The sequence below is a fragment of the Dendronephthya gigantea genome, unplaced genomic scaffold (assembly GCF_004324835.1).
Source record: "Dendronephthya gigantea isolate DGI-Jeju-01 unplaced genomic scaffold, DenGig_1.0 000004F, whole genome shotgun sequence".
Lineage (NCBI taxonomy): Eukaryota > Metazoa > Cnidaria > Anthozoa > Malacalcyonacea > Nephtheidae > Dendronephthya > Dendronephthya gigantea.
The window spans coordinates 29,987-102,075 of record NW_021163014.1 but is presented as its reverse complement, the minus strand read 5'-3'; the positions used below and the strand labels follow the sequence as shown (position 1 = coordinate 102,075).

The following is a 72,089-nucleotide window of genomic DNA, read 5'->3' as shown; positions in this document are numbered from 1 at the left end:
AGGTTAAACCAGCCACTACATGGCAATAATCTGCCTAATATTACCAATTGTGATGAAACCAAAATACCACATCACCATGGTATCGTTATAGCTTCATTAAACATTAACAGCCCACATTGATGAGCTTTGGGTTTACATTAATAGTAATTAGATTGATATAATGTGCATAAATGAAACCAAGCTTGACTCATCAGTTAAGGACCAAGAGGTCTATGTACCAGGTTATGAAATTATTAGGAGAGACAGAAATATAAATGGATGTAAAGGAGGTATCTGCATCTATGTCCGCACTAATATAAACTACAAAATTCTGGATGACTTACAGCTAGATGCACCTGAAAATCTAGTTTTGGAAATTAAAAAACCAAGATCTAAACCCATACTAATTTGTAACGACCCCCCGATTTACCAGTTAGTCATTTTTCAGAATTTGAACAAATTATAGGATCTTTTAATTCTAAAAATTTGGAGTATTATGTCCTTGGCGACCTAAATGTTGACTACATGTCAACAAGTGAATCATCAAACAGACAAAGAATGCAGGGAATATAAGATATATATGATATAGAGCAATTGATAAATGAACCAAGAAGAATCACAGCTACTTCAAGCACCTTAATTGACCTATGTCTTACAAACAGGCCAGGTAATATAGTCAAATCTGGTGTTCTACACATATCAGTGATCACTCTTTGATCTATATGATACGTAATATAATACGATAATAAATACTAGATCAATGAAAAATTTCGATTGAGAACTTTTTGTAAATGAGCTGAAACAAAAAGATTGGCGGAATATTTATTATCCCCAAGATCCAAATGAAATGTGGCATACTTGGAAAAGTATGCTCATGGAAATTATTAATAAGCATGTACCACTTAGATCTAAAAGAATTAGAAATAGGAAATCACCCTGGATCACCAAAGAACTAAGACACCAAATGTTTCATAGAGACTACCAAAAAAGAAAGCTGTTTCATCTGGGGATCCAGAAATTTGGAATAAATACAGAAAAACCAAAAATTATATGAATAATGAAATTAAAAAGTCCAAGCATATCTTCTACAAGACTAATCTTGAGCTCAATAGGGGTAACTTGAAAAAAACATGGAATATTGTAAATGAATTGAGCTCTTGAAATGCTTGCAAAACTAACCGAATAGCTCAGTTAAAAGTGGATGAGCGTGAAATATCTACACCTAGAGAAATGGCCGAAACATTTAACAGCTATTTCTCAAATATTGGTGGAAAATTAGCCTCCGAAATTCCACCTTCGAGGATGAGCCAAGCTTTTATCTAAAAACAACTGAAAAATCATTTTCACTTGAAACTCCTCAAGTCGATACCAAGTATTAACTGCTGAGTACAATAGATGAGAGAAAATCCGAAGGTTTAGATAAAATTCCAAATAAACTATTAAAGATAGCCGCCATTGTGATTGCACCTTCACTAACTGGAATATTCGCTGCATCAATTAGAACAGGAATACTTGCATGTGAATGGAAAGCATCCAGAGTGACACCTATATTTAAGAGGGGCACAAGAAACGATCCCGGCAACTACCAACCTATATCTGTTATTCCATGTGTCGCTAGGTTATTTAAAAAAATCATCTTTGAGTACCTAAATGGCAATAACCTAATAAATGCCTGTCAATCTGGCTTTCGATCTTTTCACAGTATCCTAACAGCGTTGTTGGAAGCCACATGTGATTGGTCTATAAATATTGACAACGGCCTAGTGAATGGCATCTTTATTGATTGAAAAAAGCTTTCAACACAATTGACCATAAAATCATTCTATTAAAACTTAAAAATTATGGCATGGACGAAAATAGTTTGACCTGGTTCCATTCCTATCTTACCGATCTAACTCAAAAATTTAGAGTCAGTGATCAACTGTCAAATTCTGTACCAGTCACTTGTGGTGTCCCACAAGGTAGCAGCCTAGGACCCCTTTTATTTAATTACATAAATGATCTACCAAATTCTCTGAACCATGCAACAACGAGGATATTTGCTGATGACACAAGTCTCAGCTATGCATCCAATTTGGTTAATGACTCCCAAAATATCATCAACTCAGAATTGAAAAATCTAAATGAGTGGCTTGTTACAAATAAATTAGGCCTAAATATTGTTAAAACAGAGTTAATGATTATCGGATCTCGGCAAACAATAAGAAATATAAACGAAGAAATAGATGTTAAACTAAATAGTAAGGTAATTAACAAGACAAATTCTGTGAAATCCTTAGCAGTACATATAGATGGTCATCTAACCTGGTCAGTGCATATTGACAAACTTTGTACAAAGATAGCTTCCGCAATAGGAGCATTAAAATAATTTTCACAATCTCCGAGGGCTGTAAACGAAAACTATAATACTTAATCGGAACTCCCGCACGGAAATCTTGTGAATCAGTTAAAATTTTAACTTGTAACATTATGTAATTAGTTATATGTAATCATGTATTGTTAATCCTCTCATAAGTTGTTATACTGAAGATTTTACCATGTTTTAAATAAATTTGTTTGATTGATTGATTGATCCCGCTCCTCTTCATTCTCAAGTACCTCACCATCCAGCGATAGTGAGGTTATCTGATGCCAAAGAGAAACTCAGCTCTTACCATTGATGTTATTCAGTGTAATAGATTCAATTATAAAAATAATGTTGTGTTGTTGTGAAAGATGCGTTCAAATCCTGTGACATTTAAATCCACAGCTGTTATATTCGGTTTTGCCATTAAGGTCAGCTGTTGCTGTTAGATGTCGAGATTGCATATGCCAGTGGAGCGAAAAGTTGTACAATGTTTTTAGATCCTGTACATGTATTTCACAATATGTCTCTTTCTCTTTACCGCTAGCAACGTTAATTGTGGATTCATCGCGTGGGGGAATGATGTAGGAAGTGTTCACCGAGTCTTCTACAATCCACGTATCTGGACTTGTATCTGGAAGGGGTTTGAAGTAATAAAGTTGGGGGGTCCTGATTGTGCCTTATTGACAAATGGCTGAAATATAAAAAGTAAGACATGCAATTGCAGCCATGACCATGACAACCACACCACATATGCTACCACATGTTTGAAACAGATAGAGCTTTGCGCAAGATCCACTGCAAAAATGGGTGCCTGAGGCAGTAGAAGACAGATATCGCGAGAAGCAGTTAGCAACACCATCTGTTGGTAAGATAGCCTTCATGTACAAGTTTGCTTTCTCAAGAAGACTTTTAGGATAATCCAGTGCTAGCAAATCTCCATATATTTTTTTTCTTGAATATAGCATCTTTTAGAAATTTTTTATTTGAATTTGGAATGTTCAGTGACACCTTGTGGTTTTGAATAATCCTGGGAGAACCAGACAATTTCTGGTTCAACAGCGGCTTTAGCATGTTTTGAATAAAACGAAGGCTAAATTTCCCAGATGGTGTTTCAGCATGACAAGCTTGACCATTACGTTTAACCATTTCTTCTTACCATTCCTTAAGTTGGCTCTCGGGTGATATTGAATTCAATGTGAAGGAATCCGTGTCATTGTCTGGTGAAACCACTCTGTTAGCCGTTGTTGCTGTTCTCATTTTTTTCAGTTTGGCAAGATGATACTTGATAGCATCGCCTCTTGTTAAGCCGCTGATGTTTGCGCTTACCATGCGTGTAGAATTGTGTCTTGTACCTGCAGAGCATTAAAATCCTAAGAGCATTAAAATCCTAAGAGCCTATATTCATGATAGGACACCCTTGATAGGCGTTTTTAAATTTAACTTGTGTTATGGAAATTACGATAAAAATCTTTGCAAAGACGTTTTCCCATGTGTTGGTTGGATTTTTATTATTTATATTTATTATTATTAAAAAATACACATAAAGTAGCTTAGACAGCTAAATTACAATGTGATTTACAGGTTCATAAATATAATTTAAAAGATATTACATTTTAGAATTACAATAATTCATACTCTAATCTATATTACAAAGCTAAAAGCAAATTACAAAAGCCATATTTTAAATATTAAGAAACTAATAAAATAGTTAAGAATCATCAATTTTGAGATTGTACTTACGAATCGCATATACTAGAGGACTATTTCTAAAGCGCTCTGTTCTGCATTTAAAATTGTAAATTTTATTTACATTAAGTCTCATGTCTCTCTCCCGTAATTGACCTACAGTTGGTGGTAGCAAATCATTGAGTTTATGTGAAGGTCCTTTATATCCTTTATCAAGTTTATGCACACTAACTCTCTTCGACTTTCTAAAGTTTTAATACCACATTCAGTTAATGCTTGTTCATAATTCTTTTCCGGGCATATAATTTTCATTGCACGCTTTTGAATTCTCTCTATATCCCTAGATTGTTCCTCTGTCAAACTCCCATGCCAAATTTGAGCTCCATATTCTACGATCGATCGAATTGCCGAAGTATAAATAGTTTTCAAGTCATCTCGCGGAGCATTATATCCTTTTAAAATTTTTAAAAGATATAATCGTTTAGCTGCCTTTTTGACAATGTATTCCGTATTTGTTCTCCATTTTAGATCATCCTCTAACCACAATGCAAGTAATTTATAAGAGCTTACTCTTTCTAGGATGCATTCATCGACTTCTGTTGCAGGAATAGCTGTTCTATCCTTTCGAAAGTCGATAATCATCTCTTTGCACTTTTTTGGGTTTAACTCCATTCTCTCAATTTCCGCAAAATTCTTTACCGAATTAATTTTTTGGGGTATATTACCAATTTCCGTGCCAGAGATATGATTGTGAACATCCAGTGCCTCACTAATCGTTGTATCGTCCATGAAGAGAATCGTATCTTCATCCACAAGGACATCATTATTTCCATTGCCTACAACAGCTTCAGCTATAACACTAGGTAACATATTAATTTTAACCACAAAAGCAATAGGTCCCAGCTTACTGCCTTGCGGAACACCTCCCATAACATTCGCAAAATCAGATACTCCGTTTCCAAACTGTGTAAAATGAGATCTCTCGTCCAGGTACGATGCATACCATTTGATCAGAGCAGGTCTTACACCAATTTCTCGCATGTTTTCTAAGAGTTTATTATGATCGATAAGGTCAAATGCCTTTCGGAAATCTAAAAAGACTATTCTTATCACTCTGTGCAGTTCATCCAATGATTTATGCCACTTGTGTATTAAATTAACCAGCGCATTAATTGTCGATGATCGTGGTAGACCCCCATATTGAGAATCAGAAATTTTTTCATCAGTATCTTCATATATCCACTGAACAGCAAAAGATTCTTGAACCTTTGCTAGGACACTAGTTAAAGCAATTGGTCTTAACTCTTCAACATGCATACATGGTGCAGATTTAGGGATTCCAGATACCTTATATTTTTTCCAGATCTCAGGAAAAGTTTTTGATTGAAAAGATTCATTGAAGATTTCGGTCAAAGGTACAGCAAAATATTTTGTAAAAATCTTCAAGATCTTCAAAGAGGGATCATAAGGACCAGGTGCTCTATTAAGGTTAATTTTATGCAATTTTCGTTGTACCTGGTCGACAGTAATTAGAGGTAGATTTTCTATACATTGAAATTCCAACCAATTTTTGTTCACTTTCGGATAATTCTTAGTTAAGTTTGCAAAATAATCGTTTATATAATGAGCAGACTGCTTATCATCCATCTAAAACCCAGTATTGGGATCCAACATTATTGGTTTAGCAGTTTTTTTGCCGATCAAGCCCTTCATTTGTTTCCACCAAGATTTAGGGTGGTTTTTAAAGTTTGGACTTACTTTATTCTCGTAGAAATCGATTTTCGCTTTCCGAATTTCTGCCGAGACTTGTCTTCTGAGACTTTTCACACGCTCAACTTTTTTATTTTTAAAAGCCATATTCCTTTTAAGAATCAACCATTTTATTTTAGCTGTCATAAAAGGTCTATCCTTACTATAAACTTTAACCGTTTTTTCCGGAAAATATTCAGAAATCATATTCTCAGTGACCTGAAGAAAGGTATTGACTTTTTCATTGATGTCGGAGGTGTAAAGAACCGAAGACCAGTTATAACTTGCTAGTAGAGATTCGAAGTTTTCTAACTGCTGCTGTCGGATTTTTCTCACTTTGATTTTAATCGTAGTTCCTTTCTCCGTAATATGAGACTTGGATTTTCAGCTGATGATATTATGATCCGACGTTGACAGTGGGGCTAGGATTTCCGGAGTTTCGTAACAGTCAGCCATGTCAGTGAATATTAAATCAAGGATGTTTCTGTTTCTGGTAGGTTGCGTTACAATTTGTTTAAGATGACAATGCCTCTTTAAACGGTTTTGTTGGAACCCATTACTATCTGGATTGAAATCGCCTCCTAGAATAATTGCCGTATGTGGGCTTTCTAAACAAAGCTGGTCATAACAATTGTTGATATAATCATAGAACTTGTCAATTTCAGATACATTTAGGTTTGGTGGAAGGTATGCGCATCCTACTGCAATCCTTGAAATTGATCTTGGTAACCACTTTGGGCGGATAGTAATCCATAAGCATTCAAACAGTTGATCGTTTAAATCATCACGCGTTTTTAGTGGTATACTTTCATTGACATATATTGCTACCCCTCCACCTCTACCACACAATCGATCTTTTCTGATAATGTTCAGACCAGAAACATTCAAAACCTCATCAGGGATTACATCTCTTAACCATGTTTCTGTCACAAGAATTAAGTCAGCAATATACTTATCTCTAAGGATTTCAAGTTCATTTACCTTATTGACTAATGATCTTGCATTCAGCATCATAATATTAGGGACAGCTCTTTTATTATCCAGGGGGCGTTGTGTTTTTTCAGGGTGGATTCTAATACAGTTATTAACGCAATGCGTTCTGACATTGTTATTTGGTGAACGTTGTCTCTGTTCTGTTATTCTAACAGAAATAGTTTGTGTGTTATTTACCTCAGTACTGTCCGACAATGTCACAGGAACGAGGTTTCCTGTATTACGCTTTGATAAACGTAAGCGATATTTACGTCGAGTTATCACAACGGGAATATTATTGAATCTGATTGAAATGTGAGCCATTAGACGTATGTTGAAAAATTCCCATGATGGGTGGTGTTAAATTTGATTTCACGTCCAATGGAATTTCTTGTGCTTTTCGATTGCCACAGATTACATTTGACAAATCTTGGCCAGAAACCTTCCGATTGAACTTCAGACCACATTGAAGATGGTATGTGGATTTTAGCAGATTGGGTTCCTCTGCGTTGACTTCGAAACAGAGCAATGTGAGTAGGTATTATATTTCGTTGCTCTAAATAGGATAAGATCTGATTCTCTTGCATGCTCTCGTGTATTCCAGACAGGAAAAGTTTCTTTACTTTTTTCCGCCTTCTGTCAACCCCACATTTTCTCTTTCTTCGTTATGGTTAATTGACTTTGTCGAAGACCCCTCTGTAAGGCTTGTTTCATTCTTCCTGATGAAATCTTGAAATTCTGAAATAACTGAAGTTATGTGCAAGATAGAGTTCGACAATGATTGAATTGCCTCGCTATTCACTTGCTGATCTTGCTTCATACATTCTATATCAGTGTAGAAATCAGGCGATTCACCCGAATGAACTTTGCCCATGTCATGTACAGGCACAGGTTCTGAGATGTCGTCTTCACACTCACATATACGCTTACATAATTCCTTCTTGAAGTTGTTAGCTTTCGATCCATTAAAGGACAACAAGTTCTTACTCTTTCTCCAGAGGATCGTCGAATCTTTAGTTGTGAAAAGCTTTCTATCCCCGCCAGGTTGAGACCAAACACCATCAAGTTTGAAGGTTTCATAAACAAACCTCTTTAACGATTCATAGTCCCCGTTCCAAGCTAAACTTAGCTTGTTTGTTATCGCCATAGCATAAATCAAATAACTTATAACTCTTGTACCAGTTTGGAGCTTATTAGCCAGCTATTAAGTTGAATATGTTGAAATCTTATAAAGAAATTTATTGGAGCTAAATTTTCACGTCCGCCATGTTTCCCTCACTATGCTCGATCCATTTCAGGTGTCAATAATTGTTGGATTTTCAGGTGTTTAATAAGGGCATGCATGTTTACAAGATCATGAGGCAAATTCGAGTCCCTGGGTATAAATTGTCTCGGATTTCTAGTGAGTTTAAGTGTTTAATCTCTAATGAATGACTAAGGCGTTCACGCGGTAGATCACAACACTGTTGCGTTGTATCAAGGAATAAAAAAAAACAGAAAAAACATCCCTAAGAATCCCCGAAACCATTAAAAATCGCTATAAATCTCTTTGAAAATCCCTATAAATATTGAAAAATCCGAAAAAAACCTAAAGATATCTTAAAAATTACCAGAAAAATCCTTAAAAATCCCTAAGGATTTCCAAAAATCTCGTACGCCTTTTTTATTTTAAAAGAATTCAAAATTGTTGACTTTGAGGTGACTCATGTTGTTTTATAGGAAAATAAGAAAATTCTCGCCATAACAATTGATTAAAATTTACCCTCAGATAATGTAAACACTAGAATTTTTGACCTAAATAAATTATTGTCTTGGGATAGTTCGCTATCCCTGAATTATGTAAACAGGTCCTAAACAAAATTTTCGGTGACCTCCGCTAAGGTGTCCTACTACATTAATTTGGGTCTCTTTTCCATTTTTTAAAAATTTAAATATGGGTAGTAAACATTGTCTGGGTATTGTATATGGGTGTGGGATAAAGATCAATATCTTGTGATGGTGCAGCGACTTTTTTAACAATGAAATATTTTCCCTTCTCTCCAAATCATTAATTGTTTTTCTAGCTTGTTCTCTTTGAATGATGATGCCTCCAGCATGGGTGGTTCCTTTTCCTGATCTAGTTTAAGGCACCGGCAATGAAGCCAGAAGGTATAGCGGAGTCATTCTATATGTTTAACTGTGCTAGTGCTGTTTCGTGACTCAATACAAATGAATGGGGCATGCAATGGCCCAAGCCACTAATAAGAGTGATTAATGAGGCTGATCTTGTCATTTGCTTGATTGGGAGTAGGTTTCCGTCCTCCATTAGATAAATTTACTATGTCCTGTATAATCGAAAATAACTTTGCACTTTTCTTTGCACTCTTTGCACTCTTACTTTCAATTGGCACATAATCACTTAAAGTGGGTTCTGAAGAGAACCCACATAACCAAGTACATAGTACATTGAACAGCTCACATGGAGCCACTTTTTTAATGTTATCCTGCGTCAAATTTGATGCTAGAGGTGGCCAAGGAAGATTAAGCTGTGGAATTTCTTTGATCTTAGTACGCGTTGTACAAAAGATGTAACTCATTGACTTTAAGAGATAAACTAAAGTTTACATCTTCGAGGCAGTCTTCATTGTCACTGCCGTCCCCCTCCTCGTCATAGCAGTCTTCATCAGTTTTATTTAGCATATGCTCCTTGACCAATTTAGACGAATCTAAATTCTCCACGTATACTAATTCACTTACATTTCTCTTTGTTGGGGTATCGTTTCATCAGTCTTTGTTTAAGTTTGAATGCTCTATACTTGGATGTGTCGATATTCTCAGTTTTCTGAGCAATAACGACAAATTGTTGTGGTAGGTCTTTCATATATTTTGTCATTGATGACCTCCATATTAATAACTTTCTCACAGAAAATTTTAAAGGATTTTTGATACTGTTGTGCACACCTTTGTCTCTTGCACCTTTCTAGTCAGAAATCGAGTATAATTGCTGCAGCAAACTTTATGGTAACATATCTCTACTGCTACACAATTTTTCCTCTAATTTGCACAAGAATTTTCCCATCTTTTTTTATCTTAGCAGCTTTACGAAGAAGCTCCCCATCTATTGTTTCGGCAATCGTCAGTGGTGTTCGTTTTCTTTTTTCGTATTCCAAAACAAGACCAAAAAGTCTTAGTAAATATCAATTGGAATATTGTCATCTGTGAAAAGTGACAAAGGGTCAAAAAGTTTACAGTCATTATGAATCACACCTTATCTCTTGAAAACCAACAAGAATCACGTCCACCAATGATACAGCGCTCTGACGAAACATGCTTGTTTATTTGTGGCAGTATCTTGTTCGGTTCAGCAACTGAATGACGGGTTAATTTTCGTGTTGGTTTCCCGAGTAAGTCTGGTTCTAGAAGTTCCCCTGCAGCAGTTGGGATCGTATCAGTGCTTCTGCCTGCTGAATTTACCTCCTTTGTTTGTTGCCTACGGATCTTTTCTTCCTCGCAAACTGTTTTCTAAGATTTCTTGTGGCAGTAGCATTTTAAATCAATGCTTTCAGAATTTCTCTCCAAGTACAAATTTTAAGCCCTTTCATCGAAATCTTCGTAAGATTTTCTTGCAACTTCGGCTTGAGTACAGTTAAGTTTGGCTCATTTGGATCAGCATTCAAGAAACTTAGTGAGCCTTTGACGAGAAACTTTGTAGAGTGGCTCACTAACACTATCAAAATGCATAAAACATGAATATGTGGGAACTTTTGAGATATCATTACCGGTTGCCACATTTCTATTTTGAGACCACACACTGGCGTAGCCAGCATCGATAATTGGGGGGGTCCATATTCATATATTCATGTAAACAGACTGTACAGACAATTGATTTGAAAAGAAATTAATCCTGCGTATCACGAATATATGAATATGGACCCCCCCAATTATCGTTCTGGCTACGCCGCTGAGACCACATGGGTTATTGAGGGTTTACCCCATCGTTTTTTCCCCTTCTCAAAGCCTAGTTATGAAACACAATCGCAGTAAACATTAAAAAAATGGCGAAACTGGGATTTAGAGAGTGCGAAGAAGTGAAAATTTGGAAATGCTTTATTTCAATTTTTCGCTTGCTATATTGATATCTTGATATCATGAAAAAATTACTTAGTTCCACATGGGTACAATGAAATTTCATTGACAAAATTATTTTAGCTTTTTGGCTTAATATTCAGTATTCTATGTGATATAATTAAAGAAATTACCTAATAATAGTGGAAAGCAATTCTAACTGTTGAATATAGAATGTAGATTATCATTGACCCAGATACACGCATTAAACTCAAATTTGCATCGTTTTGGATTCAACTAGGCCGGCAAGTTTGATTTTGATCGCTATAATTTTTATTCTGAAATCATTCGAAATATAAAAGATATCATTGGAAAGCTAAAAAAATGCTCTTTGATGTTACCAAAGAGTAAATTATTTAATGCAATAAATTCTTCATAAATGTCAGCCTTGTACCCAGGTGCTTTAATAGCAAAATATGTAACATTGCATTCAGTTATTGTATAGAGGTCAGCTAAAAAAAGGCGAGCATGTGGGTGGTTTTCAAAACCACCCCAAGTGAAAACAACCCCTAGCACCCAGTGGCGTAGCCAGCAACGATAATTGGGGGGGCGAATATTCATGTTAACAGACTGTAAAGACAATTTATTTGAAAAGAAATTAATCCTGCGTATCACGAATATATGAATATGTGCGCCCCAATTATTGTGCTGGCTACGCCACTGCTAGCACCACACCCATGCTCACCTAACATGATTTATTCTGTTTTAAAAATTTCAAGGAATGCAAACTCAAATAATAGTTAATATAAGGGGAGGGTTTGGAAGACCGGCAAACTTCAAAGGCAAATGTGACCCTTTGAGGGATAAGGTGCATCACATGACAGTAATGGTGCATCATAGCGACAATTTAATGAGCGATTCTGTAGTTTTGAAATCCTTACCCCAGATAAGCTGCCAAAAAGACTTCTTCCAATCATGCAAGACAACTGCATGCATACACTGGTCAAAGGTAGGATCTTCAAGCTTTTTGATGTTGGGAAGATTGCATACTTAACTGAAAAACCTGCGAAAATTGCGAGCATCATGTTCTTCCAACTCTCCATCAAGGATAACGACATTGCCATTTTGGAAGCTTGTGACCTGATAGAAGTTCAATGGGGTCCTCAATATCAAAAATGATTCCTTCTTTAACGCAATTTTTTGCCCGCGCTTCCAGTGAAAAAGCAAGATCGCTTGCGAATAAACTTACATCATCAAAAGAAAAACAATAAGTTCAACCCAGTCGAGCACCTCCTGTTTTTTATTCTTTTCCCCTGCTTCATTTGTGAAAAGTACTTTTTGTCTGTTGCCCTCCAATCAACGGACAATTCGATATTTGATAGACTGGTCTCTGCGCCGTGTCTTCGCTCTCAGGCTTTCGCCCAATGATGTGCTGCATTAATGTAAGCAATTTGACAAAATAAAATGGTAATAGCATTTTGATATTATTTTGCTATTAATTGAAAAATTGTTGATTTTGCTTATATCAGAAAGAATACACAGCACACCTGTACCTCTGCATTTTCCTTCATTGTGGGAAAAAATCCCCATGTCACCATTTTCTCTGCATTCACAACTGGATGCTTTCCATAACCAAGCAATCAACAGACTTATCCACTTTTGAGCTTTCCACACAGGAAAAAAAAGTCCTTGAAGAAGAGTCATTATTCGAGCAACAGGTTGAAATACATTATGCATTATAGCAATAAATCTGTCACGAAATCTTAGAATTAAATTAATATATATTATCATATTAACTGATAATCAATAGCTTATCAGAAAACAAAATTAAAAAACTAAATTAAAATGTTGTATATGTACAGGCATGTGTTGGTCACTTGAATTCTTTAATACAGTGTCAATATTCGTAAATGAATAAATAGATAAATAAGTTACCCCTATCGATACACAGAGCAAAATCGAATGAAGGTAACTGAAATATTACCTGCCTTTAACAGTATACTGCAAATCTTCGTCCAGCATTTTGTCACTAGGAGTGACATACAGAGTGACATACAGTGCCCCAACAAACAATCCGAAAGAGGAAACTATAAGGGAAATACGAGGAAAATATGAATAATGATGATGACAATATTGTTAAAAAAACATGTGTTCAAAAAACATGTGTTCGAAAAACATGTGTTTATAAATGACAATGTTGTTGTTAAAAACACATGTTTTTAAAACTATAAAAACACATGCAAATGAAAGTATAAGTAAAGGGACAAGAATTTTTATGGGACCAACATCATGGAGAGTATAAGTAATACTACGAGCCAAATTCAAAATGTTATAATTAATTTTAAAGCTCCAACTAAGCAAGATATTAGGGGTGTATTTTATCATTATGTTCATCTGCTGGATGTCGATTCTCTTTTGACTTTTGTATGTATTTTGAGAGAACACCCATTGAGAGATAGACTGGCACAGGCACTAAGACAGGCGTTCATGTGTATGATTTTGTCATATGTTTAAGAGCGACATGAAGGAGATTCTTCTGGAGTATGCCAGGAGAGTATTGCGTGGAGGTTCCTATTTATTACACAACACATATATATCTTATGCATGAAGAATACATCGATGTTTGGAGTAATGTTAGAGATGTATTGAGGACGCCAAGGCGTAATGTTTAAGTGCGATTCTATTCTATTGTTCTTCCTCATTTACTCTCATTCATTGTCATTATCTTCTAACAACTGTAAAAAATTCTAATCCTCGTTCGCCCTTGTTTTGTCGACCTCCCAATTCCAATCACCATCACTATCATTATCAATAACCTTAAACCATTCGATATCTTTTAATGAGTCCTCCTCGTCCTTTCGCAACAAACTAATTTCTTAGAAATAAAAATGATATGTACCCCATTTATAAAGACGTCATAACACATGCTTTTATTTTTTATCTACAGTGTCTTTTAAAACTATATGTGTGTTTTTTTTTGTTTTTTTTATTATTCCCCTATGTACAGTTTTATAATTAAATATTACGTATGATTTTATAATGATGTTAGGCTAGAGACCTACTAGAAACCTATTTAGGCTTTTGAGGCTAGGCCCCTAGTGATGATACATAAATTTAATTATTTCTAATAATGTCCACAGTAAAATCAGTATAATCACAAAGATGATTATTTACACTAAATACTATTTACAAATAAGGAAGCAGGGAAAGAAAAAATAATTACAGTGCAGACTGCAGATATAGCTCAATAAGTCATATTGTTGTTTGATATAATATGTTATAGAATGCATTCTGAAGATCTTAGGATGTAACTATGTTTAAATTAGTAACAAATGTTTCTTAACTTGTTTTTTAAAAGCATTGCAAGTTTTTGTTTCTTTAATTTTTGATTCAAATGAATTCCATACATCAATTCCTTTATTTGAGAGAGTATGTTTTGCGTAGTTTGTTCTATTATACCGCTTATGAAGTTTTGATGAATTTCACGTATTATGTTGATGAATTTGATTACTAGTAACAAAAAAATTTCCAAACCCATCAGGTAGGTTTTTAAGATGGTGATATCGAAACGTAAATAAGCCAGTTAAATAGTCATTAATTTTGAAGATATCTAGGATGCACAATTCTCTAAAAATCTGTTCAGTATGTTCCAGATATGATTTAAATGACATCAATCGTACAATTTTTTTTTGGGTATTCATTATTTTTTGAATTCGAGTTTTGTAGGTGATTCCCCAGACTAAGATGCCATAGATGAGATATGGATACACTAAAGCATAGTAAAATAAACTTTATTGCATTTCGGTTTACATAATGACGGATTTTTGCAATTACTTCGGAGCCTCTCGCGATTTTTTTTGTTACTTTTATTATATGATTATTCCAATCAATATATTATTATGGTTATATTTAGGGATAATTTATTGACATTCAGCCATTCAGCTATTTTATTAATTTCAGTTTGTACAACTTCAGCAACTGTTTTCAGATTTTTTTTGCTATAGAATATATTTGTGTCATCAGCAAATAGTACAAATGAAAGTAGTTTTGTACAATTTTTGATGTCATTCATATAGAGTAAAAAAAGAATAGGTCCGAGAATTGATCCCTGTGGGACCCCAGTCTTACACCTAACTTGATTGTATTTGACAATTTGCATTCTGTTTGTTGAGTAATCTTGAAACCATTGTTTTGCTACACCACGTATTCCATAGTGTTCAAGTTTTTGTATCAGAATCTTGTGATTAATTGTATCGAATGCTTTTGACAAGTCAAGAAAAATTCCTATTGTGAATTCTCCAGGATTGATTGCTCTAGTAAGCTTGTTTGTAAGTTCAATGAGTGCAAGTTCAGTGGATCTATTTTCTCTAAATCCATATTGATGTTGTGTTAATATTTTATTTTCTCGATATATTTAATTAATCTTTTGTACATTAGTTTTTCCAATATTCTTGAAAAACAAGTTATAACAGATATGGGTCGATAATTTTTAAATTGTTTTTTTTCATTTGCTTTGTAGACAGGTGTAATTAGCGCTTTTTGTATCTGCGCGCTCTGCGCTCGCAGATACATTGCTATCGGGTTTGAAAGTTTGTTAGGTTAGCTTTGTTGTCCGCAGCCAATGAGGGACGACGTACTTAAACAGCAGCCAATCGACCAACGTTTTAGATCCGTATGCCTTTTTATGCGACAAAAGTGAACAAAACCGTTCAATCAGTATCTCAGTATTTGTGGATACAAAATGGCCGCAGCGAAAATCGAAAGGTGGATTTGGATTTTTAATTGCTACTTAGTTGCAAAATTTGCTTATAAATAATGTTGAAATAAATTATAAGAGTTGAGTAGGCTGGTATTCGTTCAACTATTTTACTTTATTTGCCCGGCGTCTCGGCGGTCGAGCGAAATATGTATGTTTTCTGGTTTCATATTATTGAATTTATTTAAACAGCATTCAAGCATAAAATTATTCAGAGACAATATTATAATGTATTTTACGCAACTAACCATGTCGTTAACTTTTATAATTATCATATTAAGTTGTAAGTTTTCACATTGTTTCAGAAAAGTTTATCTTAGTTGCTGAATATTTGTAGAGTATGCCAAAAGAAATAAGCTAGGCGTACAATAATCATGTATTTCACTCGAAAATTAAGACCCTATGAACCTCTAAAGTTTGCCTTATAAAACCTGCCTTAATTTGAAGATTGATTTGCCTTATTGGACCCTGTAGAATTTGCAAGAAGCCTGCTTTTTCAATTTCCTGCAAATTAAAATTCTGTTTGCAAGCAGGCAACTACTATCAGTACATAATTTTACAGATTTAGCTTGTATGAAAATCAGATGTTCAAAGGATGAGTTGTTTTTTACAGTTTTTTAGCATGTCATATGGCTAGTCAATTTACATCTAATTCTAGTCATTCAAGCTAAACCTGTCTAGTATATATTTGCACTTTAATTAATGTGTCAATTGCAGTGTTTACACCACAAGCCTAGGCCTGCTCTTATATGAATATGCCTCAATAAGTATCCAAATATTACCATGCATAAAGTCACCAATAAAACAAAATAGCAACATGTATAAGTTATGTTAGTCCTATAACTATAACCAATTTTTATAGTTATTTATCTAAATTTTAATGCCCCAATTTCAGTTTATTTACACAACACAATTCTAAAATTGCATGGAACTGAAATTTCCTGCTGTATTTCAACATTGTCTGCAGTTTCTGCAGATTCCAATGGTGACCTATAAGGCTATATTCTTTTCGAGCAACACAGGTGATTTAACCATTATACTTCTGCCCATTGAAGTGCAATGAACATGAATTTAACTGTGTCAGGTTGTATTGACATTATATACTGTCTCATTTCATTAATATATTTCACCTGTCATATATAATGTGGACTATAAAGGAATAAAAGAATAATCCTATCAGCAATGGTATTCAGGGTGTGGATCCAGCACTAGTCCTATATGCTTAAAAGGCCACTATGCTTTTTTAAATAGTAATATTTTATAAATTAGTTTTAGACAAGAGTATTGTACTATATATTTATTATAGGGCCACAGGTTTGTCAGTTGCTATGCTAACTGTTATGTGTTACCCTGTTTAAATAAAGTCCATCAATCAATCAATCAATCAAACCAGTGCACTAATTTGTATGACACAAGAAAACTGCTAGAAATAACCACTTTGTAATGCAAATTAGTGTACTAGCGCTGGATCCACCCCTGATGGTATTGGTATGGATTACCTCATTTGGTGGTATATTCTAAAAAAAATACTAATAAAATTCACTTGTTACATATTGTTGGCACTAATTATATGTAAAAGGTCGTCACATGAATGTGTACGTTAATGTGTAAGTAAAGCCAGTTTTTCACTAGTGATATTTTTCGCGCGAAGCGAATTTATTCCTTTGTATTTGAGTAATAGACCTTTTCAGCTTGCATGCAAATAACCCATTTCAGATGTTGTGACCATGTAATAGCGAATAAAACTTAACTATCTTGCTAGCGACCCATGGTATTGATAGCCGCCATCTTCGTGTTGCCGTGCTCAGGTTCGTAACTAGAACGATAATTGGGGGGGTGTTTATTCATATATTCAGTTCTGCCCGACGGATTTCAATTGCGAGCTATTGCACTTACAAAAGAAATCCGTCGGACAGAACTGAATATATGAATAAACACCCCCCCCCCAATTATCGTTCTAGTTACGGCCCTGGCCGTCCTATATGCTTAAAAGTCCCTAACGTGCTTGCCACACGCAGATACATGTACGCTTAGCGTACCTATTTTTTCAAGTTATCAGGAATTTTCCCACTGCTAAAAGTTAAATTGTAAATATATGAGAGAGGTTCAGAAATTTCACCCATAACCTTCTGAATAACTTTTGCGCTTATACTATTGTATCCTGGACTCTTATTGGGGTTTAAGCTTTTAACTTCATTTTCCAATTCATATTTGGTTATTGGTTGCAGAAAAAAGCTATTATTATAGTTACCATTTAGATATTGGTCATGGTTTTTATCACATTTGGGGAGTTTTTCCGCTATTTGTGGTCCGATATTCACAAAATATTCATTGAACTTGTTTGCTATCATTTGTGGGTCATTAATTATCTCTCCAGCACTAGTTCCAATAAATTCCTTAGGTAAACTATTTTTATTATCATGCTTGTTCATAATTTGGTTTAGTGTTCTCCATAACGATTTTGTATCATATTTGTATTTTACTAGTTGATCTTCGTAGTATACCTTTTTGGCTACTTTTATTATGTGGTTTAAAGATGCATTTTGTCATCCACAGGCTTTTGTTTTTGTCAATACCCTTTGTAACCTCTTTAATTAGCGGAAAGCTACTTTCGTAAATAGTTGAAACTATATTAAAGAATTCATTGTAAGATTCCGTGGAGTTATCCCTACAGAAAACATTTTCCCATGAGGTATTTTTGATTCTGTCAGAAAATATTTTAGTGTTGTAATCATTGATAACTCGTTTATATATTACCTCTTTTATTGGTGTTTTTTTTATGTATCAATAGATTTCGTACATGAATGATAGGCAAATGGTCAGAGATATCAGAAAAAATTATTCCATTTGTACTGGAATCTATAGTTTCAATATTGTTTGTAAAAATGTAATCAATAAGTGTGGCCGTGTGTTGCGTGATTCTTGTTGGTCTTAACATAAGTGGCATATATGATGATGTATATAGGATTTCCAAAAATCTATTGTTATAATCACAAGATTCTGATTTTAATAAGTCAATATTGAAATCCCCAATAAGGTAGCATATTTTATTTTCCCGATCTATTTTGCTTATTATTTGATTAATTTTTTTCCCAAATTCATCGATTTTATGGTTTGGTGGTCTATATATTACACCTATTATTATATTTTTACCTGTTGGTACTTTAAGTTCAATAAATATTGATTCTATTATATTTTCAGCGTTTTGGTTTGGATCAGTGCGAGATGTGTATTTAAATTGATTTGGGATGTAAATACCAACACCTCCACCATTTTTAGTAGGTCTGTTTACATTTGAAAATTCGTAATTTTCTAGCAGAAAAAGATCATCATTCATATCATTCAGCCATGTCTCAGTTAAACCAATTATTTGTAGCGGTATTTTGAACGAGTTGATAAGTTGTTTAAGGGAATCTAATTTATTAACTAGGCTTCTAGTATTTAGGTGCATTAAGGAGAGGATATTATTAGATTCTGATACATTGATTGCTTGATTAAAATCATTTGGTAGGTAATATTCACAGTTAATATTGGTTGGGTTGTCTAGGTTTGCATTGTTTTCGGATAATGCAATGTTATTATTTGTATCAAAAGGGTTGAATTTTAAATGCTTCAGTCTATCCATTTTCTCTTCGCTGACAAAGTCTAAGGCTGGATTTCCACTTACAGAGAAATAGTTCGCTAGCGAAATATTTACATATTTTCTTTAGAATTTTAGCAGCATGAATAAATTATTTCAACATGGCTGCTCTCAATTCAAAAGAAAATATGCAAATATTTCGCTAGCGAACTATTTCTCTGTAAGTGGAAATCCACCCTAAGTTTTTAAAAAACATGTGCAGTTAAAAAGTATAAATAAAAGGATAATTATGAGATTTTATTCATATCTCAAACTAGGGATCCAAGGATAGTGCAAAGTTTTCGCTATAATGCAAATGCTGTTATACTTGTGATTGTGCAAAAATGCGCGGTTATCCAGGTGATCTCGCGCTCATGTTTCGGCCGGTCGGCGCTCAGAGGGTTTGTGAGAGTGGGGGTCCATCTTGCGGTGTTTGGTCGGTTGTGTCTTTTGTTATTCTTGGTGGGGCCGTTCGGGGTTTTGTGGTTATGTTTGGTTATAGGGGCTATGGCTCTGATATAGATTTGGGGCCTAGGTGGGGTGTGTTTCGCGAGGTGTTGGAAATGATGTAAACATTTTATAATAAAATATTTCTGAGAAGAATCCCACAAGATACTTTCAAATTGCACTATACTGTATAAACCTTAAAGTAAATAAACCTTGCATGATTTACATAACCGATGCGTGAATCGATCACTTGTCCTGACAGCACGAAAATATAACCAAACATACTCAAATTACATTACTATAGTCGCGATATTATATATGGATATCAACCATAACAATATAATTAGCCTTGAATGCCTACTGTGTGGATCCACAGTTTTCATTTTGAAGCATTTTTTATGACAGTAAAATTGGTTTGTGCATAGGCGTACGGGACTTTTAAAATGTGGTCGCGCAGATGAAACATGGTCTAACGTAATTAATGTAATAGTTACTTTGCCCTTCTTTTGGACTGATTGGACGCCTGTATATATTCAAAACCGATCCGTCTATTTACATAACCATATGCGCGCAATCGCACTATAGCCTACCTAAATAAAATACAAAGCACTAAATAAATATAGCTCTATGAAGTGTGTGCTGTAAGAAAACGAACTAAATAATATTAGCACTTAATTGTCAACATTTTAGCGTGAATTAACTGCAATACGTAAAATACAAAACAATCCTATGCTTCATGAAGTTTGTGTTGTCTAGCACTCTATTCAATGAAGTATACGATCTAAATAAATCGCGCAGTGTAATATTCGATGCGTGTGTTTATAACACGATGCGCGCATCAATGGATCAGTTCAAATATAGTGTTTATTACGTGTAGTAATAGTGCATGTCGAGTAGCACCTTAGCATACCATTTAACCTGATAATACTGATCGGAACTTGCTAGTAATATCGCCATTTGCTTCAGATTTGTACATTTTAAACAGAACTGTCTCGCTCCATTGTTTCTCTATAACAAATAGTAATTATTAAGCACTGTTATGGTTAAAAAATTTTTAACCTCCATAGTCGATTATACGCAGTATCAATTGCTATCACACATGTAGATTCGTGAAGTACATTATCAAAATAAGTCGTGTATATTATGTTATGCGTGTAGTTAAAATACGATAGTGGATGTGGACGTATTCTTTCTTGGTTCTGCGTTCACAATGAGTTCACAAATTCTCGAACATTTGCTCGCTTTTCGCTTAAAATATTTCAAAACAACACTTCGTCGCTCCATCGCTCCTTATTGTATTTTGCGCTTCTGAATATTAATCGCGGCCTTATGCGCATTAATGCGCTGTTCAAGATGAAATCGCGTGTACCGGGGGGAACAACACACAAATCATCGTAACGAATGTTATAAAATTTACAATAACCACAGTAATTCTTTCATATTTTGTTTAAATTGGAAAATGCTAAAAGAATATGCAAATCAGAAAACTATATACTTGATCAAACAAACTTCCTGATACCCATCCACATAGGATCAAAGACACTAACAAAAAACACTCCGCCCCCCGAAGTTTACACTATGACTGACTGACTGACTGTCTGATGTGAATTTTCGCCACTCACCACAATACTGCAAAGTTTCAAAGAAACTTTGCACTAAAAATGAAGTGTCTACATGGGAAAGAAGCTATAAGTTCTGAAGATTGTCTATTCTAGCTTTGCGGACAAAAAAATAACTGCAAACTTGTATGCGCTGAAAAAGATGATAACTTATAGAAACAAGGAATCGAAAAATTCTTGTCCACCTCTCAAAAGCAACCCATCTTGCGAGATTAAGAATGGTTAAGAACCCCGAAAAATCATCCTACGGTCAACCTTTCTTCGTATGTTCGAAAGATAAAAATCAATGCAAGTACTTGGGCTGATGAATATGGGCTGATGAATATGCAATTCTAAAGCCAAAATGTTATGGAGAAAGAAGTAAAATACAAGTTGTGAAAAAAGAAAACTCAAATCATGGTTGATCCTTCTTTTGCTGTTCTGAGAAAAAAGAAGATTCATGCAAATTCTTTATGTGGTATGAACCACCAACCCATAGAGAACCACATAGAGAGTACTCAAAATCTTTGCGGGACCTTTGGATTCTTTCCTCAATATCATTGTCGTTATGATATGCAAAAATAAGAGCAAGAAAAACTTAGGAAAAAAAAGAGAAGAAAAATTGTTGATTATTCATGTAAGGACGATGGAGATGACGAGTCTTAATCTCATACCTCTCAAACTGAAACATTCACAAAAAACATTAGTTATAACTTATTTATATTTTTAACTCCTTGATTCATTAAAAATGTTTATTTATTTATTTATCTATTTTATTTTATTTGAATATGGGAACCCCTAATCATACATGAAAGCAACTATGACATGACAGTAGAATCCCCTAATCCCACAAGAAAACAACTGTGACATAATAAAAGGGGAATTCCCTAGCCCCTGTGAAAACAACTATGACATAATAAAAGGGGAATCCCCTAGCCCCTGTGGAAACAACTATGACATAATAAAAGGGGAATCTCTAAACCATGTTAAAAACAACTATGACATAATAAATGAGGATAAATGGGAAATCCCCTAAACCATGTGAAAAACAACTATGACATAATAAAAGAGGACTCCCCTCATCAAAGAGAAAATCCTAAACAATCATAAACAATTTATATAACATTTATTAAATCTTAAAAGAATACAATGTGAAAACACACTTAAAACTCTTTAAAAAAACTCTACCTATAAATACTTTTTAAAATCCGTAAGCTCAATGTATTTCAAGTCGTTTTCAAAATCTTCAAAACACTCGAAGTTTAGCATTTCCACTTCAAAATCAAAATCCTGTATGTATGACCTAATTTCTTCTAAGGGATTGGGAAATGACTCTTCAATAACGGGCTCTTCGACAACTGGTTCTTTGATTACTAGCTTCTTTGTCTCCTCGCAAATGCTCTCTTCAAGACATGCAATTTCTTGGATATTGTCACCCTCAATTTTTAATGTTTTGCTAACCTCCTCAACCGATTCTCGCACAGAAGACATATCAAAAGACAAATAAAAATGATATTAATAAAATTATATTCATAAAACGTCCCTTTCATTTTTAAAAACCAACTGTTTAACCCATCCTTAGCGGACTTTCTCAAATTCCAATCCTTGGTTTTTGTAATATCTCTTGCAGATAGATTAGCTTTTGATATCTCTTGAAATACTCTCAAATATTCAGAAAAGATATTTGGATACTTTTTCCACACCCAACAATTAAGTGGACCCTTAAACTTCTCCTGATCCCTGACTCTGTTCTTCCTTATTTGTTCCCGAGAGTTTGGTTTTCCCAAGGTCATTGCAATACGGCTGGAATTTGTTGTGATCATTTTATGTGATCTGTTGTAGAAAGGCAAAAAAATGTGGTTCAATGAAAAATACCTATAGCGAATTTCCACCATAAACCGAGGCCCTGGCCACCAGTTATGGTAGTAGATTACCCCCCCCCCCAATATAGCAAGGTAATCATGCACTGCGTGGACCTCTAGCGGGACATCAGAAACAATCGCATTCTCCCGAATATATGCGTGGTCTCCATGCAGGATGAGAGTGTGACGTTAGTAAACCGTATTTAAGTACACAGTAAGGATTTGCGAGGAAAATATTTTATTTGTGAAGAACGCACGCACGCCAAATCATTTGAGTAAACCTTTTGTTTGTAAATTGCCAACATACATTAATCCTATGAGAAGCCAACTGTTGTAGCCCCACTTGGAAATTCCAATCATTGCATGATTGAGTTGGAGTCTAAAGACTATATCCCCAAAGGAAGTAAAATTAGAAAAGTAACCTGTCGCCTAATCCAGGAGTCTAGTGTTCATTTGTTTCATGAACTCATAACTCGACAAAGTTGGTCTTCGGTGTATGACTCGTGCAGTGTAAATTCCAAAGTGGAAGCGTTTCTAGGTATCACCAATGAATTGATTACAAAGTGTTTTCCCGTCAAAACGTTCAAACGTCACAAAAACCATAAACCCTTCATATCAGGAAGAATCAAGTGCATGATAATCAAGAGAGACAAACTGTATTAGCAAAGACGAATGGTAGAATCTAGAGAAATGAGAAATAAAATTGTATCAGAGATCCGTAAAGAAAAAAGTAAATTGTACAATGAAAGGATAAAGCCTCTACGTGTTCATGAACCGAAAGTATGGTAAAAAAACGTTAAGACGATAGTGGGCAAAAAGATGCAAGAATTTAATCTTACCGATCTGGAAAGTACAACACCATTAAACTCCAAAGAAACTGCCGAACACATCAATAACTTTTTTATGAATCTTACTACCAGATTTTCTGTAGTTAATAATGAGTGGACTTCGATTGGAAATTGCCCTCTACCTAATATACCAGTTGATAGTGTGTTATCCAACCTAAAGAATCTTAACGTAAATAAAGCAGCAGGTCCCAACGATCCTGATGTCACAATAATCAAGTATTTTGCTGAGCACTTTGTTTGCCCATTAGCTCATATTTTCAACAAATCATTTAAAGAGTGTGTTTTCCCTGATATTTGGAAAATATGAAACGTATGTGCTATTCCTAAAACTAAACCTTGTTGTTCTGCTGATGAATTGAGACCAGTTGCCTCAACGAGTGTTTTATCCAAAATTCAAGAATCTTACGTAAAGAGTTGGATCATTGAGGATGTTGGAGAAAAAATAAGTCAATGCCAGTGTGGTGGGCTCCCTGGGTCGTCAACAATTTATGCATTGTTGTTATTGATACATAAATGGCATATGGCTATGGATAATACTAAGAAAGTTATTCGCATCATCTTCCTTGACTTTCGCAAGGCTTTTGATTTGATTGACCACAATAAACTGCTCGAGTTATTTCTCAATATTGGTGTTAGACCTGAACTAGTTGCTTGGCTTGCATCTTATCTCCAAAAAAGATCCCAAATAACAACGTTTCAGGGGGAACACAATCAAGTTTAAAACAAATCTACGGCGGAGTGCTACAGGGAACCAAATTAGGGCCAATATCCTTTATCCTAAAAATTAATGATCTCCCAATGAAATCCAAACCCAATACATCTGAAGAACAAGATGTAACAATGTTTATGGATGACATCACCTCGTATGAAGTGATTGATGTATAATCCCATACATCGGGGAAGTCCAATTGGAATCTCACCAGAATGGGTGGATAAAGTAGTTAAATTTACCAGGACGAGATGATGGAGTTAAACAGAAGAAAATGTAAGGAAATGATTATTGATTTTCAAAAGAATAAAACAGGTATACCACCGATTAACATTGCCGGTTGTCAAGTAGCTCGAGTACTCTCCTATAAATTGCTTGGATTATGGATTGATGATGATTTTAAATGGACGACCAACACAGAATATATTGTAAAAAAGGCAACCAAGCGATTACATTTTTTCAAAATTTTGAAGAGGTACGGAGCACCTATTGAGGATCTTTTGATGTTCTACTGTACAGTTATTCGATCTGTTCTGGAGTATGGTATGCAGATATGGAGTGGTGGACTTACAAAGATGCAAATGGATAATATAGAGTTCAGAGAAGGGCTCTTAATATTATTTATCCGGAGCATACTGGTTATAAGGATTATAGCAGCAAATTAATTGTGAGTAAATTGGAAACCCTGGAAGAACGTAGAAATAAAGCATGTGTATTGATGAGTCCATGCTATAGACTTGTATAATTCATTTTTAGATAGGTAATTTTAGATGTACTTAGTATAGCTTAAATTTTTATTGTAGAACGTTGCAATTTAGCTTAAGCTATTGAACGTTGTAATAAACCCACTTATAATAATAGTAATATAATAATGATAAATTCAACTGCACATATAGTTTATATAAGGTAACTAGTTACGCCACAAATGTGGCATTGCATTGGTATAATAATTAGGGGGGTGCTGCGGAAATGCTATTAGTGAAGCTAGGCATGTTTCCGCCCATGTATTCATTGCGTGAAATATAATTTCCGGTGTAGTAGTTCATCTTTCCCGTGCTGAAGAACAGTGTGAAATGCTTCAATATATCTAGGATTCGCATCAGCAAAGGAAAGTTGCATGCCTTTCAACGGTATTTCTTCACTATTCAAAGATGCTCCAATAAAGGACATGTTAAAATGTTGAAAGTTGAATGGATTTTGTTTGTACGCACCATTGAATGCCCCACTTGCGACTACTCTACAAACAAATGCTTTTAAGACAAGTTCGTTAAAAACTTTCTCTTTTCTTGCTGGAATAATGAAACTTTTACATTCAACAGGACGAATAGGATACATAGCAGGACCTTTTTTCAATGCAATGTCATGGCCATGGAAGTGGTTGGGCTAATTTTCACTTTATGTATTTTGAGATAAGCATCCATCAAATTTTACTCGGTAACCTGCATCATCTTCAGAAGCCATCAGACAAAACTCGTTAATATTACAATTCAGAATAACTTTTAGGTCTACAAAGCTTAACGGAGACATTCTGAAAAGAACACATGACTAGATATAGGTCCAGCCATTTCAATCGTTTTACTCTCGCTGCTAAATTCATACCTCTTTTTAAGACCATAGTTGGTGTTAGCAGCAACCAGTATTGCAGGATTAGACAAATCAAATTTTCCTGCTGTATCTTTATACAACCAAGCACTACCATAATCAAGGAGGGTTTCCAAATACGAATGGTATGATTACGCCCCCGTAGCTTGTGTCACTTGCTTTTGTTTGAAAAAGATGTCAACTTGTTTGAAAAGGCTGTGCAGAAAATTGTTTACAACTCCGACTCTTTCGTATGGGTGAATATATTGGCCATTAGCCTTTGTCACTTTTTCTCTCACTACAAGAATCGTTTTCGACAAGTCAGCGTAATTTTCAGTGCCTGGACACAGAAATGTGATTGGGCCACCATCTTCTACTCTGGATACCGGTTGATGATTGATCCAATGTCCTTTTTCTAAACCGACTTGTGTTAATGGTATTCAAAATAAATCAAGTTCACTTTTCATTCTTTCTGGATATTTTGAATGTACCAAATTCATATTTAACCAAATATATCTTTTACACAAGTTGTTCTCCGGTTCTTGGTCTGTCTGCTTCTGGCTGTGGACGTTAATGCTTTTCTCTTTTTAGTCGTTTTGCGTTTCTTAGCATGACTTCCTGTTAATTGATGCTTTTCTCTTTGTTCTCCGTTTTCCACTTCCTGTTTAAGCATAAGTTCTAAGTCAATTGGCGATTTTATTCTTTGTGGTGATAACAGCTTCCTTCTTTCAGGTCCCATCCAGAAGCTACATCTTCTAACACATTTTCTCCTGCATTTAAGGCTAAATTGCCAAACGCTTTCGCGCCACTTTTTACCGGAGGTAAAATCACCCTTGCAACAGAGCGAAAAAGTCCCCCTAGACCAAAAGCCGTCTGTTGCCCATGTCTACGTTGCCATAAACCACCCTCAGAGACGGGCATTCCATACCCCTGCTGTTGGTCCAGACAATAATGCACATATTTATCTGCTTGAGAAAAAAATTACAAATTTTGCTGTCTGAAGTGAAGTGTTGCCAATACCTTACCTTGTTGAAATGAAACAGGATGGCCTGCGTCGTCGCTTAAAAAAGTTCTATATCTTCAAAAGTTTTCTTTTGAACTGGTATATACTGTATATTAGCAAACGTTTTTGTTATAGTGTCACCCACTTTTCCTTCAACAGGAATGCTTTTGATCAGCTTTGCAATTCCATCGCCGACAACCTGCCGTTCAACAATGTCACAATAGACATATATCATCATCGAACCGTGCAAGTCTGACACATACGGACTTTCTGTCATTTTGACAATTTTCGTTTCTTTTCCATCAAATCATAACATAATGAATATCCGTCCATGTATAATAATTTGGTGACCATTCTTCAAATGAACTGTTACTTTTTCAGTTCGAGAATTATACGACAAGCTAATATTGGCACTTTTTCGTCTCTTTCTTCAAAGATATATTAAACGATTTTAAAAGGTAGTTCATTGTTTCATAATGACCATAGTCGATGAAAGATGTCACAAAATAAACACCATCTGTACTGCAGTATACTTTGTTTTCATTATATGGAAGGTTATACCATGTATGTGGATAGTTTATTGAATATAGACCTACTTCCCAGTCACCGTCTAAATCAATTAGTTGCGGCAATTTTACCCTATAACTTGTTGTTGTGTTACCGGGAAAAGTTGAAAGGAATGCGTTGCTGGAAAGAGCAACATAAAAATGTGCTCCGTCCATCACAACTTCAATATCATAAATAAAAGAAAGACAACATAAAACATGGTTTTTAAAGTTTTAAATTTGCTTACTTATAGTGAATATCTCTTTGGAAAAATTTGGCAAGTAACCATTCTCAAACTTTCGTTTTAATTTGCTAATTCTAACTTGATCACCAATCTTAAATTTGTACTTTACATTTTTTCCAAGATTATGATCGTCATACAAAGTATGCCACCACTGGCTTCATCTTAATACTACGATGAACACTATGATGGTAGGAGTAAACTAAATCTGGCAACATGTCAATGCATCTAATGGTTTTCTTCGCTGTAAAATACCGCCACATTTTTGTCTTCAAACTATGAATCAAACTTTCTATGATCAAGGCCTTGGTCTCCTTATACGTATTGTGCAGCTGGATATCTTGCTCTTTCATCAAAGCTCGAAAATGTCTGTTCAAAAATTCTGTTCCTTGGTCAGTCATAATTTTTTCAGGTTTATGTCCAGAGGGGAGAATAATTTTAAAAGCTTTCAACCAGGGAAGGCCCTGTTTTATTTTTCAACGGAATGCGTATTTGGTATCAATACATACGAGAGGATATTGATATCCATCGTTCAATTTCTGTAGGGATTAAAAATCTGCCAAGTCAATCTGCCAAAACTGATCAATATTACTCAAAATCACGCAATTTCGTTTTAAATTATGAGGAAGAGGCTTATGCAAAGTGTATGTGTCCTGTTCCATTAACCATTGCTTGATTTTTGTTAAGTTTCGTAATGTTGCCATCTCTCTATCTTGAGTCAGAAGCACAACATACATTTGGAAGCTTTTTCATCTAATGTATTTGTTACAGAGTCAAGCAATTTGGATTAATCTATCTTTACACAGTTATTTTACTATAAATGGAATACAGTTTTCATAAGAGAATGAATATACTTTTATGGTATAGTATGTGACTGTTCAGTCCGAATATCCATTTTTGGTAACATAGTTTTCTCCACACATATTTATATTTATGTATTTTTTATATTTATGTATTTATATCTGAATCTATTTTCGATTACTGCGGTCTTATTTTTGGTTAGTCTTTATGGTTAGTCTTTATTACGTTAATCATCACTAGTCTATTTTTTTTAATCGGATATATGAGCACATACTTTAACACTCCCACTTGCTCTTATGTTCTCTTAAACTAAAATCAATTTTATTTTCCTAACATGACGGTCTTGAACCTATTTAACTTACCTTTGCTTGTTGGTTTGGTAAACACGCCAGCTACGTTGTCTTCTGCTGGAACGTACACCAGACTTATGATACCTACCTGTATCTCTAAGCAGATGAAGTGGTATTTTATGTCAATATGCTTTGACCTTTGATGGTGTATGGGGTTCTTAGCTAGGTTGACAGCGCCCTGGTTGTCTACCTGTAGAACTACACTATCCTCACTCATACTTACCTTCATGTCTATACTTAATTTTCTAAGAAATTTTGCTTCTTGGACGTCATTTGCTAAAGCAATGTATTCGGCTTCGCATGTAGAAAATGCAACCGTTGGTTGCTTACGACTCTTCCAAGATACAAGGGGGCGGGTCTCGCATAACTGGAAGTTGTAACCTGTTATACTGCGTCTATCTTCGACCGATGCACCCCAATCCGAATCGCAATACATATTCAACTTTAATGCTTTCTCTGACTTTCGAAACACTAAACCTTGTTCAGATGTACCCTTTAAGTATCTTAAGACATGTTTAGCGATAACAAGGTCCTCCCTACTTGGCTTAGCCATTTTTTGTGATAATTTCGTCACAATGAGACATAAATCTTGTCTGGTTCCTGTCATTACATAGATCAAGCTGCCTACGATTGCTCTATACCTTATGTGAGTCTTCATTTGTTGACCGCTTATCAATTCCTAAAATACATGGTGTCGGTTTGGGTTTGCACTCATCCATCTCAAATTTTACCAAAACTTTCTCGATATATTGAGTTTGATTCGTTTCGATACATGCTTCGTCGCATTTGAACTGAGTCCCTAATAGCCATGCCAGCTTACTGAGATTTTTCATCTTAAACCTGTTACTCAGTGACTCTTTTACACTTGTCAACAACTCTAGGTCAGTGGCTGCTATTATAATGTCATCAAGCCAAAGAATTATTATTATGCACCTTTTAGCATCGATTTCTCGCACATATACACACATGAATCAGCGTGTGATTGAACAAATTTCTCATATTCCAGGTATTCATGCAACATGTTGTTCCAATTCCTCCCACTTTGTTTTAGCCCATACAAAGACTAATTTAATCTGCACACTAAATTTTCTCCATTTTCACCGTGCTTCTCAAAACCTTCTGGTTGTTCAATAAAATTTCACAATCTATTGGCGCATTTAAATATGCAGTCCTAACGTCCATTTGATGAATGGTCATTTTTTCAGTTTTATCACTGTTTTGATCAGTTTTAATCGCATAAACCCATTTCCCTCCCACTATCTGACGGTCGCTTGGGGTTGGGAGCAATTCATATGTATTATTATCTTCCAATGCACTAAGCTCATCATGCATAGCTTTTTGCCATTTACTTGCCTCAGGCGATTTTACCGCCTGCTGGTAATTCACTGGAATTTCAGGCACGTTTACTATTTTGTAGCAATAATCTACAGAGTAACTTACGTCATCTACAACATACTCGCTTAAATAACTTGGCCTATTCCTAGCTTGTGTCGGGTACCTTGCTTGGTTTTCATTGCTACTTTCTTCCACTGTTTCCTGAACCGGTTCATGCACTGTAGTCTCCTCTTTATCTATTTCAATTGGTTCCCTATGAAATACCTCCTGGTCAGTGGTAACTTGATCAAGCTTATCCATGAATTTTACACATCTGACCTTTTCTAATTTGTTTGTTTCCGGGTAAAACACTAAGTACGCTGGACTTCCTCTGTCGTATCCCAGGAATATACCCTTTTGGCTGTGTGCATCTAATTTCTTTGCATTCTGTACATATGCATCACAAGTAGTGCCAAAAACATGCATATTACCCAGGTTTGGTTGCTTCCTCGTGAGGGCTTCATATGAAGTTTTTCCTAACCTTGCATGAAAACATCTGTTCCTAATATATGCCGATGCTAATATGGCACATGTCCACAACATTTTGGATAATTTTTCTTTGATTAATAGACATCTTGCCATGCTGAATAAACTTCTCCATGCGCGCTCTACCATCCTGTTTTGTTGTGGGGAATAAAGAGCACTAGTCTCATGCATTCTTACGCAACAAAGATTTGAAGAACTGACTTGTAAATTCAGTTCCATTGTCGCTCCTAATTAGTTTGACTTTACCAAAGGAGCAGTATCGGCTAGGAACTTTTTCGGTTGCCTCAACAGTATGGCTTTTTTGCTTTAAGAAATACACCATAACACCTGTGTAATCTTCTACTAACGATAAAGCGTATTTATAACCACTGCGGCTTTCCGTCTCAATAAGCTCTAAATTACAATGCACAAATTCTAATGCCCTGTGTACAGATGTTACAATCAATATGCTTATCACCTTCGTCATCGGTGATTTTCATGCCCTTAACCACTTTCTGAAGCTTGCGCACATAATTTAAATTGCAGTGGCCTAGTATCTTATGCCATTCCATCTGAGATGAAGCAGCATTTTGTGATGAAGATATACTGTTCAAATAATACAAAAGCCCTTTCTGCTCTATATTATACACTACACCTTCAAGGTCCTTATACTGACTTACCTGTTGGCCTAAATTAATGCAAGCCCCTCTATTTCTGCAGGGACCGAGAATATGTTTTACCTGAGGCGTGGTACATCTTCATTTTGGTGACTCCTTTACCAACAACTACGTTTGCCCTACTGCCGTCGGCTAGTTCGATTAGGTGGTTAGTGGGGTTAAACTTATCATCAAAACTAACAAACTTTGACTTATCATTAATCATGTGACTTGTTGCCCCAATATCTACTTGATAAATTTGTTGCGACCTTACCTCGTGAACTTTTATCTCTATTTACATGATCTTTTACTGTAAGTGCAAATGTTTGTGTCTCTGCTGCCATGTTCGCACTGTCTTTCGTTTTTCTACAATCCTTCGTGTTGTGGGTCTTACGCCTGTATTCAAAAAGCTCACTCACACTCATACTCATTGAGTGTGACATATAAATTTCGTTAATGCTAATCAATGAGAAAGTTTTTTCTTAATAGATGGAAAGATATAAGGTAAATAACTGAAAATCAAGCCCCTATTCGGCTGGAAATACCGCCATTGAAACGTTATGAGCAGATTAAGATCTCCCACTCAATGAGTTTGAGTGTGAGTGAGCTTTTAGAATACAGGCGTTAGTCTTGCATCTGTTACACTTCTCATCCAACAATCAGAGCTCTTGTGTCCTTTCTTGTTGCATTTAAAGCACTTCCCTTCAAATTTCTGCCTGCTATGCTATGCTTTTGGTTCACGTACATAAGTTGTCCTTCGCGTTTTCTTTTCTGTTGGTTTTCTCGCTCTCTTCGTAATTTCGCAAAGCGATCTTAAATTCAGCAAAAGTCATTTGTTTCTCCCGCTGTATTACGACCGTGGAGAATGTTTTGTAGCTTGCAGGCAAACCTTTGAGTGCCATCGCGACCAACAATCCTTTGCTAATAACTTCCTCAGCGGCCTTCAGTGATGTCACAGCCGTTTCTGCACGTATAATGTACTCTGTGTTAGTCTCATTTTCTGCCATCTTCAAGGAAGTCAGTTCCGTATACAGGCCTTAAAATATCGGTCAGCAGTGTCGTCCGCCAAAATGTCCGGTGCCTTTCAGAATGGGTCAGACATTTTTAATTTTATGTCCGTTGGCTTTATGTTTTGTTTGGCGCAAAAATGTATTTGTTTAAGATCGTAACCACGCTTGCAAGTAGAACAATAACACTTTGAGAAATTCTGAAAACTAAAAATTGCGCCAACTGAAACGAATCGTATGCCACCTAAAAGTGCTGCAAGAATTCATTGCCCACTTAATCTAAATTCATTTTTAAAATGAAGAATAGATCATATCAGTCCATTATCTATAAATTATATATGTGTAATTAATAATGTGAAGACTTTTTACAAATGTAACACAGCCCAGCAAGCCTTTTTTGTTTTTCGCAAACACAAAGTTATTGTTCACTATAGTTCATATCATCTTTAATTATAGTTCTTCTAGTTTAATTATAGTTTCTTATGGTTCCTCCTCAGAATCGAAGAATAAACTCTGACTTTCCGTTTCTTCTGTACTTTCTTCCTGCACGTCTTCGTCGTCTTTATTACTTTCATGGCTTTCTTTTTCTGCAGTCTCGCAGTTGCTTTCATCTGACGACATAGTCAGATGTGTGATTTGCGTGCCGTATATGTTCGCTTTCCTTTCTCATTGTGTGGCCCCCGTTGTTTCGCTGAATTCCATAATTCAATGGCGGGCAGTGGGTCATACTCCTCCCATGTCGGACCTTCTTCCAGTATGCGTAGAATGTTTTCCAACCTCTGGAGGGAAAGGGAACAACAGAAATTTGTTTTGATGTGCTTCAATTTGGAAAACATTCTCTCGAACTTGGCCTTAGATACAGGGATAGTAAATAACAGTTCGACTAAGATAAGCGCATCTTTCCATCCTATACTCCTTGGTGCACCAAATATCTTACGCCATGTGATAAGATATGATTGGCCGGTCACTCCGATCGTTTCGACAGCAAAATCCATGATCTCATGCCATTGGTTAAGTAGATCCTTAATATTCATTACTAAAACTTAACAAATACTGTTTGTTTCAATAGGCAGAATTGAAAATTATACCCATGAACAAATGTACAACTTGACATTGTACAAACAAATTACCTGTTTCACACATAAGAATGAAAGTTTTACTTCCACGGAATCGGATCCAACAGGTTGTGGATCAAAATGAAGACTGTAGATTACCTAGAAACAGGTGCAGAATCTAAAGTATATATACTCAATGCAAATTAAGGAGTCTATTAATACATGCATGGGGAGTTTTCAGCGCAGGCTGAGTTTTACATTGCGAGATATGTTGAATATACATCGCATAAAACTGTGCAACATAATGCGTCTTCGAGTTATTTTAATTTATATAGCATAACTCGAAGATGCGTTTTCTTTGCATTAGCCATCTGAGTTAGACGAATGTAACTCATCTGTCGAATTCAATCGAGGTTATGCGACGCATTTCAATAAGTCGTATGTCAATCAAAAAGGAAAAAGTTGCACCCCATTTTGAAAAGGGAACAAAGCTTATAATATACCTCATTTTCTACGGTAGTGGTATCCATGGATCTATCACATAATACACTGTAAAATTTGGCTTTTGCTAAATCAGCATTCAGTTGGTGTTTAAGTTCTTGCCCCATAAAGTCTATGAAAGTACCCACCAATGGATCTGTAAGGTATTTTGAACCAATTTCAACTCCATGTTTACATTCTAGGTTCAGAATGCTTTTGCATGTACTGATGGGTAATTCTTGTTTGACCACGAAATATGCGGTCTCGAACTTAGTTTTAGTTTTTCGTAACGTAGATGGATCCATTTTATTGTGATTTTGTAACCCAGACACTACATCAGTATTTTCTTTGTTGAAGGATTTTGCAATTTTGTTTGCGCGCTGTTCGATTTCTATTCCATGGCCTTCAGAAAATAACCATGAGCTACGGTGTGATGATGTTGTGGATCACCATTGATATTCCTTGCGTGATCTTTTACTGCTGAAACTCTGTAATTCGTTGAACCTTTGATATAGATGTCTGAGTAATTGGGCAAGCTCTTGATTTTGTCTTCGAACATGATACAAAATTTACATTTAAGATTCCTTTCCTTCAGCATCAACATCATATGTTAACCATTCCGCTGCCGAATATTCTGATAAATCAGACTTCCACTTTTCTACGGTAGACTTTGTGAGGTAATTTTTCTTTGGTCTGACAGAATGTCCGGTGCTTTTCCCTTTACGTCGGACAATTTCACAAATGGGTTGGACAATGTCCTGTGACCGACCGATATTTTAATTCCCTGCGTATATAAGGCAATGATTCTTGGCTCATTACCAGAAATTTGCGACATTCCGCGCCTGCGAATTTTTAGTATGCGGATACATGAAATCGCTAACGAGCATGCTCACAACAACCAAAATTTTCAAGATGGCGGAACAACAGAGGCCACGGGCAAATATTGATTATAAAATATTGAACAACTTATGTTCTGCTGATTTATTCCATCGATCTGTTCACAAGCAGAGGAAAATTTATAAAGTGGAGAGAATTATATCTAAACGGCAAGGGAAAGAGGTATAATCTGTTTAAATTATTATAAATGTTTCTATATTTATATAAACACATATGCCATATGATATACAGTATACAAACACAATTTTTTTGGTACAAATCGTCTGCGTGTTTGTATATCACGTCGGATTTCAAACATTTACCTTGCTAGGGAGATGAAGGAGAACTGGCCTTCGTGGACGTGTAGTTGGGAACCTGCAGGACATTTGAATGATTGTGCAATTAGGTAAGTGCAAACTGTGATGGAATAGCGGACAAATTGAGTGTATGCTCATATCGTATGAATTTTGCATTTATGCTGCGATTTTGTGCTCAATTTATAGAATATTTGACTCTCAGACTTATATTAACTAGAAGGGCAAGTATTTAGTCATTCTTGGTCTCCACAACTAAATTAATCTGAACATTCAGAAGGTTGTATGTATATATTTTGATTCTTTGACGCTCTCAAAAACTTAATCTTAGTTTTTGAGTATACAAATTGCCTTGGGTCAATGAAAAAATATACATGTACATCCAATATACATGTTTCTAGTTGTTTCTTTGGGATGTTCCTGTGGTGTCGCCACCTCGATAAGTGAGGGGGGCATATTTATTATCTGTGTTTTGCATTATTAATTTCTTTTAAAATCGATTGTTTTTATGGTCTGTGAACACAAATATATGAATATGTCCCTTAACTTATCCAAGCTGGCAATGCCGCTGGGATGTTCAGAGAAAGTACCGGTACTTGGGCCTTGGCTTGAATTTTGTTCTAAAAATGCCAATTTTTATTTAAGGAGTTACACCGAACCAAATATAACCAAATCTCGGTTAGATGCAGCAGCTGCAACTTTTGTCGAAGCTGTTCTTGGTATTTTGAAGTCCAAGTCATGCCGTGCCAACTTCATTACAAAAGTTCCAATAGACAACGATATCATTAGATATGTGTTCAGGAATAAGGGGATCAGTGCTAGTGCTTGCTATATGCTGTATGAAAAAGAGGATTTTTCAAGATTCTGCTTGCCTCCATTTTGGGACTATTATCTAGATGAATTGGGCCAGGGTGTCGCAGTGGATTTTCCAGTTAAATTGAAGCCTATACTAAAATTTCACCCAAAGCGTTATATTGTTGGTAACAAAGGGGCCCTTGAAAAGGGGCCTCTAATACCCTTAGAAAAGATATCAATGTCTGTCAACAGGAAAGCAGCCTCTATAGCAGAAACATAAACCTGAAGTGTTTTTGAAATCTATTGAACAAAATGTTGTGTTAACCTGTAAATGTGCATAAATGTTGTATAATAAAATTGGGAAAATGTTCTTCTAAAATTTCTGGTTACAATATTACTGTAACAAACTAAACCAAGGAATCTTCTTTCATTAGGCCAAACTATTACTATCAATAATACGGATTACATTAGGAGTTTTCAATTTCAGCTTGGCCTGAATTCCAATACGGTTAACTGAACTGAACATTTGTAAATTGCATGGCAAGTTGTTGCCTGCGCTGAAATATTCATGTAATCGACCATAAATAATAATTATTAAGAGAGTGCTCAATACACCCCAAGGTATACCTAATACCTTAGTATATTAACCCATTAAGCCCAAGTGCACCCTAATATTTTTCTTGACGAACACCAGATGATTTTATTTGTCAATTGGGAAGCTCTGGAGCTTAATGGGTTAAGTCAAGCATATATCACTTACAGTGTCTGAGATTCCTTTAAAACATCTATAAGTTGATTTTTGTTCAATTTGGATAGTCCCTTTACTTGCAAATGTTTTGATTTAATTTCTTGCCTTAATTGTTTAACTGTCATTTTCTTGTAATCAATGGTTTGCTCTTCATTCAAACCAGTGTGTGGTGCATTCAAAACAGTACTTGAATTTTCATTGTTCAATTCAATAGCTTTGCTTGTGGATCGCACTCGCTTTTTCTGAGATTCAACAATTCCTTTTTCCCAATAATCATGGTTCTGTTTTTCATATTTTCGTTTCTTTCTTTCACATTTCTGAAGTAGCTCCTGTCTTGCTTCCAATAGTAAAACATCTCTAGCACCATCCCACTTGTTGGATTTCTGGAAGAATACCTTTTTTGCATCATCGTTGTTCCTTTCAACACCTTGCCCTGTAAATTGCTTGAACGATATGTGATCTCTAATAAATATTGGTACGTGGTAAGCAAGTGAATGCATGTAGGGTGTAACACGCGCTTTATTATACCCAAGTCTAGAACCACCAAGAGAACAAAATAACTCGATAAATTGCTTTGATTGTTGAAAGATATCGAGAAAAAGGTTGTCATGCCTCTCAGATGTATTTATAAGTTTGTAGAGAGAGCCAAAATCTCTCCACAGTTTCACTATGGTAGATCTGGTTTCTGGAAATAAAATATCCCTTGTCTCAAGCTGAAGAGGTAGGAGTTGGATAAGTTTTTTCTTTTCAGAGCCAACCAGACTAGTCCAGTCGTAACTACCACTACCTTTTCCATCCGCATTCCTTTTTTCCCAAATTGCAAAAGTAATACCAAGCTCATTAATAACAGAAACAAGTCGTTTGAGGTAAATTCCCTTTTCTTCTCCACTTTTTTTTGTGAAATCAGCTTTGCTATCTCTCTGCATGACTTCATTTATTATATTTTCTGTTAGCCTGTCTGTAATCCTCAACAACAAATGTAGTTCATCCAATATAACATGATCAAGTTCAATGTCAAGCAAGGGGGGATTGATACAGCAACATTTCTTGGAGGTCTGGAAATCTTTTATTTCCAACAGAGTTCTCTTTACAGACCCTGTATTGTAAAAATCAAGATCTTTAGACATTTCCCACCTGTGAAGTTTATATACCTTACACCAAAGACATACATAATCTGATGATGCACCACTTAGCCCATTCATCATGAGCAAGAATTTGTAATCCCCCCCTAGATACATTTCAATCTTAACTTCTTTTTCATCTACCTTTACTTCGCCATTTTGTATAACTGTATTAATATCATTGAGGACATCTCTCATTGATACTTTCAAAGTGTCATACTTTTCAGGGCCATTAACTACGCATATTGTTCTGTTGCTTTTAGAGGACATCACCCGATCACCAGTTTGCAATAATGCAAATGACAAAAGCATAAAATTAGTGGTTCGGGACATTTTCGCACCGTCACCACTTATTTTAACCTTTATTGGTTCATTCAGTGAATAGTCAGGGTGATCTTCAAGAAATTGCTTTATGTGTCCTTTAAGTGTTGTAGAAAATGAAATTTGTGCTCCTGGAAAGTTGCCTGGGACACTTTCGACATGACAGAGTTTGTTAAGGTCAGATCGCTTCTGTTTAATTAAATATGATCTTGGAAGATCATCGCAGAATACTGTTAGCTCATGATATAGTTCATCACTTGCACAAAACTTGTCAAGCAAAAATAAAAGCTCTTCAAGGCTTTCATCGTCATCTGGAGTAATTTTCTCATTATAATCAAATGTAAATACGTTTCCTGTTTCAGACTCCTTCATTTTAAGACAGGACACTTCCAACCCATGGGTTTGAAGAAACCACAATGCAATGTCCGCCCTATCCTTTAATTCCTTTATTCTTCTTAGTTTTTGTCGTTTACCCAGCTGGTTAATTTTTTTACCAAAATTAAGCAAAACAAAATTTGATTTTTCCAACTGTGCTATTTTCTCAATGTAATTTAAGACTTGTTCATTTGCACTTTCTATTTCTTCATCTTTCCTGGCTAATGCCTCTGCCATTTCTTTCAGTAAAGTTTCTTTCTCTTTCTGCAAGTCTTCACATTTTTCCCGCCACTCCTTCAGTTCTATATTAGCTTGATTCAAGTCATCTTGTACCTCTCCAACTGATTCCAATTCACTCACTAAAATGCTCAATGTAAATATACTGTCATTGAGCTGTTTGATTTTCCCACCTCCAGCATTTTTATACTTTGCCACAACAGCACCGGCTTCTCGTCGCAATCTCCCATTAATTCTAAACCCAGTTGTTCTGCTTATCTGGAACCATCTGCATGGGATGGAACTATTCAACATGTCAATATAATCAGACGAATTACCTTCGCTATCTTTTCTGTTGACCATACTATGCCATAATTGCAATAAAATATATGAAATTTCCACAGCAAACGCAATTTCAAATCTGTTTGCATTCTGCTTCCTGATATATGAAAGAGGAGGTTCGACAATATGCAAATTTCTTTTAAAATTGTTGTCTTCATGACAAGTCAACCTTGACAACATTTTGAAAAACCGCGGGTAAATAAGGAAAAGAGCCCACTGTGGCACTGTTAAGCGGTTAAAAATACACATGTAAACATGGCTGCCAGAAGAGATATATTGAAGGGTCGTTTTAGTTTTGCTTAAAAGATGTTTACAAAACGTTTGTGCATGTCGCTAAATTATGTTGTTGTCTGGACCATGAATTATTGGTATTTTCAACAAAGTTTTGCGGATCGTGTGTCAGTTTATAAAGGATTATATTTGGTGATATTTGTAGTATTTATATGGATGATTTTTACCAGAGGTCGGCAGATGATATTCGTCGATTAGGGAATCGGCTGTTGGGCAGAGAAAGTAGGCGATTTTAGCATTTTAACGCAAATATGTCTGTTTTTAATAGGGGAAATCTATTATCATAAACTTTGAGTTTGCGAGTCGTGTGCATACTCAATTTCGTTAAATAATATTCAACATTATTCAGGGGGTGTTGTTGATTTCATTAAGAGGTCGGCAAATTGTACACATATTACCACAAACATCGAAATTTTGATTATGTTTATTTCTCCTATACAATTCCTAATAAACGGGCAGCCATTTTGAACGATATGAATACATTAAAAAGCAAAGTCAGAGGCCATTTTGTCGCAAATTTCTGGTAATGTTGCCTTTTCCCTGGTAATGTTCTCTAAGAACGCCAAGGGCTCGCCTACCATTATCTTTTGCTTCTCTTATTATAAGAGACAGACTTCTATCATCCAGACACTGGACTAGCTCGGCGAATGCATCTGCATTCTTTGCCGCATCTAGTTCTTCCTCATTTTCAGGAGGGATGAATATTTGGTAAAGCTTCTAGAGTCTCATGTACCCCAAAAACTTAACTTTCCATAACTCATACTTGCTTTCGTCTTCATCGAAGATTAGCCCTTTCCTGGGCTCATAACCTGTTAAGTTTCGTAATGTTGCCATCTCTCTCTTGGGTCAGAAGCACAACATACAAGGTTTGGAAGCTTTTTCATCTAATGTATTTGTTAAAGAGTCACTCGTATTTATATGATAACAGCAATTTGGATTAATCTATCTTTACACAGTTATTTTACTATAAATGGAATACAGTTTTCATAAGAGAATGAATATAGTTTTATGGTATGGTATGTGACTGTTCAGTCCGAGTATCCCTTTTTGGTTACATAGTTTTCTCTACACTTATTTATATATATGTATTTATATCTGAATCTATTTTCGATTACTGTGGTCTTATTTTTGGTTAGTCTATATGGTTAGTCTTTATTACATTAATCATCACTAGTCTATTTTTGTTTAATCGGATATACGAGAACATACTTCAACAATTTTCTTCTGGCTTATTCTAAATTTTCCTTCCTTTTTAACATCATCATACAAACGATTCACTTCACCAAACCCTCCAGTACGCTTAGGATTATAATAAACACTAGATAAGTTTTCGTTCATGTTCAGGCGTGAAATGAGGGATTGGCTTTTACTGGTCGACGTTTTCAATACTTTCATGCCTCTCACTTTGCAATTGAACAATGTCTCGTTCCACATTGTCGACTGGCTTGTAGTTTTTAATGGTTTTACTGTTTTACCGTTGCGACCAAAGCTTATGCCTAACCTAAACATCTTCTGCCTGTTGTGATTTTCTTGACTTTTTCTAAAGGAATTACCCATGTTTACACCATGGGTCTTGTCTCACACTGAATATGTTGACCATGTACGTGTGGTATAAAACATGCGTAACATTAAAAAAACGATCGAACTGTGAAAGAAAGATGTCTCCATACAAACCTGTGGATATGGACAGCAAAATGTTTTTGATAAATCATCGTCTAAAATGTATCAAAAACAAACTGCTAAAGTGTTATGCAAAAGAGATATCAATGATGATATCACAACTTGTGGTTGAAAATTGTGATTGCTGTATTATGGAAAATTTATCTCAGACAAATAATCAACGTCTCACTATGGAAAAGGACAAACAGTTATGTATGTATTTCGACGAGACATTGTCAAAAATCTTGAAGACAAAGGTCACAGAGGCTTTTACTGAAACCCAAAGACGGTGTATAGACGGTCCTGAGCTGTTCAAGTACACATGTGATGATTGGAGAAGTAATTTTTGTACAGATCAAAGACGATTGCTAAAAGAAGAGACCTTTAGGTTTTTGTAATAAGTGTGTTTACTGTAATCATGAAAACCATTTGTATAAAATGACATTACTTTAAACTGTATCCTCAGTTTGCAACTTGCCATCCAAGTGTGCACACAAGTCGCTCTCTCCTAAAGCATCCTTAAAGAAAGAGGTTTTATGCCCCAAATCAACTGGGATAAATGATCTAAAGAAAAGTGGCATTAAATTAAAAAGAAGAAAAATATTAAGGGTCATAAAAACTGCATAAGATACAGGAATCCAAAATCAAGAAAACAACTAGTCATTCTATGGTACTCCAACGAATCAAATTGGTGATTATCCGAAAAGCAAGGGAAACATCAAAATGTAAAAGAATTGAGAAAGACTCTAATAATAACACTCTAAATCTGCAACACTTCATTTATTGACATTTGTTTAAACATATAAAACTTTCATAAAGACAATATAGCCTAGTTTTACAAAAATGTTCTATGTAATTAGAATCCGAAAGGAAGTGTTTTGTATTCATCAATAATAACACGTTTGTAATATACCATACAGTAGTCCTTTTTCATTCGTTTGGTCTCTATATACTTTGTTTTGGTGTTTCGAGTAATCTTTGCATGAAGGTATACCAAAGCACAAATCACCTCAAAGTTAACATTTTGCCTTGCGGTGTAATTCAATGTGATACCTCATATCACCGAGGTACGGACCAGTGGAAGGCATTGGATCACCAGGTTTACTGACAAATATCACTGAGTCAGTATTGTAATACAGAACTCTTTCTTGAAGTTGGTCCAGAACCTCGTAGAGTTTGAGGCAAGCGTAGGCAGTGGTGAAAGCAGCAATGACAACATTCATTTTTGAATTTGGTGGGATGAAATTTTCGTTATTCTCTTAATGAATTCATTCGATCAATTCATCATTCATGAATTTTGCGTCGAGAACGTTGATTTCATCTGAAGTTAGGTACTCAAAGTAAACTTGTGGGTCTTTTATTAATTCTACTTTCGTCATATTAGGACGTTGTGCAAATTTTCCTAAAAAGTGAGATAAAATTCGTCAATGACAAGGAAAAAAAGATTACTGTGTACTGCATTGTTTGTAGCATTACACTTACCCCAAAATGAATTCAACATCGATTTTGCCAATGCACGAAGCCCAGGATTATGCTCGATTTTGCATGAGTCCAGACGGATTCCTTCTCGCTCGTAGTACTCTTCAATGTAAAGGTGTCTCTGTTCCTCTGTTGTGCAGTTCTTTGGATACCCACTCGCTTCCTGTTTGATTTTCAGAAACGTATTGATATAATCTTTAAACAGTTCTTCAGATTGTTGTGGAAAATGCCATACTTTGTGGAGTTGCAAGGTTACGTAACCTTTTTCTACGGCCTTTTCTAACTCAACACTGCACCACAGTCACCTTGAATAGCTCTTTCGAAGTCGGAATGGGTACACTGGGTCTGGTTGCCCAGGGATATAAGCTAGTGAAATCTAAATAGCTGACGTCTTTATGACGTCATGATAAAAAGTCGTTAATAGTTGTACAATAAAGTTGTACATTAAAAGTTGTACTTTAATCAAAGATTCATACAACACCTTACTTTTTCGCCATCTTTGCATTCGTGAAATAGTTTGGCAGCGTTGGTTTGACCACCAAAGAAAGCATCACGAGGTTCTAAAGGATCAACTATATTGTAATTTTTGAAGTAATTCTTCATATTTTCGTCATATTTTAATACTTGCATGATGTCACACTCCCATACTTCTACAACAATAAAGCCCTGATCTCTCAGGTAACTCGTCTTCTCCATTGTAGCTTGATGGTTTTACCATTAACACTGTTCAACATATCTCTGGCATAACATTTTAAACATCCTGCAAAAGTTTAATAAACAAAATATTAGACATGAGCATAGAAAGAAATGATGAGGTTAACAACCTACCGTGCCAAAAGCAACCATTGATTTCATAGGCTATGTTGGTCTCTTCATGATAACCATTCAGCAGATAATTTCCAACACGTTTCTCACCGGCATTGCGGGCATGTTGGATGTAAATATCATTCTTTTCGGCAGGATAGGTTACCCATTTTAGAGCAAGAGTCGATTGCTTGTCTTTCGGACGATAGCCATGAGGGGGGATGACGGCAATACCGCAATAGTATTTTCTTTCAGAAAATTCATTCGAAACACCAAATTGCAGGCTGATGCAATGGTGAGACATTTCTCAAACGGGTTGATACCCGTAACATGACGAAACAGTTTGTGAAATTCTAAGCAACAACGTCGTAGAATATCAACATCTGAACAACAGTAAGTTTGAATTTCTTGTTGGAAATTGAACATGTAATTGTTTTCTTTTAACTGTTATGCCATTCCAAAAACTTTTCTTTCTCATCAGGAATCATTCCATCAGGATAGTAAAATGGACTTGGAGGTATTGGCCCAACGTAATGTTCATTCTCCTTTTTGTTGAAAAGGTGAGGGAAATAATCTTTTGCAAGCTCATAGAGACCAAAGGTTTTTAAAAAATCAGCAAGTCTCCTGGGTATGAAACTGAGAGAGTCGATGAATTTAATCTTGAATATTGGGACATTTAAGGTAAGGATTTTGGCCCCTTTTCTTGATAACATCGAAAATCAACGCCATGCTTGTGTAGGAATTGTTGAATAAAATAACCGTCATAGCCTCGAAAATTATGGGCTAATACAATACAGTTTGCATGCTCCCTAGTAAATAACCACTCACAAAACTCATTTTTCGTATTATCCCTTTAAATATGCACTCCTCTCCTGCTTCGTTTTGGACTATGCATAGTTGGGTTCATGATTTCTGTTTTCTTGACAACATTCAAAGTCAAAGAACAGGAGTTGATTGTACTCACTTTGAGGCGAGTTGTCTTCATCGTTCGCCTCTGTGTCAAGAAGATTCGCTCCTTCATTTATGTCTTGTGTTTTTTTCCCTTACGGGCTGCATATAACATTGGTGACTCTCAGTTTGCACATAGACATTGCGCATGTAGAGCAACAAGTTTCATTGCAGTGATGCAAAAATCACACCTCAGTTTACTCCATTTTACAAAAAGATCACAATAAAGACACTTACCCAAAATGGAAAGCGAAAATGACGAGCAAAAAAGGCAGGCATGCTAGTTATAACGTCATAATGATTTTCATGCAAAAACAAATAAATTCTTTTCTCTTTCTGGGGATCGGAATAAATTATGGCATTTTGATGCTCCTTCGAAACAATATTGATTAGACAAATACGTTTGAAATTGTTTCACTTCATTTAAACCACAAGAGCGGATTGGAACTGTAGCTTTTTCCTGTAATTCATAGGCTAATTGTGTTTGCATTGGCCAGGGATGATCAACTATACTTTTATAACGATTATCGCTTTCAATTTTATTGATACAAAAGAACTAGTGCCCTAGCCAAACGAATATTATTCGCGTTTTGAGTTCGAACTATAGACCTTTTTACAGTTAAATGCTTTTCCAAATTAATTTCACTATGTTTTGTCCCGGTATCTCCGTTTGGCATTTCAACATGAACTAAATTGATACCGACGCTATCATTCAAACGAAATTCCCGATTAGATTGAACAATGCACACTCAAATTCGGCTAAAACGTGTTTGATTGTAAGACGAGAAAATGGCATACATGGAAGTGAAATAGGAGTCTTGAGCTGAGGCGATTGTAACACAAAACAGATTTGATCGCGCTCAGAGTTATCTGCATGATAGTATTTAGCAAAGTTCCAAAAATGTCATTAAAGTTGATTGTGAAATTGATAGAGTTCCAAATCAGCAAACCTTACACTGGTGGTTCTAAACTTTTTAACATTTACTTGCTTCAGGTCATTTACTGTAAAATAATTGCTATCACTAACCTCGTTTGATGCGCTTGCACCCTCATTCTCTTCATCGACAGATCTCTTATGCCCACGGCCTATCTGTTGCAGAGGCTCATCGTTTTGCCAATTGTGAAAAATCTCTCTCTCTTTGGGCAACCACTTGGTAACTAGGTTATTTAATTCTTCAGTTGCCACAATTTCCCGAATAGGTTCATCATTCTGCCAGTCGTACAAGAGCTGCTGTCTTTGATCCGGCAACCAGGAATCCGAAATCTTCGCTGTAAGCCCAACATGTTTATTTTCGGCACCGCACTCTAGCAAACGGCTAATAATCTCAATTTTCTTCTTGAAAACTAAGCGTTGTTCAAATTCACTCAGGATGTAAAGTCCCTCCAAAGCCGTCAGTTCTTCAAGGGTTTGACATTCAGATATTTAACTTCCAAGTTCATGTCTAAATGAAAAAAAAAATTATGCGTAACATCCCTGTGTTACCATGGTTACTGCACTGCTAATTCAAAAGAGTTGTTTTCTTAACCCTAGGACGATCTCTTGAAGAGAGTCATTTTGACTCATTTTGGGTTGACACCTGCAAAGATTCGTTTTAACCCTTTAACTAGAGTCATTTTGACTACCCATGGAGTCGTTTCAAAATGACTCTTGCAAGAGTTAGAATGCAAATTAACTCCTCAAAAGTGTCGTTTTGAAAGAGTCATTTTGATTTTTGACTCTCCTCTGGCATCAATTTTACTCTTATTTGGAGTCATTTTGAATCCTTTTTGTCATCGATTTTACTCTTATTTGGGGTTACGACTATTTTGTGGCATCAATATTACTCTTATTTGGAGTCATTTGACTCTTCGTTAGCATCGTTTTACTCTTATTTGGAGTCATTTCGACTCTTCTTTAGCATCAATTTCACCCTTATTAGGAGTCTTTTGACTCTTCTTTTTTAGCATTGATTTTAGTCTCATTTGGAGTGATTTTGACTCCATTTTGGCATCGATTTTTTTCTTATTTTGAGTCATTTCAACTCTTCCTTGGCATCAATTTACTCTCATTTGGGGTCATTTGAACTCTTCTTTAGCATCGATTTTACTCTTATTTGGGGTCATTACGACTATTCTGTGGCATCAATTTTACTATAGTACTGTACACCATAATTAGTTTCATGAAGCTTGCATATAATACAAAAGGAGAGTTTGAGTAAACGATATTTAATAATGTATATGCAGTGAGTATTACAGCATTACCATACATGCATCCTGCAAATATGTTTTTTTGAAGAGAAAGTATATATACATTAATGTAGTTTATATGTTGAGATTCTTTATAAGGATTTTGAACGTCTGGCAACTCACAAAGGAACAACACAATGAGACATTTTTGTGGCATATAATTTGGGCAGGAAGCACTCGAAAAAAGGTCTAGAGGCTCTAATTAACCTAAGTTTTTCCTAGGGGAACAGGAGGACCTCTAAGTTGCAGAGGGTGTGAGCCAGCTCTGTGCATGTTGTTCAATGAGTTGAGACCTGATGATCTAGGGACCACCATTAGTTATACTGAGACAGTAAGGTAAGTAAAACCCGACAGAGCATGCAAAAACTATAGTTTTTTCTAGAGAAACAGGTGGACCTCTAGATAACAGAGGAACAGGCGGACCCCTGTTCAGGTCAGTCAGCTCGACTCAAATATTGTCTGACTGACCCATCGAGTCTCTAGGTCAGGTCATCAGGTCGCGTTTTCAACCAAAATAATAATAATAGTTTATTTATCCATCTTAGGTATAAATGGATTTCCAATTACTAAATATGATTAAAATTTATGTATATATACAAATATAATAAATTTACGATTTTAAAATTGTCTATAATAGTGCATTAGTCCTTGGAATAAACGATAGTTTATACCTATTGGTATGACAGAAGAACTGCGGTAGAGTTCTTAGATCATATGTTGTTGTCACAATATCTGGTATGTATTTCCTGCAAGGGTGCGTTTCATTATCCATAATTTTCTTGTATTCACGTAGCATGTCACGACGCTGTTCAAGAGACTGAAATGGGTCAGACGGCAAAGCAAGTATTTTTAGACTTCGAGTTTGAATGTTCTCTACCTCATCTATTAAATATTGTAGTAAACCACTCCAAATTGGGGCTGCATATTCCAAAACCGGCCTAATTTTTGTGAAATAACAAGTTAAACCTACTTCCGTCGGTAAGTTTGCTCGGCGGCATTCCCGGAGGTGGAATAAACGTTTGTTTGCCTTTTTAGTAATTTCTTCAACGTGTGTGTTCCATTTAAGGGTATTGCTACACCAAAAGCCCAGCAGCTTGAACATTTTTACTCTTTCAATTGTATCATTACCAATCATAAGTGAAGGTGGTGCAGGAATTCCTTCTTTGAAGCAAATCCACATATCTTTAGTCTTTTTTATATTAAGTTCCATCTTGTTTCTAAGTGCCAAGTCATTCGTTGCATCTAACACCGTTTGCATGTTGCCAGTGGAGCAATATGAGATTGCCTCATCCTGAGTGCAATCATCTGCATATTTGTATGTATTAATCTGCAAATGGTTGGGAATGCAATCTTCAAGATCGTTAACATAGACATTAAACATTGTTGGTGAGATGACAGAGCCCTGAGGGACTCCAGAAGGACAGGACCTAATAGATGATAAACTCGCACCTATTTTTACTCGCTGGCTTCTTCCTTCTAAAAAACTCCTCGTCCTCATCAAAATGACCCGTACAAATGAAGTGTTGTCCAGAAGGTGGTCGGCAATTGTGTGTGAGTGCGTCCTTGAACAAACAGATTCGAAGATATTGTGCAGTTGCCGTGGTAGCATTACAGAACAAAACATACGGCAGGCTATGAGTTTGCAGGAAGGATCAGTGGACGAGTTGTTTGGCCAGATGATGACTGGAGTAGATATGTTTTCATAGCTCAAACCGGGCAGAGTTTATTTTAATAAACGCTTAAAAGGCGATGAGCCAATTATTAAACAGCATCCACAACCAAAAGGGTCGGTTTTTGAATGCTTGATCAAGACATCCTAATATTCCGCGTGGAGGATATTTGGGTGGAAAATAATGTCATTGGGGAATAGGTGGCACTCAGGATTAAATGGAGAATTACATGTGAATTCACTAAAGCGCAGGAAAACAAAAAAGGCCGGAGTGAAGGTGGCCCAAAGCATCACATTGTCTAAACAGTCTGCAAACTGAGGACGTAGGGCAGAATGCAGGGACTCGAGTTTGGTCACAGTGATAGGCCGTCAATCCCACAATTTTTCACCCTTGAGGTGCTTCAGACCTTTCAGACTTTTCTCTAATATTTGCATGCTCCCCATGTTGAATGGGATTTGAAAAATTACGTGGAAGTAAGACACGCTAGCTAAGTATGTTTTAACAGTTGAATATGAAACAGATTTCCGACTAGATGGCCGATGAAGTAGAGCAGATTTTTGGATAGATGGCCGACAAAGTAGAGCATGGTAAGTTCAGTTGCAAGGCAGAATGAAATGAATTGTTTTATGCCAGCAGTGTAGGTTTGTTTGGTTGACGGTGCCCATGAATGCTGAATAAGTTCATAAACATGGTCCTTTAAGTTTGAATCATGGATACTGGGATGACGCAGGGCAGAGGAGAGGCCAGCAGCGCTAATTGTTTGAAGATGTCCATTTGAAAACGAGAGAGCGATGCCATTGTCAAATCCGCATACATGCCTGGCCGTAAATGTAAAGTTGTTTTGCAAAGCAATATGGTCACATCATGATCCATCCTTTCTTGATCATATTTTGCACTTATTTTTTCTTTATCATTTTTCTTGCACCCTTTTTTCTAATTCTTAATGGTGCAGTCAACCAATAATATCAGTCTTTATAAATTTGAATTTGTTTGGAAATCATTTTGAGAGTAATCGCGTCTTGTTTTTTTGTTGCCATAGCATGATAGCAACGTCGAGTTTTGTAGCTCAAATTATGAGCTGTTTTACTACAAAAAATATTACTTTTTTAATAAATAATATAAAAAATTAATCCAGAAAGTCATTTTAAACTTTTTGATCCTTCAAGAGGCTAATTATTTGGAAAAACAGACAAAAAGAGAGCATTTGTTAACTCAATATAAATATACTGGCAAGACCTGGCTTGTTTCTTTCGACCATAAAGTGCGGAATCTCTTCACTTCTTTAATTCCTCCGACCAAGCGCTCAACCATCCACATTTCCAATTGAAAAAAATCATCTCCATTTATAGGTTCACCTACATATCCGGGAGTCTTGTAAATAGTTCCAGAAAAGGCAATGTTCTTCTTTTATATGTAAATTTAAAATTTATGCCACAAGAATCGTGCGGTATTTCAGTTTTTCCCTCCTAAGACTGTCCAATATTATAATTCCAGATTTCCAGTTTAATATCACTGACTGCAGAGAGCAATGGCTGGACGTAAAATTTAAAAAAGTAAATGTAACTCATAATTGTGTAGAAAAATGGCTATGCTCTATAGCTGTGAAATATGTTCAGGCAATCGCATGCCATTTGTTGTGCTTAATATGGCATTGATTGTTAACCATTATGGGCGGTATCATCATCACGATCCTGATTTTTACGTCACATGCAAGGTTGGGGGTTGTACTGCATGATATAAAAAGTGTAAAGGCTACAAGAGTCATCTGCGCCGTTGTCACAGAGACATCGACCAGTTCCCTATTAACAAATAAGTTATTTTCGAGATAATTTTGGGCTTGTGGTAAGTCCATAAATATTGATATAAATTTGTAGCTAGCTCTTGTATCACACACTCCTTTTATGAATACCTACTTTTAATGCACCCATCAATGTTAAGCCCAATAGGGGGAAGATCAAGCAATACGTATGTGGGGTATTTGATTTTTTGGGCAAATATTTTATTAATTCCCCTATTGGGCAACAAATATTGGTGAAATGCCTTGCCAATTTGCAATAAATTTTAATAATAACAGTAATTTGGTTCATGTTGCCCATACTCATGTTCAACCTCGTACCCAGGGTCTTTACCCATGGGGAGAAAATACCCTGGTATGGGCTGGTCATGTGACCCTAAAGGAATTCTTCTACTAAGTGGGGTGGGTAATTAATCGCAGGCTTAATCGAATACAAGTACGAGGTTGAATCGAATAAAGAATAGAAAGCATGGGTTTTTTGTCTTGTCTTCATACTGCTATCAATAAAAGTGTTATTTATAACAATATAAATTTGAAGCCAAAACAAGTAAAGTGCTTGGAGGCGCTTTATAAAAAGAAAGACTGTGTCGCTGTTTTACCTACAGGTTACGGAAAATCATTGATATACCAATTGCTGCCATCATTGCTGAACAAACAAAATATCTTTGAACAAATACAATTAGGTCGTGAATTAAGCCTAAATACTCCTGTTATTCTTGTTGTTTCACCTCTAAATTCTCTTATTTGTGATCAACTAAGAAAGCTAAATAACGGCGCGGATTTGAAAGCAGTATTTCTTGAAAAAGATTCCACCAGTTTCTGTGAGGCACCTGATATCAAGGACGCATTGTTTGACATCATGTTTCTTCATCCGGAGGCATGTTTGTCGTCAAAAACAGGAATGGATTTATTCCAGTCTTTGCCATACCAAAAATCGGTCAAAGTTATTGTTGTCAATGAAGCTCACTGCATTTTTGGGTGGTAAGTTAAACAATATTCTTTTGTTTGAAAATTTGTTCCAAACTATATATAACTGACTGATTTTAGTGAATGTTTAATTATTCAATTTTATGTTCACATACCACCAAACATGAAATATTTTTATGTTTTAGGGGTGATAATTTTAGGACTGACTATTCCTATCTTGGTATGCTGTGCTCTTTTTTCCCATCAGTTCCAGTCTTAGCACTTACTGCAACTGCAAGCAAAAAAGATAGAGAAGTAATAAAGAGCACCTTGCACATGAGGAATCCACTGGAAGTTGTAGGAAGCTTAAACAGAACAAATATTTTCTTCAAAAAGGTTTTCAGGAATGGTCCAGATATTGAATCATATGAAGAAATTTTAACACCAATTGCAATGAAGCTATTAGAACAAAAAACTGAATTTCCCATGACAATTATTTATCTCAACTTAAGATGGTGTGGATTTGCATATAGGCTCTTTGAAAGAATTTTAGGCAAGGAGCAATATTTTCCAACTGGTGCAGACACAATTCCTGAGAATCGATTAATCTCCCAATTCCACTCGCCACAAACTGCTACCATGAAGGAACATATTTTGAACGAACTTGCACACCCTGGTTCAAAGTTGAGAGTTGTTTTTGCCACAGTTGCAATGGGCATGGGGGTGGATATGCCCTCAATGAGAAACATTATCCATATTGGACCACCTAGAACTGTTAGGGAGTACATGCAAGAAACTGGACGAGCAGGCAGAGATGGATGTGCCTCAACGGCTGTGTTGTATTATAATAATAAAGACATAGCAAAGAACAGGAAAGGGATCACTGAGGAAATTAGGGACTACCGCAACTTGGATTATTCATGCATGAGGAAATTTCCTTTAGATTGTTTAGATGTGACACTTGGAACAGGTTGTTGGCCACTTTTGCTGTAGCAATTGCAGTTTGGTATGTGATTGTGTTAGTTGTAAAATGTAATTAATTAATGTAGGTAATCAAGAAACATGATAAAAATATATGATTCCATAAAAGTGTAGGTGCAAATGAATTTAATTGAAAAATGCAAAACCTTTAAATGGTGTTTAATTGAATTTTTGTTTGAGAATATTATTCGCAAATTAAACATTTGTATGTATAGGAAATGGCATATTGTTCAATGAGAAAATAAGAAATTGCATGTGTATTTATACTAAATATTATCTCCTGAAACACAAGTGCAGTTTTTCATTAATACATTGAGAACAAGTGCATGGTACTATTCGTACCATGATTATATCCCAATTACTGTACAAAAAAGTTGTTGCTTTTGCATGTGAGGGCAACAATCAATGTTCAATTTGTACACTTGGCTGATCAAAATCCAGTTAATGGTTATAAAATCTATATACACAATGAAATTAAATTGGAACTTAATTTTAGTTGAGTAAACATTTCCAATCATTATTTGTACAGTATGCATAGTATTACAAGTCATTTTTTTAATTGTCAGCCTCATCACTATCTCCTTCTTCAGCATCTTCTGTTGCTGTTACATTGTATAATAAGTTTTTCTTATGTTTGTCCTTCAATTTAACGAAGTGGATGTATTTAACAAAGTGATTGTTACCAATAAGTTTTATGCCTGATATCGTTGTACTGGCTTTGACAAACGTCCACTCTTTGTTACAGTAACATACGGTGCAGTTGCTCTAACATGATTCTTTGCATTTGTCATCACATGATCACGAGGAGGCAACGGTTTTCTGTCTGCTCGTCTGCTTCGCATATCTGACTCCGATTCAGCCACTTTTAAAAGATTCCTGCGGTTGCGTCAATAATCCTTACTGTTCACCGTTACGATATACGATCTTGGTTGTTCAGGTGTTGGTGACCTTCTAACAACTCCAAAACGTGCATGCCCAACTGGTGTTTGAACTCGCACTTTATCACCGATTTGAAGACTTGGTAAAGGACGTGCTGACTTGTCGAAATATCTCTTTTGCTGTAACCTTTTCTGCAACAACTGCTCATTCACTGACAAAGGATCAATCACTTTTGGGACAAGCAATGGAGAGGGTGTCGGTAACTTGGATTTCAATCTTCTGGCTTGAAGGCGTTGTGCTGGAGAACCAAGAATTTGATCACGAGGTGTATTTCTTAGATTGAGAAGTGCTATGTAAGGATCAGTTCCGTCATGCTTGCACTTATCCAGCATTCTCTTGGAGGTTTGAACTGCTCTCTCGATAAGGCCGTTACTTTGGGGAAACCCAGGACTGCTGGTCTTGTGTACAAAACCCCATTCGTTGGAGAACTCTCTAAATTCCAAACTTGAGTACTGAGGGCCATTATCTGTGAATAATTCGTCTGGTATTCTGAATCTCAAAAAGTGCGCCTTCAACTTTTGAATAACTGTCCTGGATGATGTCCCACTGTTTAAGGTATCTAACTCAAACCAACCAGAATATGAATCTGCTGTTATAAGATAATCTGATCCATTCCACGTGAAGAGATCAAATGCAACAACAGACCAGGGTCGAACTGGAACTTCGTGAATCTTGAGAGGCTCTTTTTGTTGATGGTGACGATAGGCATTACAAACAGAGCACTGTGGCAACAAGGCTTCAACGTCTCTGGACAAAGCTGGCCAATAAAATATATCACGCACTCTGTTCTTCATGGCTTCCGAACCAGGATGCCCTTGGTGAATCTGGTTGAGGTATTCAGACCCCAAAGAAGATGGAACCACTATCTTTTCACCTTTAAAAACAATGTCATCTTGCACAATTAGTTGCTCTCTAAAGTTAAAGAATACCTGTAGCTCTGTGTCTGTTTCTTTCAACAATTCGGGCCAGCCACTATCGATGGTGGCTATCAGCTTGGCCAATACCGGGTCAGAAGCTGTTTCTTTCTTTAGTTCATCCATTTTCCAAGGTGCAATTGGAGTGACCATCAAAACTTCGAATTCATCTTCCTCATCTGCCATAGTTTCTCCCAAATGTGCACAGGACAACGTGTCCGCGATGTATAACTCGGTTCCTTTCTTATAAACAACACTCAGGTCATAACACTGAAGCTGCATCATCATCTTCTGCAATCGCTGAGAACTGTAAACAGGCATCTTTTGAAAAGGGTTTCTAGGGGCTTATGGTCCGTCTCAATTGTTACTTGTCTTCCTTAATAATGATCGTGAAACTTATTACAGGCAAAAACTACCGCCAGTAGCTCCTTCTCGATTTGAGCATATTTTTTCTGGGTCGCTGTCAACGCTCCAGATGCATAAGCAACCGGCTTACCATCTTGTAAACACGCTGCACCTAGACCATGACTTGAGGCATCACACGTCAAGGTAACCTCTTTCTGCACATCATAAAATTGGAGGACTGGGGCTGTGATAATGGCGACTTTAATCCTGTCGAACGCTTCTTGTTGCTTATCACACCAAGACCATGATACACCCTCACGGAGTGATGCACGTAATGGGGCTGATATTTCACTCAACTTCGGTATAAACTTTGATAAATACCTAACCATACCCAGGAAACGTGGAAGGGCTTTTGGATCTTCTGGTGTCTTCATCTCCACCACGGCATGAACTTTCTCAGGATCCGCTTTCACGCCTTTCCTGGTAAGAAGATGACCAACATAGCTCAACTCCGTCGTCTTGAACTGGAATTTCTTCTCTTTCAACTTAAGATTAACTTCTCGTGCTTGATCCAAAACTTGAAGCAAATTACGATCATGCTCTCCTTCTGTTCTCCCCCAGACGAGAATATCATCAACTATAATCTCACATGGCAAACCAGTGAACATCTGATCCATAGCTTTCTGGAATACCTCGGGAGCTGATTTTATACCAAACGGCAAACGCTTGAAATAAAAACGTCCGTATGGTGTATTGAATGCTGTTTTCAATGCAGATTTGTGGTCCAAGGGTATTTGCCAAAACCCATGAGAAGCATCTAAGCTTGCAAAGTATTGTGCATTAGGCATTCGAGCTATTACTTCGTCGACAGTTCTCATCGGATAATGTTCCCCTTTTATAGCTCCATTGAGATCTTTAGGGTCGATGGAAATTCGAATTGCATCTGAATCTTTCTTTCTTGCAACTACCATCTGGGACACCCATTCCGTTGGATCTGTTACAGGCGCAATGACTCCTTTTGTAACCATATTATCAAGCTCTTGCTTTACTTTGTCTTGAAATGCAACTGGAACCCGTCTTGGTGGTCGAACCACTGGTCTAACATCAGGATTCAGTTTCATCTTGTATTTAATTGGCAATTCACCCAACTCGCCATCAAACAAATCTTTATAATCATCTAGAACTGCTGCTTTCGTTAGTGTAGGACATGGTTTGGTATTCATTGGTGACAGGACTGACTTAATTTCTTGAATGTACTTGACTTGTATAAGCTGTTGACCGAGACTATCTTGAAGTCCTATTAAAGGTTTTGCTGCTTTCTCGATAACCTGAAATTTTAAATTATGAGTCACCCCGGCGAAGCAACACTTAAACACCGTCTCTCCTAACGTTTTAATAGAATCCCCACTGTAGCTCACTAACTGAACCGGACGACTATTATCGATCTTCTCCTCCCGTCGAACTTTTTTAAACAAATCAAATGGCATGACATTACAACGAGCGCCGGTGTCCACTTTTAATTTTACATCATGATCATTAATTTGTATGGTTGAATAAATTTCTTTAATTTAATCAATAACAAATATCTGTTCGTCATTTGTTGCACATTAATCAGGCTATCAAGATATTTTAGCATGGATTTATCGTCTGAACTTGGGGGGTGGTATAGCGCTCCCATGACAATTGAGGATACATTGACAATAAAATATTCTTGCTAACCTTAGGTAATTATTATACCATATACAAGACCCGAGTGACGTACCTAATGCAGCGTGCGGTCAAAATATATTGAGAATGGCAATATATTGAGAGTGTCTTGTTTCATTAAAAACCTGACTGTTGGGCTAGCTATGGTTTTCCTCAAGTAACGCAATAAAGCATCGGTCAAAATATCAGTTCTATGGTTTGGTTTCTTTTCTTTCGTCATTTTTCAGAATCCCCGAATATAGGCCCAAAGCCGCTCTAGCATCTCGCCATAGGTGAGAGCAAAGTAAATCCTTTTTTCATTGCGGGTTAAACAAGACCTATATTTAAATTGTTAAAAACATTGTTATATGTATATTGATAGCTATATTTATGGTCGAATAACATTCCTATATAAGTATGTAGCCACAAACTTGACATTTTCCATCTGAACTGGAGATCATCTAAAAGCTCTTTTTCATCTTGGTTCTTCAAAAAATAAGACTTCAGTGAGGTCTTTCTGTACATGCATGCATGCAGTCAGAATTGTATCAAATTGATGCCAATCTCAAAAATATATTAACACTGAAGTGCTTACATGCAAATGTTTTGTTTAAGGTACATGCAATATCGTACAAAACGTTGATCTTTAAAGAAGGTTTATCTGCTGCCACCTTTTCCAGCTCTGTAAGTAGGTATCCACACTGCATACGATGAGCTAACAATATCATCACCAGAAATTTGGGACATTTTGCGCAGTTGTTCAAAATTTTCACAATCAGCGGTAATTCATCATAACTGATCTCAAAATATGACGGATTATGAAATATGTCATAGAAACTATGGCGGCGAGGTCTCACAATGTTGTTCCCTATGGTGTGCTACACAACCTGAGTTCTGTGGATCTCCAATACAAAGAAAGCAAAAAGAAGCGGAGAACCAATGTCAAGACTGTTGGAGTGTTTCAGGCAGAGCGACTAGTTGCCTGTAAATCCGATAAGGAGGTAAATAAATATGAAAGCTAAATATACTCATTTATATAAGGTGGAAATATTGTCAAAATATAAACTGAAACATTTTATCATTTCTTAAAATGTCATACTTGATCATAGGGAACGAAATGCCTAGTCAAATGGGACGGGTACAATTCCTTTGAGAATACTTGGGAGCCAGAAGATCATATATCTCCAGCATCCATAAGGTATGAACATGCTGGCTGCTGCTTTATTGTTTTAATATGTATATTATTTTATAAAGAATCTAAACAAGACATCTCCAACATCAATTATATAAAAAATCCCCTTCTTAAAGCTGTTGATTCTAAGGTTCACACAAACCCATTTCGACGTTTTTAGCAAATGCCAGTCGGATTTGCTTGACATGTTGAAAAATATGCATGTCATTTCAAGTTTGTGTGATCCTTGGAAAGACATCTATCTCCTTTCAATTTTTCAAGTTTGTTTACACACTTTAAATACTGTTATTGAATAGGTATTTTGAGAACCCTAAACCTCCGCAAGCAATTGTCAATGTTTGTGTTGACAGGATGAGGAGAGAGGTTATGGATAGCCTTGGTCACAAGGGACCGGAGCAGAGAGTCACCATAGAGTTTCGCCATGATGTTTTCAAAATGTTGTTTGACGGCCTAGGAAAACAAGCAGAACAAAGACATTGGAAATTGTACGAGGCTAAAGATTTTAGTCGGTGTAAGCTGCTAGACAACTGGACTTACAGGCTAGATCAGCATGGCGATGGGACTATGATACGGTTCCCAGTTAAAATGAGGACTTTTCTTGGTCAGTCACCCAAGAATTATGTAAATGAAGGAGGGCAGTTTTGTCAAAGTCCCTTGTACATATGTAAAAAAATTGTCAATGCTTTTCATTAAACTTCGATCATGTATTAATTAAATCATATTCTCAAGCTTGATTACTTAGGGGGTAAATACACAACATAAACATTACATACTTACCTAATGTAACCTTCAAAAATTGTCATATTGCCCATTAATTATTTTTATCCAACTTACCCATAGACCTTGGCCCTGTAGGGTCAAACCAAAGTGCGTGAAGAAATCCCACAGTAGTGATGAGGACTCTGAAGGTAGTATGACTGATGATGATTATCTTTTTTCAATGTCTGACGATGAGCAAGAGCAGTCAGATGGTGATGATTCACTTCAAATCAGTGTAGATGCTATGGAGCAAAGAGACACTTTGTTGGTGTTACACTAATTGTGAACTATGAATGTTCCTCTGGTCACAGATACAGATTCTCTTCCTCCCACCAAGTCAATGATATTTATGTCAATGATCTACAGACAGCTGCATCACTGATATTATCTGGTAGCAATTATGCCAAAGTGGAACGGATGGCAAGTTTCTTGAATTTAGAGTTTCTGTCTAAGTCCACATATTACAGGTACCAGTGACTGTACTTAATACCAAAAATATACTGTTGGTGCAGTGATATGAGAAGCGATATCCTGAAGGAGTATTCTGGAAAGGAAGTTGTTATTGGTGGTGATGGCCAATGTGACTCGCCAGGCTTCAATGCCAAGAATCTTTGTTATTTCATGGTGGAAGTAGATTCAAATTACATTCTTGACATTGAAGTCTTGGATAAGAGGCATGTTGGTCTCATCTCCACCAATATGGAAAAATAGGCAGTACAGCAAAATCTAGATCGCCTAACACAAGAAATTGATGTGGTAGAGTTAGTGACTGATGCATCAACACCTGTGAAGGCATTACTTGGTAAGCTTTATATAAATTACAAATTCATGTAAGATATGAAGAGTATAATAAGTTTATAATATAATAAGTTTAGGCAATTTTTATGCTACATTTGATGTTGTTTGAAGACACTGCCATGCTGCTCCCTGGTTTTGTATTTATGTTTATATACATTTGTTTAATGACGAAGTTTTTCATTACAGAATCCAAATACGCAAACATAGTGCATAGCTTGGATGTTTGGCATAAGTAAAAGAGCATAAAAAAATCTCTGGCTAAGGTTTGTAATTTTTACAAATATTGTAAAAATATTGTAGTATATAACTTGTTTGGACAGGCAGAGTTTACTATGACTTTGACTTACAGTAATGTGGTGTAAATTTTAGTTGGGTAAACCAAAATCAATGCACAAAATTAAAGACTGGTCAAATCATATCATACGACATTTCTGGTATTGCTCCAGTGAGTCTTGTGATGGTACCACCTCTGATGATGAAGCATTAAAGCGAATGAAGGTATTTATTCAATGGTTGTTCATGTGAATCATTAACTTGGATTCATCTGGTTATTCTACTTTGTCTAATACCCATTACACAATTCTCTCTACACCACCTTTAGTAATGAAATTATTACTAGATGTTTCTGTCAGTCAATGTGTCATTTACTCTCTACAGTGCAAGAAGTTTTTCTAATGAGTTTTATGTATTCTGTCAAATGTAATGAGTTAAACATATGTTTAGAATTAATGGATTGGATTGCTGTGTGGCACCGAGACCAACCAACCAAGTTGCGTGGGTAAATGAACACTTTATTAAAAAAACACTAGACTATTTATATGTTTATACAGACATTTACATAAGACATTTACATAAGACATTTACATATACTAACTTCCATTACAGCTACGCTCCGGCAAAAAGGACACATAAATAGTGGCTTTATTGACGATTTCTATTTACAAGGCCAAGATTTTTCAGATTGTGAAAATGATATACTTGATACCATAAAATTATTTATCAGTTTAGGCTTATATGTGCACCCTGACAAATGTGTTTTGACTCCGTCACAGGAGATTTTAATGTTAGGTTTTCTAATTAATAGTCGGAATGTGGTTGTTAAGCTCCCTCTTGACAAAAGGGAACGTTTACGGATCTATGTAGGCGGACTATGCAAATGAAATCCAGCACTATTCAAAGTATAGCAAGTGTTATTGGGTCACTTGTCTCTGCCCTTCCTGGTGTTGAATTTGGCAGACTGCATTATCGCAATCTTGATCTCATCGTTCTGATGCAGCAAAACAAGATCTTTCTTGGTGGATAGATAATGTTATGCAAGCTGTTAGGCAACTACGTCATCCTGAAGTCTCCCATTCCTTTCAGACAGATGCTAGCGATCTTGGCTGGGGCGTAAACTGTACAACGAATCCTACTTTACAATCTCAAGGGTTGTGGACAAATGAACAGCGCACCCTACATATTAATGTAAGGAAACTTTATGTTGTTTTTATTTCTTTGACAATATTCTTTAAGGACATATCTTCAGTGCATGTAAGATTTGAGTTGGACAATAAGACTGCTGTCAGTTACATTAATCATATGGGGGGATGCAAATCGGTTGCCTGTGATATAGTAGCAAATAAGATCTGGGAATGGTGTATTCCTAAGAATATTTGGATTACAGCAGCCTATATTCCAGGGTACTCCAATGCAATAGCAGACTCCCTGTCCAGAAAACACTTTTCAGACCATGAATGGCAGCTTAATAAGCAGGTTTTTCAAAACATTCACACAATTTTCCCGCGACTTAGCATTGATCTCTTTGCTTCCCAGTTAAATACCCAGTTAGAGCGCTATGCCTCCTGGCATCCTGATCCACATGCTTCAATCGTGGATGCATTTAGTATAGCATGGGGAAGTGAATATTTCTATGCATTCCCTCCATTTAGCCTCATTCCAAAATGCCTGGGGAAGATCTCGGAGGATCAGGCAGAAGGAGTATTAGTGGTCCCTGCATGGCCTGTATACCCAGCTTCACTTATCATATTCCAGTATTAACACTGCTTGATCTGCCTTATCTTGCTTTATATCTATTGATAATTATCCAGTAGGTAAACACCCTTTGGTTTGTCGGTTTTTAAAAGGAGCATTTGAAAGAAAACCACCCTCAAATAAGCATTATTCAATTTGGGATGTCAAGATAGTTCTGGAGTATTTAAAAACATTCATTCCTAACAGTAGCTTGAGCCTTAAGGAACTTAGTCTCAAGTTGGTTATGCTGTTGGCCTTGGTGACCATTCAGCGAAAACAGACTTTGGTTCATTTAAACATTAATACTGAATGCATGTTGAAATCAGAGAATCCATTCATTTTTGCTCGTGATAAGCATGTAAAGCAAAGCAGACCTAATTATTCAGTACCACCTGTAATTGTTCCCCGTTATACTCTTGATGCTGATGTTTGCCCATATATGTGTTTAGAAGAGTATCTGGTAAGGACAAAGGATTTACGACAAAACGAAACTTTGTTTATTGCGACCATAAAACCTTATCGGCCTGTGGGGACTCAAACTTTAGCTATATGGATTAAAATAGTCTTACTAGGTGCAGGTATCGATGTTTCTATTTTTAAACCAGATTCTACGCGACACGCTTCTTCAACAGCAGCTTTTGCAGCAAATATTCCAGTCGACGAAATTCTGAAAAGAGCAGGCTGGAGTAGTGCAATGACTTTTAAACGGTTCTATCATAAGAGTGTTATAAATAGAGTTATATAATATATGTGTATTCCTCCTAGTTGGTTGTTGATTGTGATATTTAAAATGATTAAAGTAGCCTTTAATTCTCATAATGTCTCTTAACCTCTTTAATTGTACTCACAGAATACCGCGCAAGCTTTGAAGGCTTCATGTCAGTCCGCAGGTTACTATTTATGGGATAGAATTTAAAAGTTAAACGAGACTTACCTTAAGTTGAAGTTTGACTGGAATTCTATCCCATAATAATAGTAACCAAGGACTGACAAACCCACCATCCCACCCTTGGGGGTTTTCAGTGTAGCCTTTTTCTCCTTGTTTTCTTTTATGCTTGGTTACTGTGAGTAGGTTAAAAGCAATGATGTGACGTCACTCCCGCTGAGCCTGCGTTTGTTCTTCATGTCAGTCCTTGGTTACTATTATAATGGGATAGAATTCCAGTCAAACTTCAACTTAAGATAAGTCTCGTTTAACTTTTAAATTAAATTAACTTGTTCTCTTATAAAATGATAAGAAATATAAATGTGCTTGGTTCGATTATGCAGTTTAGGATTGTGTGACAATCGTGCCTTGATTGTCCTCGAATATGATTGAAGGTCTATCTTGCTTGAATCCAATATCTGTGAGTAATCTTCTAAGCCATACAATTTCTTGACTTGCCATGATTAGGGCTACATACTCTGCTTCAGTTGTAGATTTAGATACACAGTTCTGTCTTTTACTACACCAACTAATTGTATTGTTCGGTATCTGAAACACATATCCCGATGTCAAACGTCGCATTTCCACATCTCCACCCCAATCTGCATCAGAATATCCACACAAAGTAGGATCATCACCATTTGCAGTAAACATGAGACCATAGTTAAGTGTTCCCTTGATATAATGCAATACTCTCTTACACCTTGCCAGTCTTCTTTCCCTTGATATAATGCAATACTCTCTTTACACCTTGCCAGTGTTCTTTCTAGACATAAACTTTGAAAGAGCTCCCACTGCAACAGCTAGGTCTGGACGAGTAGCAGTACTTGCATATGTTAGGCAACCAATAGCCATCCGATAATTATGAACATCTACTGGTGTCTCATTCTCGGGTAAAGACTCAAACTTTCTTCCAGGTTCTAATGGGGTTGAGATAGGTTTACATGTTTCCATTCTGAATCTATTGAGTACTTGCTCTAGGCACTTCAGTTGACAGATAGTAAGTGTTCTTTCATCAGGCTCTCGCTTTGCAGACATACCGAGAACATGACTTACTTCTCCCATATCATCAACTTTGAATCTCTTAGCAAGAGCTGCTTTCTCCTTCTTTAGCATCTCTGTGTTGTTAGAAAACCACAAGATATCATCAACATAAAGAGCTAGTATGATGAAATCAATCTTTCCATCTTTACGCTTAACTGACTTTATGTAAATACATGGATCTGCACTGCTCTTTCTGTAACCATTTGATTTCAGATAAGTGTCAATGGCAAAATTTCAACATCGTGCCGCTTGCTTGAGGCCATATATACTCTTTCTTAACTTGCACACATAATCAGGTTTCTTCATCTATGTATCCGTCAGGTTGTTTCATATAAATTTCTTCATCAAGTTCTCGTTGTAAAAAGGCAGTCTTAACATCCATTTGGTGGACTTCCCAGTTGTTAATATTTGCCAAAGCTAAAAGAGATCGTATAGAACTATACCATACCACAGGTGAAAATATTTCTTGGTAGTCAACTCCATCAGACTGAGAATATCCTTGTGCAACTAATCGTGCCTTAAATCTATCAACTGTACCATCTGCTGTATGCTTAACTTTGAATACCCATCTGCTTCCAACTATGTTCTTTCCGGCAGGAGGTGGTACAAGTTCCCAGGTTTGATTACTGATTAGTGATTCATATTCAGAATTTGTTGCACATTTCCAATCAACAGAATGTTCTCCCGTCCACGCTTCTTGAATATTTACAGGCTCATCAATATCTGCTGTAAGATTATCTGCGGCAACATAGTTCTGTTCATCAAATCTTGTAGGTGGAGCTTCAAGATTTTGGGTTTCTCGAATGAAGTTTTCTTCATATGTTGCTCTCGGTGGCAATTGTTGCTCATGATTTTCTGGTTCAGGAACAGGTTGTTCTGGCTCATCATGGTCAACTTCATCATTTACAAATGGTGCCTTTTGTTTGTTTGTTGTCTGTCCATGTAGTTTATCTATTTATGTATTTTCTTTCTAATGGCAAAGCTAATAAATTAAATTAAATTAATATCCAACAAATATCATCTTTCTTGACTTTGCATCAAGCTTTCTACTCTGGTTCTCATAAACATGGACAAACGAAATGCACCCAAAGACTCTAAGGTTTGCAACATCTGGCTTTTGGTTAAACAAACATTCGTAAGGAGTAATTCCATTCACCGCAGTAGTTTGACTTCGATTTCTTAAATAAACAGCTGTATTTACTGCCTCTGCCCAAAATTCATTTGGCATGTTTGAATGGAGTAACATTGCTCGAGCTGATTCAACTACTGTTCGATTAATTCGTTTAGCGATGCCATTCAGAGCAGGATTATATGGTACTGTTAATTGGTGGGTGATTCCGTTCTCTCTCAAGCATCAAATACTTTGCTGCAATATTCACCCCCATTGTCTGTACGCAAAGTTTTGATTGGTTTGCGAACGATCGAGATTTGTAGCAAAACTATGGAATTCTTTGAATTTCTCCATTACTTCATCTTTCGTTTTCAGGAAATACACGGTTGTGTATCTGGTACAATCATGGATAAATGTTACATAATATCGGGAATTTCCAAGCAAATTTACTGACATGGGTCCGCAAACGTCACTGTGAATTAATTCAAACGGTTCAGAAGAGCGTTTAGCAACTCCTTTGGGGTATGGACACCGGTGTTGTTTTCCCATAATGCATGCTTCACAAGCTGAATTTCTTTCATCGATTACACTGTCCATTCCATCAACAATTTTATCATTCATTAGCTTAGTGACATTGTCCATTCCTAGATGTCCAAAACGATAGTGCCACATTTCCACATTTGATCCCTTTTTTGCAACGTTCAAATGTTCATTCTGAATCATCTTCAATGCATAAAGCTTCCCTTTCATTTCACCGACAGCTAACAACTTTGAGTTACGGGTAACCTTGCACATACCATTCTCAAACACTGTGGCGCCTATTCTTACCATTGCTCGTTCCGACATTAAGTTCTTTTCAAGGTCAGGTAGATATAATACATCACGAAGGGATAATTAATTCGGCAACATTTTAAAGTCAATATACATTCTGTTGGTACTTATGCCTCGCCAAGATTTAAATGGGTAAAACATGGTTATATGTCAATTTCGCCACCAGATTATCATCCTATTATTGATATTACCATTTACATGGATGTCGCTTCAAATCCTGGCCCTGCGCCAAACTGCAACACTCAATCCATGACCAAGACAAAAGGAATGAAGGTACTGTACTTAAATGCACAAAGTCTGAAAGCGTTTGTATCACTTGATGGAGGTGCCACCAAAGTGTGCAAGGTTACTCTATTTCAACAACTGGTACATAGTGGTATATATGATGTGATTTGTGTATGTGAAACATGGCTTAATGATTCGATGATAAACAGCGAGGTGTTATCTGATTATTGTATCTTTCGGAAGGACAGATTAGATCGAGTTGGGGGAGGGGTCATGGTTGCTTCAAAACCAAACATACGAACAATTCGTCGCCACGATCTTGAAAAACAGGACGCTGAAGTTGAACTCGTCGTGATTGAACTAATTAAGCCAAATAGCAAGCCAGTATTACTTTATACTTTTTATCGTCCTCCTGATTCAACACCAGAACCTCTTCAACTTCTTAACACATCTCTTCAGAGTATCAGTGAATCAAGTTGCTGCATTGTCGTCGGTGATTTTAATCTCCCAAATATAGACTGGTCATATGATAATGCATCGCCAATTGACAATGGAGGCCAAAGATTTGGTGACATCTTTTGTAATCTTGTTGGTGATAATTTTCTATACCAGTTCATAGACGGCCCTACACACAAAGCAGGGAACAAACTAGATCTAGTTCTATGTAACTATCCTGATGTTATCGATGATGTAAATGTTAGAAGTCCAGAAGAATGTGGTTTCCCAACAGATCACTTCATAATCAATTTTACCATCAACCTGGACTTTCAAAGGATTAAGCCTGTAAGACGTAAGATGTATGACATGAAGAAAGCTGATTTTGAAGGTCTAAACATAAGTCTCAGTGAAATGCGTCTGGAAGTTAACGTTGAAAGCACTGGTGATATTGATCAACTGTGGTCCTCCTGGAAAGATGAATTCTTTGCAGCTGTAAAGGATCATATTCCAATTAGAACAGTAAAAGATACAAATTCCCCTCCCTGGATTGACAACGAAGTTCGCAACTTTATTCGCAAGAAATACTTGGCGTTGAAAAGGTACCGTCAGAACAAGTCTGAAACAAGAAAACAAAAGTTGAGAAAATTCAGTAAGATCGTCAAGTCGCTCGTAAAAATAAAACACAAAGAATATCTATCTAAAATAGAGAAGTCTTTCTCAACAAATCCAAAAGTTTTCTGGACTTACCATAAATCAATATTACATCATCGATCGAAACAGAGCACCAATATCACGTACAATGGCATTACAGCAAAATCACCGGCTCAGAAAGCTGATCTTCTTAATCAATACTTTACTTCCGTTTTTACAAAACCCAACATTGATATTAATGCTGATAAGGATGAATATGACGAAATCACAAATATTACGAACATTGGTGAAATGCAAGTGACTGTGGAGGAAGTTGAGTACTACCTCAGAAATTTAGATGTGACAAAAGCCTGCGGCCCGGACGGAATACCAGCACGAATTCTTAAAGAATGTAGTCGTAGTATTGCACCAAGTCTTTGTGAATTGTTTAATTTATCTTTACGTGTTGGACGACTGCCCATTGAGTGGAAAGCAGCTAACTTGACACCAGTTCACAAGAAAGGCTTGAAAGAACCAGCAGAAAATTACCAGCCAATATCCCTTTTACCAATTATCGCTAAAGTACTGGAACGTTTTGTATGCCAACAACTTTACGGACATGTAATCACCCATATTTCCCTCATTCAACACGGATTCCTACGCAACCGATCATGTATAACACAAATGCTACAGGTTTTGCACAAGATTGGAGAAAATCTTGATAAGAACATACAAACTGACATAATTTATTTAGATTTTGCAAAAGCCTTTGACTCAGTTGACCATGGTATAATTTTGGCAAAACTCATGCAATATGGTGTCTGTGGACGTCTTGAATGGTTCAAAGACTATTTAACTGACAGGACACAAAGAGTCGTCATTGATGGTGTTGCCTCAAGTTGGTCTTCTGTTACATCAGGCGTGCCTCAAGGAAGCATACTCGGCCCTCTGTTGTTCGTCTTATTTATAAACGATTTGCCGAATATTATTCCCGAAAACTCAGACGCTGCCTTGTATGCCGACGACGCGAAGACTTTTCAAAAAATAACATCAGAGGCCGATGCTCAACATCTACAACTAATATTAACAAACCTAATCACCTGGAGCAATACCAATAACATCAAATTCAACGAATCTAAATGCAAAGTGTTGACTGTGTCCCGCAAAAAGAAACCCATTACCTTTGCTTACCACCTTGGCTCAACCAATCTCCATCACGTCCAAGAAGAAAAAGATCTTGGGGTAATAATGACTGGAAATCTGTCATGGAATTCCCATGTTCACACCATAACACCAAAAGCCAACAAGCTGTTGGGCTTACTTCGAAGAACATGCCCCCTCTTAACCAATGTCCGAGTTCATTGCACCCTGTATCTGTCTCTCGTTAAATCACAGCTATGTTATGCCAGCGAGGTTTGGTCACCACACATCCATGCCCAAAAGATCAAGCTTGAACAAGTACAGAGGCGAGCGACCAGATGGATATTGAGGCAACGTAAAGGGGATTCCAGCTACAGTGAACGTTTAGCAAAGCTGAAATTATTGCCATTGTGTTATGACCGAGAGATGAGAGATTTGATTTTTTTCTACAAAGCCCTATATGGTATCACTGACTTTGATGTTCACAATTATGTTTCCTTTGTTTCCCACAACCGAACCCGTCACAGCAACAATCCAAACCTCACTCTCAGGACTCCCTGCTGTAATACATCCACCTACCAGGCTTCATACTTCTATCGAATTGTGAAACTGTGGAACAGTGTTTGCCGTTCATCTACTCCAGATACATTCTCTTGTTTAAGGACATTTAAAAACTATCTTTATGATCATTACTCTAAGTTAACATGTTCCGTTTTTGATGTTAATTTGTTATGTACCTGGTCTATGTCACGTGAATGTCCATGTCATAAAAATTGACTGTATTACGTTTTGTATGTGTATTGTGATTTATTGTTTTGTATTTTGTTAAACTTGTTCTGTTGTTTGTATGAATATTCTCACTCTGTTATCATGTATATTTTCGGAGAGGTGCCTCGCATGGGTAGTTTTTTTTTTATTATAAACATCTCGTTCGCACCTCGTCCATTTGGGATGATTTTTTTTTTGTTCGTTTTGTTTTAATATTGTAATTGATGTTGTTAAATTTGTATTCATACCCAATAAATAATTAATTACATAATTGTTGCACATGTCCATCAACATCAGCTGAAACACGATATATTCCTTTGCCATAAGCCAATATTGATCGATCATCACCTAGATTCACCACGCAAGGCTGTTTAAACTCCACATATTCCAACAAGCGAGCTTTCTCAAATGTCATGTGCTGGGTGGCTCCAGAATCTATCATCCAATCAGACTTGTCAATTATATATTGGGTGTGTAAACTGGTAGTGCTTCATCATTGATACTGTCTTCCAGATTTTGTTCTTCAGCACAATGAGCTGCTCCTTTACTTTTAAATCCTTTTCCAGTTGCCCCATTTGGCACATTTCTCTGATTTCTCTTTGGGCAATCTCTTACAAAATGTTTTCTCTCTTGGCAGTTGTGACATTTTCCTCGAAACACTCTATCACTATTTTGATTTGTGGTGTTTCCACTTTCGTGTCGTATTCTTCCTTTTGTTATACTTCCCTCGACTTGCAGAAAACGCATCCTCATCAGTTTTCCTTGCATCATTGCTTCGATCGACTTCATTCAGAATCATGTTCTTAACGTTCTCATACGACAGTTCTTCATTTCCTTCAACTGATCATGCGATGATCTGAGGCGACCAATGTGCTCCAACATATTCTCTCCAGCACGGAAACGACAAGAATAGTATTGTTGACGCAATCTCACCTTTTGCAACAGTGATTCTCTGGCGCATTCGAATTGATTTCGTAAAGCATCCCAGGCACCTTTAGCAGTTGTAGTTTCTCTCACGTGTATTTGCTGTTCCGGTTCGATTCCCAAACAAATATACGTCCAAGCCTTTTTTGCTCCCAAGTTGAAGGTTCTTTGCGTTTCAGGGCTAGCCTCTTCTCCTGGAGATTCAGCTGTACCATTTGCATGTTCGAAAAGGTCAAAGCTCTCCAAGAATAGACGCGTGTTAAACGCCCACGCTCTGTAATTCGAGCCATTCAACTTCGCAAACCTCAACGCATTTGTCGAAGTAATCGGCAACGAAGCCATTAATTTTTCTTCAAATAACCCCTATACGATTCAAATAAACATACAATCGACTTTCCGAAGTGGACCTAAACATCCTGGGCCCATAACCTGTTAGGAAATTGAAGTCTAAGTCGAACATTTAACCGTATTTATTCATGATTGATAACGCTATACAAAAACATATAGATATCACAAAAACAAGGAAAACACGAGGTGCCCAAAGGCGCCAGTGACAACAGTCATGTGACATGTGGTTTATTATATAAATCTTATATAAAGTTCCTAACAACTCAGGCGCAAAATGCTAATCAAAATCCCCACGGCAAGGATGCAATTGATTATCAAATACCCCACATATTCCCAACACCCCCATCTGGGGCTTAACATTGATAAGTACATTAAATCATGAAATGCTCAATGATTCTATTTTTGAATTTTTGGAATTTATGACCCCCTCCCTTCTCCACAAGTGTTTATACTCTAATCCTAAGCAGAATTCCACTCTCTGGATATGGGCAGAGCTGCTCATGCTATATCTGGATACGGACCCATACACCTAGTTTACAGCTATATTTCTGCCCCCAAAATACCCAATTGATGCCCATTGCATTCTTCATTATTTTGCTCTCTCTATAATTGCCAGGAGCCAGTTGTATCAAGCCCGTTTAGCCTAAACGGTGGATAAGTCAAAATTAAATAACACTCTTACATCTCTCTTGTATGAGTCAACTTGAGGCATACCACCTGTAAACCAGACTACCCAAAATCAGAACCACCCACCTAACCAGAGCCAACCCAGAGGTCCTAAAATAATCGAAATAAATATACACAAGTTTCCACCTCATACAACCCGTTTCGTACAACAACAGCTACGAACTAAACAAAATCAAACCAACCAGCGGAAAAGATCAGTTAAAAGTAAGCCCACAATGCATGATCGGGATTTTTGTTGGAGAGGAAACGGGACTCAAGTTGGCAAGATTACCTGACATTTGTCCGTGCGACATTACGATAGTAAATAATGGTATTAATCATCATATCCCGGTTCGGGTAACCTCACGAAAGTCCCACTGTTCTATATCACGTTACTCCTCTATGGTTCTAGAAATCCTTCTAATTTAATAAATATTAAACCAGCAACTCCAGCTACTACGAGGTCGCAACTACCAAATTTTTTGTCTGCTAATGTGCGATTCCTTCTCCCAAAGGTGGATGAACTTGACTTATTGTTACAACATAATGTCGCTGATTTTGTAGCTATTTCTGATACATGGCTACATGACGGTATTGATAATAATCTCCTACAAATCCCAAAGTATAACTTTTTTCGACGTGATAGACTATGCGGTAGAGGAGGAGGAGTTTGTGCTTATGTATCAGAAACCATCCCTTCCAGGCAACGTGACGACCTCGAAAATCGTATGTATGAATGTATGTGGGTATGGATTAGACCCTTTTGTCTCCCAAGATCTATCACTGGGATAATAATTGGAATTGTTTACAGCTCTCCTGACAAGCCTATACAAGAGCAACGTGACTTTGTAGCGTACCTAGTTGAAACTTTGGATGTTGTTCGAAATATGCACCCAGAATGTGGCATCGTTCTGTTAGGGATTTTAACAACTTAGATATTTCTGAGTTACTTAGCTGCCACAATTTGTCTCAAGTGGTAACCACTCCCACAAGGGGTTCCCCTATTTTAGACTTAATAATAACAAATATTTATCCATTTCACAATATTCCAACAACAATTGCCCCCCTCGGCACGTCAGACCATGAAATAGTGAAATGGCTCCCCAGAATTAATGCACATGTTAACATATCAACGACTGCCACTAAATGACATTATCGGTGCTTTCCACAGTCCGCGCGAGAAGCTTTTGGCCGGTGGGCGACTCGCCAAGACTGGCCTGTGGATGGTCAAAACCTTACCATAGAAGAGCTTGTCAGTGCATTCACCTCAAATATTTTGGCAGCTATAGATAAATTTTTCCCTATGAAAACTGTCAAACTACATCCTTCTGATAAGCCTTGGATGACAACATCCTTAAAGAATCTGATTATACTACGGCAACGGGCATTTCACAGTGGAAATACAAATCTTTGGCACCACTATAGAGACAAAGTAAGATTAGAGATAATAGAAAGAAAACGGAAGTTTTATGCAGATAAAGTTCAACATCTGAAGAAGAGCGATACTAGATCTTGGTGGAAGCTTGTCAAGCGAATATCTGGTCAATCTAATAATATAGCGCCAATTCATTTTGAAAAGAATGGAGTAACTTTGGCGGACGATCAATTAGTAAACTCCTTAAATGAATTTTATATCGCGGTGAATGCAGATAGTCCTCCCCTTGATATTCACGAGTTGCCAGCATTTCTGCCAGCGGCTGAGCAAGTACCGGTGATACTTTCTTATCAAGTCTGTATGAAATTACAAAATCTCAACCCTTATAAAGCAATGGGTCCAGACAATATTCCACCGCGTCTTTTGAAAGAATTCGCTCATGAACTGGCTGAACCAATTACTGATTTTTTTAACCTTTCTTTATCTTCTGGAATCGTTCCTGATACTTGGAAATCTGCGAATATTATTCCAATCCCTAAAGAAAAACCACCGAAAGAGGAAAGCGACTTACGACCAATCTCTTTAACGCTTTGCATCTCTAAAATAATGGAGGAATTTGTAGCAGAAATGATTCTTGAAGATATCGCACACAAGATAGATCATAAACAGTTCGGCGTTACAAAGGGCACATCTACAACTCTATGCCTTTTAGACATGTTTCATAATTGGCTGTTAAATCTGGACACGCCCGGTCAGTATTTGCGAATTTGTTTCTTAGACTTTAGCAAGGCCTTTGACCGCATTAACCTTAACATCTTGATCACCAAGTTGTTCCTTTTGGGAGTACGAAGGTCACTATTGCCCTGGATATGCAGTTTCTTGTCAAATCGTAAACAATGGGTTAAGTTGGGTAAATCTTTGTCGGAATGGCTCACGGCGAACGCTGGTGTCCCACAGGGCACAAAATTGGGCCCTATAT

The 72,089-nt window shown here is 36.5% G+C and overlaps 4 protein-coding genes across 4 annotated transcripts; 2 read left to right on the top strand and 2 right to left on the bottom strand.

Moving 5' to 3' along the window:
- Positions 1-35,087: 35,087 nt before the first annotated feature.
- Positions 35,088-36,440, top strand: LOC114544191. Its single transcript, XM_028562899.1, is given in 3 exon segments — positions 35,088-35,261; positions 35,387-35,457; positions 36,011-36,440. Coding segments are annotated over 3 exon segments (675 nt in total).
- Positions 36,441-36,916: 476 nt separating this feature from the next.
- On the bottom strand, positions 36,917-39,463 carry LOC114544180. The gene has a single exon (XM_028562892.1). It carries the CDS (start codon positions 39,461-39,463, stop codon positions 36,917-36,919), a length of 2,547 nt encoding a protein of 848 aa, XP_028418693.1.
- An 11,161-nt stretch (positions 39,464-50,624) lies between these two features.
- On the top strand, positions 50,625-52,054 carry LOC114544170 (putative ATP-dependent DNA helicase Q1). The gene is made up of 2 exons (XM_028562885.1): positions 50,625-51,136; positions 51,268-52,054. The coding sequence occupies exons 1-2, from the start codon at positions 50,625-50,627 to the stop codon at positions 52,052-52,054; spliced, it is 1,299 nt and encodes a 432-aa protein (XP_028418686.1).
- An 875-nt stretch (positions 52,055-52,929) lies between these two features.
- LOC114544158 (uncharacterized protein K02A2.6-like) lies at positions 52,930-54,216 on the bottom strand. The gene has a single exon (XM_028562875.1). The coding sequence runs from the start codon at positions 54,214-54,216 to the stop codon at positions 52,930-52,932; it is 1,287 nt and encodes a 428-aa protein (XP_028418676.1).
- Between the last annotated feature and the right edge of the window lie 17,873 nt (positions 54,217-72,089).

What these genes read in the sequence shown, in the direction of transcription:
- LOC114544158 (XM_028562875.1), bottom strand. Translation starts at nt 54,216, where the DNA reads ATGCCTGTTTACAGTTCTCAGCGATTGCAGAAGATGATGATGCAGCTT.
- LOC114544180 (XM_028562892.1), bottom strand. Translation starts at nt 39,463, where the DNA reads ATGTTGTCAAGGTTGACTTGTCATGAAGACAACAATTTTAAAAGAAAT.
- LOC114544170 (XM_028562885.1), top strand. Translation starts at nt 50,625, where the DNA reads ATGGGTTTTTTGTCTTGTCTTCATACTGCTATCAATAAAAGTGTTATT. An exon ending in GCTCACTGCATTTTTGGGTG is followed by an intron (nt 51,137 to 51,267) that starts GTAAGTTAAACA and finishes TTTATGTTTTAG; the next exon opens with GGGTGATAATTTTAGGACTG.